General features: G+C 32.9%; 2 protein-coding genes across 4 annotated transcripts; one reads left to right on the forward strand and one right to left on the reverse strand.

Annotated features, from left to right (window-relative positions):
- Positions 1-1,485: 1,485 nt before the first annotated feature.
- On the reverse strand, positions 1,486-14,454 carry LOC143054339 (solute carrier family 22 member 18-like). The gene is made up of 9 exons (XM_076227324.1): positions 14,186-14,454; positions 10,955-11,198; positions 10,464-10,596; positions 8,927-9,033; positions 8,427-8,519; positions 7,254-7,366; positions 6,537-6,638; positions 5,349-5,469; positions 1,486-4,106 (listed from the first exon to the last, which is right to left on the reverse strand). The coding sequence occupies exons 1-9, from the start codon at positions 14,378-14,380 to the stop codon at positions 3,940-3,942; spliced, it is 1,275 nt and encodes a 424-aa protein (XP_076083439.1). The 5' UTR covers positions 14,381-14,454; the 3' UTR covers positions 1,486-3,939.
- Positions 14,455-14,754: 300 nt separating this feature from the next.
- On the forward strand, positions 14,755-43,252 carry LOC143054340 (serrate RNA effector molecule homolog). 3 transcript variants are annotated; one of them, XM_076227325.1, is made up of 20 exons: positions 14,756-14,795; positions 15,566-15,703; positions 18,765-18,908; positions 20,001-20,111; positions 24,152-24,319; positions 26,599-26,768; positions 27,490-27,607; positions 27,872-27,923; positions 32,509-32,604; positions 33,486-33,696; positions 34,624-34,781; positions 35,636-35,776; positions 36,129-36,420; positions 37,787-37,863; positions 38,250-38,403; positions 39,159-39,418; positions 40,075-40,276; positions 40,914-41,025; positions 41,648-41,671; positions 42,865-43,252. In XM_076227325.1, exons 2-20 carry the CDS (start codon positions 15,582-15,584, stop codon positions 42,929-42,931), a joined length of 2,679 nt encoding a protein of 892 aa, XP_076083440.1. In that variant the 5' UTR covers positions 14,756-14,795; positions 15,566-15,581; the 3' UTR covers positions 42,932-43,252. The 3 variants fall into 3 exon arrangements, with proteins under 3 accessions (XP_076083442.1, XP_076083440.1, XP_076083441.1); XM_076227326.1 differs by having other exon boundaries at positions 14,763-14,806; XM_076227327.1 differs by lacking the exon at positions 41,648-41,671 and having other exon boundaries at positions 14,755-14,795.
- Positions 43,253-57,993: the final 14,741 nt, after the last annotated feature.

Consider the following 57,993-nt stretch of genomic DNA (forward strand, 5'->3'; position numbering starts at 1 on the left):
TGTTAGGACCTAGTCCGTAATTGAGATCCTTGTCAGATATTCCTGGCCATATGTTTTCCTTTTTGTCATATTAAGAATTGTTTTAATTTAATATGTTCGTACGGAAAACAAGGAACATTATTCTCATACAAAAAATTAAGATAATTCTAAATACACATTCATAAAAAGAATGGAATTTATTACAAAGGATAATCATAAGATATACTTGAATTGTCCTGGACCTCACTTCTGTGATGGGTATATGTTAATGGAATCCTTCTCTGAATACGGGACAAACATATTAGTAGTGGTAGACCCCAATGGCCAATGATCTTCAATTTATACCGAATATTGACTGTCAAAAAAAATGCTAACATTCCAATTTTCAATAACAGTTAACAGCAAATACATTATCACAATAACAGATAACAAAAAAACTAAAAGCCCAATAACAGCTAACAAAGAATAAGACAATAACAGCTAACAGCAAATATATTTTCAAAATAACAGTTAACAAAGAATTAAATTGCCCCATAACAGCATAACAGTTAAACCCCTTGCCCCCCCTCATTGTCACTGAGCAAACAAAATCTCACAAAATTTGTAAGTTCAAAGACTTATAACTGCACAAATCAAGTTATAAAAATTTCTTGTGGATATGCAAATCAACATATCATCATGATCATGTCCTCATTAACTTTTTCAAAGATACATGAAATTCAGTTGACCTGTTTCAAAAGAGTTTATAATAGGATGGCAAACTGTAACAATAGTATAATTTTAGACCAAAATTCTAAGTTGTAACCTGGTTCAGTGGTGTTTTAACAGAAAGATCTTAGAACTCGCAGTAAGAAGGAGTTTAATATTTATTGATTTTTGCAGTATAATTATTTTTACAAGAAACATATATTGTATTGTCTGTACAGGCGACAGACAATCAGTAAAAATCAGTTTAATATACTAGTATATCAAGTCTTGCAGTATAATTATTTTACAAGAAACATACATTGAATTGTCTGAATAGACATGTATAAACAAATGCTGAACTGAGCTTTTTTACTTCCTGGTTTGCTTACTTTTCATTTTAGTTGTCATATCAACATATTGTGTGTATAGCTTTGTGTTTCTTTATTCTATATTGACCAAAAATATAGGGTATGATTTGTGATCTCACAAAACATGTTTAACACTGCGGCATTTGTGCGCCTGTTCTGGCCTTTATTAGTCTTGTATGTATTTTTATTTTAGTTCATTTATATGTTTTGGAGTTAAGTATGACATCCATTTTTACTGAAGTAGTGCACATTTTTTATTAGGGTTCCAGCTAAGGCCTACCTAAGGGATTATCTCGTTGTCGTTGGTGGCCTTTGGCTGCTATCTGCAGTTAGATCAGATTGTTGTCTCTCTGATATATTCCCCATTTCCAGTCCAAATTTTATAATCATGACGATACAGAATGCAAATAAAAAGTGTCTCAAAATAAGCTACAGAAAGAGAACAAAAGAAAATGTTGCAGCTATTATTTTTCATATGAAATCAATTAATAACATACAAGTAATTTGCCAATACAATTAATTGATTATTAGATTGTCTATCACTATTAACAAATTACTAATATTTGCCATGATCAGAAATATATACAATAGCAATAAATCTGCCTAACAGTTCAAAGTTCAACAAGTCCATATGTTTGTATAATTCACAGTGAACAGAATATACAAAATAAATAAAAGTCTACAGTGGAATAGATTTCTTCAGCACCAATATATAGATAGGTATAAAATCAACATCTTCTACACAAAGAATTGAAACAGATTGTGTCAATTATCTCTGTGTTTGGTGTAAATACATGTATCTGTGTCTAGATGGAGTTTAAAAAATAGAAAATAATGGGCAAAAAAATAAATAATACAGAAAAATGCTAATAATGCAAAAGAAAAAAATACTAAATAAGCCCGAAAAGTAAGAAAAGAGAAAAATAAAAAGCATAAAGAATCAAGAATAGCACTTGGAAAAAAAATAGGAATAGAGAAAAATGACCAAAAAAAATAAAATAATGAGTACAAAAATGAAGATCCCCACCACACTAAATTAAGCCCAAAAAGTAAGAAAAGAAAGAAATAATAGTAAGGCAAAAATTATAAAGAATCCAGAATAATGGACAAAAAAATATGGAAAAGAGAAAAATTGTAAAATAATGAATACAAAAATGAATATCCCCACCCGGACCCTCAATTATATTTCATGAGTTTCAGAAATTTTCATTCCTTGTCCTTTTTGTATATCTATTCTACAAAAATAACGAGGATTAATACATTAACCACATGGCTTAAAATCTAAAATTCATGCATTCAACTTTACATATTACTAACATAAGACAATAGTGTTAAAATTACACCATTCCATGCACTTCTGTTTTCCACGTTTTTTAGTTACGAAGTAAATTCTAATAGTACATGTCAAATGTAGTATTCATTGAAGTGAAAACAGGAAGAGTTCAAAAAGAACAATTTTAAAAACAGAGTAAACTGTGAACCTTATAATCAGCATGACTTTATCAGATGAAAATGCCAATTCTATAAATCCAGGTTAAACAAAGATACAATAATTCAGTGATGGACCAGAGATGTTGCGTGTTTGTTCTAATCATATCCGTCTTAATATTCTTCAAATTTTATTTATTTTTTAAATCCTCATGATCATATAGTCATTCGCTGATAAAATATAGAATAACATATCAGGGAGCAACCATTTAATTTCAGGGGGGGTGGGTATTTCCCTCTCCCCCCCCCCAAGCATAGCACAAGCATTTTAATTTTAGTTTTATCAAAACTATCAATGGAATCATTTTTTCCAAAATTAAACACTATAAGGTATGGAGAAAATCTGGATTCAGAATAGATTTTTTTTGTAAACTGCTTGAGCAGAATATATTTTTTTTTTATCAAATTGAGGATCAGAATATTTTTTTAGGAAACATGACCCCTCCCCCACATTGAAGTTAAATGGTTGTCCCCTAAATAAAGATTACAATGTGCAATGCACTAAGCTTATCTACATACAAGTATAAAGAAAGTGAAAATATATAACAAAGATTCCTCATACCAGTACTTTAATGATTAGTTTTTGACAACAATAAAATAAACTAATACTTTCGGGTATAACACCGATTCTTCCTATTTTAATGATAAGTTTGGGACCACAACATGATATAATACTTCTAGGTAGGAGGGAATGTCCCATTTAATAGAATATAAATAAATAAATATATCTGAGAAGATGAAAAGTACATAAAAAAACATCTGAATTTGAACTGCATCAGATAGAAATCCACCTTTTGTAGTGCACATATACATGTACATGAAATTGACTTTGGAACATTTAGATATGAAATAAAAGATGAATTTCAATCTGTTTTGTAGAGGTTCTAGTATCAACAATGTTTTCAAACAATTTCAGGCTTTGCACAGACATTTTTCAACAAATAGGTGAATAGATGCAGCAATATTTATTTGCCAAAAGTCAGTTTCAATCAGATGCAGCTCATTTAAGAAATCACACAAATTATCAAGCATCTCCTAAAAGTTAATAGCATTGGAACAGAGTAGAATATCTCCTTCACATTAACCAATCAAAATCTGGCATTTTAACATGAAGAATAATGAACATAATTAACTAATGACAATTCCATTATATTGGATGTGTAAGGATACAAATGGAAATTTATTTTTTGAAATAGACTATTGGTCTTTTATTATTGTTTATCCATTTGATGTATGTAGAATTATTAAAAAAAAGTATGATGGTAATGAAGTAAAATTGAAGTCCCTTCCTACCCACCCACATTCATTTTAATGGAATAGTCCTATCACATCCATTTTAATGGAATAGTCATAAACAATAATCTGAAACAAATATATAAAAATAAATACCTACATGTATGTATAAAACTTAACATAATTATTCTCTAAACTTTATAAATAATAAAATTGTAACAAAAGATAACATAGTAAAACCTAAATATCCAAATACAGGAAAACCAAAATATTGTAGCAAATATCCTCCGACTGTCGGTGATAAACTTCTGATAAATGAATTAACTGCCATGTTCAGTCCCAACATTACACCTAAAAAAGAATAGAAATCACAAATTAAGATATATGTCATTCTGTTTTTTTGTCTCGCCTCAACAAAGTCCCAAATTGTAGACTTCAGCATGTTGTTACTGTGTTACAAAAAGATTTGTATCAATCTGATGAGTTAAGCCTTTTTTCAACTGACCTTTTTTTATAACTGTTACACCACTGTCCAAGGTTAGGGGGCGGTTGGAGTGTTTAGCCCGTCACATTATGTATGTGTTTGTCTGCCCCAAATCAAAAGCCTGTAATTCAGTGGTTGTTGTTTGTTGCTGTGATATATAATTGTTTTTCCATCAATTTTTAGAACTTGAACCACTCACTTCATCAAGCATTTAAAAAATTTCATTAGATATGTAACAGACTGAAATACACTAATTCTGATCATTGAGAAGCTTGATATTTCCTTTACAATAAAACCTAATTAAAACATTCAGCTGGTTTTTAAAGAGTTGTCTCCCTGTATAGCTGTGTACCATTTTTAGGTGCCAAAAAATGAATCTGTTCATATCTCTTCATTTGGGGTAGTAATGGTTCCTTTGCATTTAATTCCATGTTGTGTACTATATAATCACTTTATGATAAAATAATTTGAAGACCGTCATTAATTTTGTGGCCTTCTATAGCAACTATATGTCCCCATTCAAAGGCATTGATCGTAAAAAAAAAGGTGGGTTTCCATCCCCCGAAACCCTCCCCCTGGATCCGGCACTGCATACTCAAGAAGACAAGTCTTTCAATCTCTTAAGAACAAAAGGGATGCTTGACCAAAACCGAAATCAATCTTTGTACTGAATGTAATGCAGAAATCTACCAAAGTTTGTTGACTTTAACAATCAATGTTCTTATCAATTTTAGCATGGCAGTCAGATATTTGTGAAGGAAGCAGGAATGTCTGGAGTTACCACTGATCTTTGCAGGAAGACTGGCAAATCCTAGTCAATAAAGATTAAAGTTGAAGGATTTAAACTTATAACATCTGTGTTGAAAGAATAGTCATACATTTGATAAGCTACTTGGATCTCTCAGGCACCAATGCTTCTGTCAGTCTTTGGAGTTCAGCACCAAGTTTGAGAGTTGAGTGTAGAAATAATACAACAAACTACATATTCCTATTTGGTGTTTATGAATGCAAAGAATACTCCATAACATAATTGTAAAAATTCTTGCCAGTTTTGTGAGAAAAAAATATTTATGTACTTTACTTTAAGGAATTGCTATGGATTAAATTACCTGTATCTAATGCTGAGACTGTTCTAGTTAGCGCACTAGATATGACGATGTTTGATGAAGCTAAACCAACCACTAATGGTGTCATTACTAAACACATCTGAAAAATGTCTTTTACAAAGGCCTGAAAAACAAAACATGTACAATAAAATCTTTATAACACCTGTTACAAAACAAAACATTTAAATACTTAAATCAAACCACAATAACTTTTGAACTGTTCCATACAAATTGCACATTTTGGCAATAATATATATTCATAAAATTGTATACATAGCTTTGTCAGTTGCTGTCTTAGTTTTAGTGTTTCAATTTTCTTGCATGAAGATATTTATCTTTAGAAGCAGATCCTCAATGTCGTCTCACAAGTAAATAAAAGATCTATTAAACCCATGTGAGATCAAATTACTGTGAATGCATTTATTTAAGGTGGTACCCAACACTTTCACTAAAATTAATTTGGCTCGTTTAATTTTCATAAAATTTTGTCAAAGTATTTACTTTGAGTCTTAAATAAAAATATAAAAATTTTAAATTTTTTGAACCAACCGTTTTGTCAGAAAAATTACACTGGTTATATAGCAATTTGACAAACACCAATTCCGATCATTGAGAAGCTTAATATTCCTTTTACAACACAGTGTAATTAAAACGTTTAGCTGACTTTACAGAGTTATCTCCCTGTAGTGTTAGGTACCACCTTAAGTGGATACAGGTTTTCATGGATTGAGGAACAATTATATTTTCATTAATATTCGATTTCATAGTTTTATCAAAGTCTACAGACAAATCTATTAAAAATTCATACTTAGTTTCAATTGGAATTCATGGTTAAGCTTTCAATATTGGTATCCATAAAAATAATATTCAATCCACAGTAAATGATATTTGTTTATTACAATTGTATTTAGGATTGAATATCATAATGACTTAAAAATGTTTTTTTGGGATTGATTTTGTTGCTAGACTGCTGTCCCATTGAAATATATATACTCTACATCCGTGTTAACTTATATGTATTAAAGTTACAAAAATGATTTTCCTATTATGATTTCAATAATTGTTTCCCATCTCTGACCACACTCACATATGCTTCACTTTACTACACATTCTTACTTTTTTTTTACCCCTTTAAACATCTGATTATAACATGTATAAGGAATTTTGTTAAAAAAAATCTGTTCTACTTACTAAGGCTAGATAAGACCACACCAATAGAAAACTGGACCACTTTAAAATGTCATTTTCTGAGAATTTCTTTGTTAAAACTTTTACTCCTAAACCCTGTACAATCTGTATAAAATAAAAATTATTCATAATATTAATAATTACACAATTCAAAATTGTCATACATTAGTAATGAAAAACAATTTCTTTTGTCATTTTGTCATTTTTGAATATTGATTTGCTATGGATTCATTTATTTTTGTGTGGATCAAATTCCTTGGATTCAAGTAACATTGTATTTTCCTCGAAACTCACTGTCCTTGTTTTTTTTTTTTTTTATCAATATGACTCCACTCTTATAACAAATTTATATTTCAAATTTTAGGTTATCCAGGAAATTTAGTATTACATTAGTATCGATTAATCCAAAGTACATATTTGTATCCATCCATAACACAAAATCAGTACATGAACAACAACAGGGCAAAAAGGACGCAAAAAGCAAAGACACGGCGCTTTGTTGTTTTATACCTTAAAAAAAATTTTCTTCATCCCAAGAAAAAATATATTGGGTTTTGCGGTTTTAAAACCAGAAAACGGTATATTTCATGTAACTCTATGTCACTTGGGAGTATATTGTTTTACTTTTTTATTTAAACAGAAGCAATGTATTAAAACACTAAGTTGCAATTCAATATTTCAGATGCAGGGGGTCAAACTGGTCTCTCAAAAGCAACTTACCATTGTTAAAATTCCAACATATGACATCATGTAGCCATTTTGTTCAGGTAATAATTTAAATGTTTCCATAGCAACAACTGAAAACATACTTTGGAAAACACCAATTGGAATGCCTGCAAAAAAATAACTCTTTAAAAAAGTGTCATTGAACAATTAAAACTTATTACCAGTAAAATGTAAATACCACATAGATGTTCATTTTGCTTCATAAGAAGAGGTTTGAACAGAAGTTATTAGCAAAAAAACAATTTTACTAATCCTGCTACATATTCATGTGCCAATCCAATGTCAGGAACCTTGTCAATGTTATTCTTTTATGATAACTTTTCCTGTTTTTATTGGTGTTGGAAAGCAATTAATGGCAGGTTCTCTATATATTGTCTTTAAAATTACAGGTTGTCTATAAATAATCTTTAATAAATTTTTCACATTCTCTCTTCAATATGAACAATTTAGAGCTTGAAATATAGTGAAACAACTGTCTTTTGTTGAAGAGTCTCAGACCCTATGTTGACCTCTGGATGTCTTTATATTTCATGAATTTTTCTGTGTCATTGAAGAATATTTTTTATATATCGTAAGGTACACAGACAAACCACATATAATTTCCTGTTGTGATGTTTTACACATTTATATGATCACCTGTTTTGAAGAAAAAAATAGTAAAGCAGCAGTTACATAGTTAGCATCAGCTTCACTTCTATCTTATCTCTTTAAGGATGTACTTAGGTGAGGATAGGTAAAAATTAAGAAATTAAGAAATTAAAATTGATACTTTAAGCTGGTAGAGCATCAATTAAGAATAAAGATAAGCTAAACATATTGATAGGTCATGGACCTCTTTTTCAAGATATTTGAGATTTAAAATATGGCAGGAAAAGGCTGACTCGGACTTTTACCTTATATTTGCATTGGTTTTATTTGGGTCTCAAAACAAAAGAAAAAAATCAAAAATCTTCTAAAATTTTGGTAAATGACCTTTCATGAGCTTTTAAGTCTTATATGAAAAAATAAATGGGTGTTATGGGGCAAAATATTTTACATTGTATTGTATGGAAAAACACCAAGGAGTCCGAACATTTGAAACAAATTCCTAAACCTCACCTAAGTACATCCTTAATAACAATATTTTTCATTCTATTGATTCTGTTATCCATAAAAAAAAAACATTACCTGCAAGAGCTCTTACTGTAAGAAGAAACAGAGCACCAGGTGCTGTGGCTAACTGTAAGATCTTTTTTATACTCAATAAAGATTGTTCTTTCACTGCAAGTAAAAATGCATATAACAATGTTTATATCATCACTTCATGCTATACAAATTTCAGTTATGCATTTTACTATAAAATATTTAATTTAATTGTTGAATTTTTTATTTGAATTTAAAGTGAAATTTGGAATGTTGAAACTTCCTCATGGTTAGTTGACCATACTGGTGTTGACTGTTCTGTTTTGGTACTTATGGATTTAATGATCTCAAACTTTTATTCTTGCAAGTAATTCAAGAAACATGTTTCTCCAGTGTAGGTTTTTCTCACTATGCTGAACACCCATTTGTAGCCTTTGGCAGTTTTCTGCTCTTTGGTTAGGTTGTTGTCCCTTTGACAAATTCTCAATTTTCATTTATAATTTAATTTGTGTATAAAAATAATCATATGTCTTTCCTGTTCATACCTTCTGATGTGACGACTATTCTCTTGGTCTTTTGTGGAATGAACTGCCATGTTAAATACACACTTAACAGAGAGCCAAGAAATGATGTATATGCAGCAGACTGTTCACTGTAAATACAGATATATAATATTTTAACATATAATAAGAGTCTGTGAAATGTTTTATTATATATTAAAACCTGCTTAAGAGACCACCTGAATTAAGCAAAAACCTTTGTTCAAAGACCACCAATTTTAGATCCATCCCACTGAAGTAGATTTCATATAAATTGAACCTGTATAAAAAGACCATAAGTGGTCTCTTAAAACGGGTTTGACTCTATATTAAATGAAAATGGGTGTTGTCCACAGTACAAGGATGCCCCACTCGCACTATCATTTTCTATGTTTAGTGGACCGTGAAATTGGAATAAATTCTCTAATTTGGCATTAAAATTAGAATGATCTAATCAAAGGGAACATGTATACTAAGTTTCAAGTTGATTGGACTTCTACTTTATCAAAAACTACCTTGACCAAAAACTTTAACCTGAAATTTGCACTATCATTTTCTATGTTCAGTGAACCATAAAATTGGGGTCAAAACTATAATTTGGCATTTAAATTAGAAAGATCATATCATAGGGCACATGTATACTAAGTTTCAAGTTGATTGGACTTCAACTTTATCAAAAACTACCTTGACCAAAAACTTTAACCTGAAATTTGCACTATCATTTTCTATGTTCAGTGAACCATAAAATTGGGGTCAAAACTATAATTTGGCATTTAAATTAGAAAGATCATATCATAGGGCACATGTATACTAAGTTTTAAGTTGATTGGACTTCAACTTCATCAAAAACTACCTTGACCAAAAACTTTAACCTGAAATTTGCACTATCATTTTCTTTGTTCAGTGAACCGTAAAATTGGGGTCAAAACTATAATTTGGCATTTAAATTAGAAAGATCATATCATAGGGCACATGTATACTAAGTTTCAAGTTGATTGGACTTCAACTTCATCAAAAACTACCTTGACCAAAAACTTTAACCTGAAGCGGGACAGACGGACGAACAAACGAACGAACAGACAGACAGACAGACAGACGGAAGTACGAACGGACGCACAGACCAGAAAACATAATGCCCCTCTACTATCGTAGGTGGGGCTTAAAAACATTTGTAACTGGACAAATTTTTTTTTTTTTTTTTATGGTCGGGTTGTTGTCTCTTTGACACATTCCCCATTTCCATTCTCAATTTTAAATGAATGTTTTAAAGGCTATAAAAATGACAACAGTTACTGTCTTCATTCTAATGGACATATCCGTGATGTTAGGCAGTCTAAATTTCACAGCAATATACAATATGTAAAAGCAGCAAGTGTACCAGAAGAGAGACAGTCTGCTGGCCTGTACAAAGTTTGGATAGTGGTACTATTTGATGGGTCAATACATTCATATACCTGAAAAACTTTATGAAAAAACCTCCAATAAATGTTCCTATAACCATGCCAACACAGAGTTGGTTTCCTTTCTTTCTAATTACATGTACCTGAAAAACTTTATGACAAGACCTCCAATAAATGGTCCTAAAACCATGCCAACTCCGTAAGATAATCCCAGCATTCCAAGTGCACCAGCTCTCTCTTTTTCACTGCTTGTGTCTGTCACAATCATTTGTCCAGCTATAATCAAATATCAAATCTTATTGTTATTGTGAAACTTATTTTCTTTAACAATTTACAAAGCTATACATGAGACTACTTTTTATTATATACAAAATGAAATAATTGTTTGTGGTTTTTTTCTTTTAAGGATTATTTTTTTTACCTGCTATGGCATTCAAGACAACATATACAATGTTTCCTTTTCTCTGATTCTTGATAATGGTTTTATGTTACTCTTTTTCATGCAGTTTAAGTGAGGTGAGTTGTCAATGTTCAGAAACAAATTGACTGTTTATAAGTTGCAATGAATGAGGATATTTGAAATGTATATGCTACAGATTAGACATGTTCATTATACAAATTTTATTACTAGTACCTTGCATAGCATGCATAAAAACAGATGGTAATCTGGATATAAATAGCATCAGGAAAGTCCCTGACATCCCAAGCAAAAGATATGACAAACTTGCTGAAAAGAATGCCAACATCATGGCTGCTTGTCCGCCCATCTTGTCACCAAATTGTCCAAATAATGGTCCACCAGCAAGCTGTACAACTGCAAAAGTGGTCTGCAGGTAACCAAACATTACAGGGTCTACTCCAAGCTTCTTTGTTAAATACTGAATAAATAAAAGAATCTAAAATCAGTCTAATTAATTGCAAACGAGAGTCAACTAGTTGATGTCGCGGCACACATATTACATGTTACAAAACAAATGTCTGAGTCCTTAGTAAAACTTATATCATCTTGATTCAATATTTCAATGCATGTATACTTGGTACTGAATATAGATTTATTTTCTAACTGATTGTTAACTGCTTAAGCAAATTGTTCTAAACATTGTTTCCATGGTTAAATATTAAACTTATTACATCTAACATTTATATATCAAGTATTCTTAAATGAACACTTGAAAATTTCACGGAAAAAAAATTTGAAAACATGAAATTAAAGGGACATTGAGTGTAACCTAGTGCTGTAAATCATTAAGGGTCCCTTGAAATTAACACGAAATACATGTAGTTGCCTATAACCATAATTCAATAATTGCTTAATAACACACACTTCATTTGAACAGTTGTCTCATTAGCAGTCATACCGACATCTCCTTATTTTCTTATTAGTAAAGAATTATTTTTGTTCAGTCCTTGTAATTTTCAAAAGATGTGGGTCTTTTATAGGTTATGCTTTGTTTTTTTAATGATAATGATTTTTTCATTTTTCCTTGTCAAAATCAATATTTCATGTATTTATAAAAATGTAAAATAAATGACGGCTTTTAATAAGTACAATTCACTATTTCCCTTTTGCTAAAAACTTTATTTTGATAAATATTCATATCGACTTTGTCCTCTTTCAGAGGTACAATGTAACACCTGACTTTTATGTTAACACTGGTGTTCTATTGGTTAAGCTTCTAGCTATTAAAATGAAAAACATTGTCAACAAGTTTTTAGAAAACAAAGTAAAAACATACATGACATACCCAAATAACAAAAAAAATGTAACAAATGTCCACTGACCAGAAATACATTGAAATATAGCTAAATATCATCAAGATAATACCAGATCTGATTCTGATATTCAGTAAGATTGTTTAAGGTTTTCCCGTATTTTTTTAAAAAGATGACTTTTAATGCATGTTGTTTGTTATTTCAACTTTACAAAAATTTACACAATTTATATCAATCAAAATTTTCTAAAATTATGGAAATGAGAAATATCATGCATGTGTAGCGGGGTTGCTTCCCCTCCTTAGTACAGGTAGAACATACATTGTATAAAGCCAGTCTTAATCAACTGAGCTAGGGAATCAATTCTTTGGCTCAGTGGGTTAACACACTGACTGTCACGCAGGCAACTGGGGTTTCAATCCCGGTGGTGACTATATAAATCTGTAGAGTAGATTCATGCTCTCCGGTTACACATTTAAAGTAGAATCATAATCTTCAAATCTATGTCCTATATTTTGACATGCAGTATGTTCTTTTTAATACAACAGAAACATTTGCTGTACAATAGGGCTCTTCACGGTTAGTTCGGCCATATTGGATAGGGGGCAGATTTTCATATTTGAGGTAAAAATGGTGTGAAAAATACGGGAAAACATCATTAAAACAGAGCTGTTGCTTGGAAACACACATAGGATTTCCCACACTTTCATACCATTTCCACCTCCTTCCAAAAAATCTGCCCCCTATCCAATATGGCCGAACTAACCGTGAAGAGGGATCTCCTGTAGTTGGTGATCGCAATACTGGTATACCAGTATTGTCCACAATACTGGTATAAAAATTTTGTACCAGTATTGTATACCAGTATTGTACCAGTATTGTGCTTTTTTTTAAATAAACAATATAGGTAATTAATCTTTTATTAAAGCTGTCACATATATGCATAATGAAATTAACATATGACATGACCATTTTATTAGGAATGATTGAGTTTAACTGATGATGCCATAGATGTTTTACTGTGATTGTCATCAAATAAAGTTTTAAATCTTCAGATGTTTTTTTCTTAACCATTCTGTCTCAGCATTTTAACAAACTCTGTACTTTCTTCTATGTTTTCTTTCAGCTCTCTCTTTCCAAGATTCATGTAGTATATTTAAGTGAATTTTATATTGACATTAATGCTGTTATAGCTTCTGTATCATCAGCATTGGTATTGTCTATTTCTTCTTCAGATGTGATTTCTGCAACCCCTCCCCCTTCCTATATTGGTATTTAGGTATTCAGTCTCTGTGGACTTTCTCTAATGCTTACTAGATTACAAGCTATTTCAGATAGCATTTGTACAGCTATCTTACTGTCAGAATGCTGGTCAAGTATTAGTATTTGTACCAGTAGATATACATGTATCTGCTACTAATTGTATTGTTCATGGTTCTGAATCAACTGCTTCAACCCGTAACATTCATGTAGACAAACTAGTTAATTTGATTATAACAAGGTTCCCCTAGCAACTTTTTATAATTAATGAATAATATTGATATCTTTTGTTGTCAAAGATTAATAAGAAAATAAAGACAAACAAATGCATATGATCTTAGGACACCAAAAATGTATACATGTATTAAAATATCTGTCAAAATATGTGATGGCATACATGTAAATGCTGAATTTACAGTGTTAAAGTGTTAATAATTTGCTTGAATTTATTTAATTATTACTCAGATAATAACAAGCTTTTATTTTATTTTATCTTTATTGAATTAAATAAAATATAGAAATATGATAAAATTATTAGCAATTGTTTAAATAATAATGATGTTATGAGTTAATTTCAATAATCCTTTATTTGTGCAAGTATAGTAATGACTTTTAACTGGTTGTTAATTGATTTCACAATTATCCTCTATAATCATTTTGAGTTCATTTAATTTCCCTTTGATCTTCAATATAGTCTAGTCAACAATACAACTACAATACTGGTATATCAGTAATGTACCAGTATTGCTGTTTTTTTAATAAAAAGTTACAATACTGGTACAAAATTTTTATACCAGTATTGTGGACAATACTGGTATACCAGTATTGCGATCACCAACTACAGGAGATCCTATTCTTGGCCATTCAACCTGTAAGAATATAAAAAAAATACCGGCAATGTGCCTGTCTGAATCCAGAAACATGTTGAATACAAAAAGATATTGATGTGAGTGACAAACACAGCTTTGTTGAACCTCCAACCAAACACTTTGACTTCGTCAGTCTTTTCTGGTGGCATCTCTTGTTTCATCTCAGGCGACTTATCGTCGTCTGATGCTTTGGGTTTCTCTGTCATTCGATTTTTCATGTGTTTTCAGTATGTTTACCGAGAAAAGTAGTTTATGTTTTGCACCAAAAAACACGTCAATCTTTTTGTCAATGTAAGTTTTTTTCTTTATTTTTCCTTTCTAATTTATCGTATTTTAAAACATCTAAATGAGACAGAATTATAAAAATATAATTCTTTTAGATTAAGACGAGGACGGAGTTCTATGTGATTCCGGTACAGATTGTCAGTCAGAATAAATAAATTATAAATTGGTATTGTAATGCAATATGTAACAATTCAGAATTATTTATTCAGAAATTAAGTCTTTTGGATTTCTTTGATAAACAAACAAGGTTTAAGAAGTTTTTTTTTTTTTTTTTCAAAAGTTCCGTCCGGATTTCGTTGCCACTCCATACCTTTTCCACAATTATTACATTCATAACAAAGCGGCGAGGTAAGCGTGAGGTGACACCTAAAGTTATGATTTTCTTTGTGATCAAAAGATAGTGTGCTGTCGGACACTATACATTTCAGATTAAAATCCATTATTTTATCAATTGCAATGAAAGACAGTCCCATGTAATGTGATGAATTTGATAATTATTTCTATTCGCATGGTTCGGCAAATGACCTTGCCCTTTTTCAGATTTTGTTCCTTTTCCAGATTACTGAATCCTTTTGTATGAACTGAGAATCGACAGTTTAAGCCAATCCTGATGATTGATATGATAATCAATAAATTCATCAAAACCAGTTTACCAGCTATGAGTTAGAAAATTATTTCTTTGTCATTTCGAGTTTTCTTTAGAATTTTAATTTTTATCGAATCATGCATAATTTTGGCCATTTTAGGTTCCAATTTACTGCAAGATCAGTTCTCCAAAGAACTACTCGAGTAGCTTGTATTGTGCAAGGAATTTATACACCAACTGCAAGTTAGCATTTACTTCCCTGTGCAATGCATACATAGTTATATCATTCACCAATTTTGTTGCATGAACTGCTTTATTGTGCCATGAAACTGAAAGATTTTTCTTTATTCTAATTTCAAGGTACATTTTACAACCAATAAGTAAAGAAATGTCAATAGTATATTAGGCGACACTACTACATATTGTAAGACAAGCTTAATCTTACTTGCAGCCAATTTGTTGATTAATACCACTTTAATATAGAAGTTACCATAAAAAACATTAATACAATTAACTATATATTTACTTTCAGATAAATCCTTTATAAGATGGGTGATAGTGATGATGAGTACGATAGACGTAAGGGAAGAGATAAGTTTAGGCGTGAAAGAAACGACTATGAAAGGAGAGACGACAGGAGGAGGGATCCAAGGGCCTGGGAACATGATAGGTAAAATTGATGATTCGATAAAAAAAAGAGAGAGTTGCTTCCCCTGCATAGATGCCAACCATTACGATTTTTCCGTAATTTTTTCGATTGTGCGATCAAAGCTACGCTATTATGGTCAATGTTGAATAGTTACGGATTCAAATCCGGAATAGGAAAAATATTTTATTTTATCAGCCAAAATACAGTTTAAACAAGCAGTTACACTAAACCAAGTTTCTTGTGAAGAACACTGGACATGCTGAAAACCAACATCAAATGAACAGGCATTTTCAGATAAAAAACTTTTTAACCAAAACTGAAACTTTAACATAGTGTCATTATCCAATTTATGACATAAAATATGGTATAATTATTAAATACTGGAACACTTATAAACAAGGAATGTCATTATGACTAGAACTGTTTTAAAGAAAATATATTCAGACATGACTGTATGCTTCTTGACTAGAATGTTTTCATGAGTAGAGTATTTTCATCAGAAAAATGTAGATATTAAAGATTTATTATAAGACAATGTATTAAAGAGTGTATTTTTAATAAAAAAAGAATAACCATTGAATCTTCCTCAATTGAAAAAAAGGCAACTTGAAAAAAAAGTATTAAGACATTCGACTGTTTTCATATTTCTAACAATATTTAATTATATGTGATAGGTTATAGTTTTGCCAGGCTTTAATGAAAACCAAAGAAATCTAAAGTTTGGAGTGAAATCCATAGCACCCCATTAAAAGTAAATGGTCTGTACTGAAATGTTTTTAATGCATAAAAAAAATTGGCAGCATAGCTCCAAAGGACATGTTTTAATTGAATTCACACAGGCCACACAGTTTGGGTACATTTAATATTGTAAGAAAGAGAATAATTGCAATGAGTGGGGCAGCCCCCCTTATCCTAAAGGAGCATACTCATTGCAATTGAAGATAGATTTAATATAGAGAGAGTATATTTATTTTTCAAGCTAACCATTCATTTTCTCTACATCTTTGTGTAGTTAGGGTTGCTTCTTATTGATTTGGCATGATCTATATCCATTAACATTTCAAATGAGCCCTTCCTCCGTACAGGCGTGTTTACAGATATCCATGAAGATTTAAGTCACGGAGGAGTGGTTTCATCTTTGTCGTCTTCACAACGATTTGTAGAAAATATGCCATACTTCAAGCTGCTGTCGAATTGTTTAACCACTGAAATTGGTTCCATAAAGTCAGGCTCCACAGATTCTGTACCCGATTTGTTTGAGACAGAATGGTTATCGTGTCAGTTATGAATATCCGCTGCATCATCGTCAATGATATCATCACACATCATTACATGTGCCTGAATCTGTATAAACAGTTTACTAATAAACTTTTTTGTTTGTTATTTGTCTTAAAATTGACACGAGACGACAGCGTAAAGTACTCCTCCATGACTTCATGGATACCCGTAAAGGGAAAACGGTACTATTTCATTTTCCCAGCATTAGGTTGGCCTTTTGTGAACCCAAGACAGGTGAAGGAAGTCAACTTGGGAGGGCTGTGATTAGATGTAAGGGAGCTACCATTTGATTTTTATGGGGGGCTAGGATGAAAAATTTTGTCCTGCATTTTTTTTTAGCTGTAATCTCTGTCCTGCCTTTTTATTTTTCACTCTAATCGGTCCTGCCTTTTTGTTTTTTAGTTTATCCTGACTTTTTTTTTACCTAAATTGTCGTCCTGACTTTTTTTTTACTCAAAACTCCTGTCCTGCCTATTTTTTTCAAATTTCATCTTAGCCCCCCCCCCCCCCCCCCCCCCCCATAAAAATCAAATGTAGCTCCCTAAGGGTACAATATATTTTTTTAGTTATCTATGAATAACTGCAGTGTGTAAATTTGCAATATAAATTTTAAAACCTATTGAAATATTTTCTAGAGAATTATTCGAAGAGGCTTCCAAAATTTCAAAAATTTGGTGTAAAATGACGGTGGGCATGGCGGATAACATAAACAAGCTCCGTTGGAAATTGGTCATGATACTATTTGGCTTCAATTTTTAAAATAGAGTAATAAAGTACTAACACCACACATAACTGTTTTATCCAGGTTTTTATTATAAAAACTGGTAAATTTAGAAAATGTTAGTATTGTCGCCTGTGGCAGAATAAATAGTACCGTTTTCCTTATACAATTTCCATGTGCTTTATCATTAAATGGTCACATGAACGCTTGACAGGAAGCTAAGAAAAACCCTTGAAATGCGTAATTGACACAGACTTTAAATCATTTCCGGAAAGGACCCAAAGTTCCGGATCCCATCAATAGAAGTATTAAAAAAAAAATCTTCAAATTTAAAGCAATAAAATTTTTACAGTGGGGAGGATTTTCAAGGGTCGGTCGGTAAACTGCAAACAAACAATATTTTAATTTAAGCCTTACTTATCCAACCTGGTCCTTTATTTAGAAACCACCAATGTAATGTTTCCAGTTTCTTGGGAGTTATCTACCTATCACTTTGTAACTAAATGACTTCCAAAGATGCAAATTTGCGTTTTATGAAGTAGCTTTCCCCCTTTCTCTACCTCTCCTTGACAAGACGAAAATGTACGAGTCGAGAACATCTGAACAAATAATGAACCGAATACATACTACATGTACATATAACATGTTTAACGAAACTGTTAGTGCACATCACTTTGCAACCATTCATCAGTAATTTTTTTTGTTAAATGCACGTTTTGAATGATTACTGAAAACTTATCAAAATTATGGAAAATTTGATAGATTGTTACTGATTGTGTCAAACGGGGGTTGGCATCTATGCCCCTGTAAATTAATGGTTCTAGGCTTCATTTTGAAAGGGGAAAAATTGAAAGTAAAAAAAAATCTGGTAACATCTTTTTAGAGGCAAATTTTGGTTCTTGTGATTGTCACATTAGCAAATGTTGCTTTCAATATGAAAAACAAAGTTTAGTTATTCCATTTGTATCAAGCATTTACCTGAAGAAAAAATGTGTTAAAGAACACGAAAAACCTCTCAAACTCGAGGATTGTGTTCAAAAATTTAATAATTTAAGCACATTCATTATTTATTTTTTATTAAAGATCAAATCGATCCAGCTGGGGTGGCAGTAGAGATAGAAGAGATCCGTACAGAGAATATGACACACATAGACGAGACAGGGCGTACAGTCCACCCCGAAGAGACATGAGTCCTCCACATGCTAAGAGAATGAGGAGAGATACATGGTTTGTACATTATGGGGATACTTTGATTAGTAGAACAATATACTATTTTTTATGATGACAGCGTTAGAAGCATCCTTTCTAGAGTTTATTTATAGTTTGCGAGTGAGTTAGTAAATTGAGTGTACACATTAATAAACTTTAGAAAATATGTCTCTATCATTACAATACTCTTAATGGTTAGCCATGGGGTAAAATGTAGATTTTGGCTTATAACTCTGAAACCAAAGCATTTAGAGCAATTCAGACTTGGGGGGAGGGGGGTAAATTAGTAAAATAGTCAAGATCTATCTGCCCTGAAATTTTCAGATGAATCCAACAACCGGTTGTTGGGTTGCTGCCCCTGAATTGGTAATTTTTAGGAAATTTTGCTGTTTTTGGTTATTATCTTGAATATTATTATAGATAGAGATAAACTGTAAACAGCAATAATGTTCAGCAAAGTAAGATCCACAAATAAGTCAACATGACCAATAAGGTCAGCTGACCCCTTAAGGAGTTATTGCCCTTTATAGTCAATTTTTAATAATTTTTGTAAATTTTAACAAAATATTTTCCTCTGTTACTAATGGGCCAAGTTCATTATAAATTGAGATAATTGTAAGAAGCAAGAATGTTCAGTAAAGTAAGATCTACAAACACATCACCATCACCAAAACACAATTTTGTCATGAATCCATCTGCGTCCTTTGTTTAATATGCACATAGACCAAGGCGAGTGACACAGGCTCTTAAGAGCCTCTAGTAATATTACTTTCCGCAACAAATCCAAAGAGATTTGTTTGGCGAGGCATCATAATCTGTATCACACATATTATTAAATATGCTAATTTTAATGTACAACTTAACAATAATTTTAAACGCATAACTGATAAATGGATTCATAGCTGTCATTAAAAAAAAACTGGGGAAAGAAAAAAAATCAGAAATAAAAAAACCACATAGAGACTAAATGCTGATTTCTTCAACCCCTCCCCCAAATGTAGGTTTTGTACACTTTGGAAAATTGATTGACAATTATCATGATTATGGATGACCTTTAGGTAATATTAATGATATAATATGCTTACACTACATATTGATTTATCACTGCAGGGATGAAGGAAGTGCTTACCCTGGATACAGCTATAATGGTCCACCTAGTGGGGGAGCCAGTGGTAATGGACCACCTTTACCAGACCCAGATGGACATCCGGGTCAAAATAGGTAAGAACGATACCATTTATCAGTATTTAATTATAAGAAGATGTGGTACGAGTGCCAATGAGACAACTTTTCATCCAAGTCACTATTTGAAAAAGTAAACCATTTTAAGTATGGTCTTCAACACAGGGCTTTGGCTCACAATGAACAGGAAGCTAGTTTGGAAGAAGTGACATATATCAGACCAAAATGGTTTTCAGGGACCAAAAAAAGGTTAATTTTATAATTTTGGTGCATTACTTGGTAAAAGGAGAAACACTGGGTTTGTGCGAAGAAAAATTAAAAATCCTTGCAGGGATTGACATATGCAACTTTAAGCTTGTTTGATGAATTAATTCACCTAAAAAACTTTTGTGTTGTGACACCAGGTGAAATTTGGATATACCCGTATAGAGAGAAAAAAGATTTTTACTTAGTTTTTATAGAACTTGTATTTTTATGCCCCACCTACGATAGTAGAGGGGCATTATGTTTCTGGTCTGTGCATCCGTTCGTCCGTCTGTCCCGCTTCAGGTTAAAGTTTTTGGTCAAGGTAGTTTTTGATGAAGTTGAAGTCCAATCGACTTCAAACTTAGTACACATGTTCCCTATGATATGATCTTTCTAATTTTAATGCCAAATTAGAGTTTTTACCCCAATTTCACGGTCCACTGAACATGGAAAATGATAGTGCGAGTGGGGCATTCGTGTACTGAGGACACATTCTTGTTTATCCTATACAATATAAATGTTTCATTTTGAAGGACCAAATATTTTTAGCTCACCTGGCCCGAAGGGCCAAGTGAGCTTTTCCCATCACTTTGCGTCCGGCGTCCTGCGTCTGTCGTCGTCCTGCGTCCGTCGTCGTTAACTTTTACAAAAATCTTCTCCTCTGAAACTACTAGGCCAAATTAAACCAAACTTGGCCACAATCATCATTGGGGTATCTAGTTTAAAAAATGTGTCCGGTGACCCGGCCAACCAACCAAGATGGCCGCCATGGCTAAAAATAGAACATAGGGGTAAAATGCAGTTTTTGGGTTATAACTCAAAAACCAAAGCATTTAGAGCAAATCTGACATGGGGTAAAACTGTTTATCAGGTCAAGATCTATCTGCCCTGAAATTTTCAGATGAATTGGACAACCCGTTGTTGGGTTGCTGCCCCTGAATTGATAATTTTAAGGAAATTTTGCTGTTTTTGGTTATTATCTTGAATATTATTATAGATAGAGATAAACTGTAAACAGCAATAATGTTCATCGAAGTAAAATTTACAAATAAGTCAACTTGACCGAAATGGTCAGTTGACCCCTTTAGGAGTTATTGCCCTTTTTAGTCCATTTTTAACCATTTTTCGTAAATCTTAGTTATCTTTTACAAAAATCTTCTCCTCTGAAACTACTGGGCCAAATTAAACCAAACTTGGCCACAATCATCATTGGGGTATCTAGTTTAAAAAATGTGTGGCGTGACCCGGCCAACCAACCAAGATGGCCGCCATGGCTAAAAATAGAACATAGGGGTAAAATGCAGTTTTTGGCTTATAACTCAAAAACCAAAGCATTTAGAGCAAATCTGACATGGGGTAAAATTGTTTATCAGGTCGAGATCTATCTGCCCTGAAATTTTCAGATGAATCGGACAACCCGTTGTTGGGTTGCTGCCCCTGAATTGATAATTTTAAGGAAATTTTGCTCGTTTTGGTTATTATTTTGAATATTATTATAGTTAGAGATAAACTGTAAACAGCAATAATGTTCATCGAAGTAAAATTTACAAATAAGTCAACTTGACTGAAATGGTCAGTTGACCCCTTTAGGAGTTATTGCCCTTTTTAGTCCATTTTAACCATTTTTCGTAAATCTTAGTTATCTTTTACAAAAATCTTCTCCTCTGAAACTACTGGGCCAAATTAAACCAAACTTGGCCACAATCATCATTGGGGTATCTAGTTTAAAAAATGTGTGGCGTGACCCGGCAAACCAACCAAGATGGCCGCCATGGCTAAAAATAGAACATAGGGGTAAAATGCAGTTTTTGGGTTATAACTCAAAAACCAAAGCATTTAGAGCAAATCTGACATCGAGTAAAATTGTTTATCAGGTCAAGATCTATCTGCCCTGAAATTTTCAGATGAATCGGACAACCCGTTGTTGGGTTGCTGCCCCTGAATTGATAATTTTAAGGAAATTTTGCTGTTTTTGGTTATTATCTTGAATATTATTATAGATAGAGATAAACTGTAAACAGCAATAATGTTCATCAAAGTAAAATTTACAAATAAGTCAACTTGACCGAAATGGTCAGTTGACCCCTTTAGGAGTTATTGCCCTTTTTAGTCCATTTTTAACCATTTTTCGTAAATCTTCGTTATCTTTTACAAAAATCTTCTCCTCTGAAACTACTGGGCCAAATTAAACCAAACTTGGCCACAATCATCATTGGGGTATCTAGTTTAAAAAATGTGTCCGGTGACCCGGCCAACCAACCAAGATGGCCGCCATGGCTAAAAATAGAACATAGGGGTAAAATGCAGTTTTTGGGTTATAACTCAAAAACCAAAGCATTTAGAGCAAATCTGACAGGGGTAAAATTGTTTATCAGGTCAAGATCTATCTGCCCTGAAATTTTCAGATGAATTGGACAACCCGTTGTTGGGTTGCTGCCCCTGAATTGATAATTTTAAGGAAATTTTGCTGTTTTTGGTTATTATCTTGAATATTATTATAGATAGAGATAAACTGTAAACAGCAATAATGTTCATCAAAGTAAGATTTACAAATAAGTCAACGTGACCGAAATGGTCAGTTGACCCCTTTAGGAGTTATTACCCTTTATAGTCAATTTTTAACCATTTTTCGTAAATCTTAGTAATCTTTTAGAAAAATCTTCTTCTCTGAAACTACTGGGCCAAATTTAACTAAACTTGGCCATAAACATCATTGGGGTATCTAGTTTGAAAAATGTGTCCGGTGACCCGGCCAACCAACCAAGATGGCCGCCATGGCTAAAAATAGAACATAGGGGTAAAATGCAGTTTTTGGGTTATAACTCAAAAACCAAAGCATTAAGAGCAAATCTGACAGGAAGTAAAATTGTTGATCAGGTCACGATCTATCTGCCCTGGAATTTTCAGATGAATCGGATAATCGGTTGTTAGGTTGCTGCCCCTGAATTGATAATTTTAAGGAAATTTTGCTGTTTTTGGTTATTATCTTGAATATTATTATAGATAGAGATAAACTGTAAACAGCAATAATGTTCATCAAAGTAAGATTTACAAATAAGTCAACGTGACCGAAATGGTCAGTTGACCCCTTTAGGAGTTATTGCCCTTTTTAGTCCATTTTTAACCATTTTTCGTAAATCTTAGTTATCTTTTACAAAAATCTTCTCCTCTGAAACTACTGGGCCAAATTTAACCAAACTTGGCCACAATCATCATGAATCGGATAATCGGTTGTTAGGTTGCTGCCCCTGAATTGGTAATTTTGAGGAAATTTTGCTGTTTTTTTTGTTATCTTGAATATTATTATAGATAGAGATAAACTGTAAACAGCAATAATGTACAGCAAAGTAAGAACTAAAAATAAGTCACCATGACCAAAATAGTCAATTGACCCCCCTAAGGAGTTATTGCCCTTCATAGTCAATTTTTAACAATTTTTCTTAAAATTTGAAGATTTTCAATAACATTTTCCACAGAAAGTACTGTTAGAGATAATTGTAAGCAGCAAGAATGTTTAGTAAAGTAAGATCTACAAACACATCACCATCACCAAAACACAATTTTGTCATGAATCCATCTGTGTCCATTGTTTAATATTTACATAGACCAAGGTGAGCGACACAGGCTCTTTAGAGCCTCTAGTTATTATTGCCAATGATATTTATTGGTACTTTTTGGAAAAGAAATGGTTTCATTCAATAACCAATCATATTTAACAATGCAATATGGGAAAGGAATGCCTAACATTCTGTAACCAATCAAATTAACCAATACATTTTTGAAAAAAAATGCCTTCATCCAGTAACCAATCAGATTTATTGATACATTTTCAGAGAAGAAATGCTGACACAACCAGCTATGATGACATTTAAAGCTTTTCTCCAGTCATTGCCAGACAATATCAGTGACCAAGATGCCATTAAAAAGTTTAATGAGTATAAAGCAGACTTCAAGAAACAACAGATAAATGAGTTTTTCCTTGCCCATAAAGAAGAAGAATGGTAAGATGATTATTATGCAAATTGTATTTAATAAATTTCAGTAAATTTTCATCCAGAAAATAAAACTTATGTTGAATCAATTTTAGTGAGTGTATACTTTGTATGTTTGATTAGGGCTAACTCATTAAAATGAATGTCAGAAGGTAGGAAAAAATATTTTTGGACATGGATTGTTTTTATCGTAAATTGATATGAACAATACTAATGTTTAAACTTTTTATCAATTTCAATGCTTTAAAAAATACCCTTAAAAAATTGCATAAATAGAAATAATTAGATTCTATACAATTAATGATATATACTGTAGATTCATTTATTTTCATGGGTACCAATTTTCATGGAGCAAAAATGAAGGGGGAAAAATGTATTTTTGAGATTTCATGATTTTAAAAACGTCTGCTAACAAGCTATATAAAATATGTAGAAATGCGTTCTTCTTCTGTACTAATGAATTCCACGAAAAATTGGTATCCCACAAATAATGAATCCACAGTAGTTGTTGTAATATATTAAGCATGCAGTAGAGTGTAAGAGATAACCAGAAATATCTAGATCAAAGTCACCTCTAAAGTGAACAACTAGGGGAGATAACTGAAGTGAAATTTTTCTAAATTCGTCAAAAGTCCCATTTAACATGTTTATTTAAATGCAAGTCCTTTTTTTTTATTACAACTGATTTGCATGATTTGTGTACAAAAATGTTCTAATTTTGAATAATCAAATATTTATATTATTTATTTGAATCCAGGCCTTCATGATTTAGGAAAATATAAGATATGTTAGAAAATCTGTTTGAAGTTTATTTAACTTGTATATTGAAACCAATATTTTTACAACATTTCATTCAAATAACTTAAGTCATTTTGCAATTAAGATTGAGTATTTATAAGCATCAATGATAAGTCCCAACTGGAGAAAAACGAGCCCCTGGGCTTTGGTCTGATTTGTTTCAAAGTGAATGTAATCACATGATATATGTACACGAAAATTTATTTTAGTGATTTTTTTCTTCCTTATATCATTAGCTTCTTGCAATTTAAAAGAATGTGTAAAAATTGAACATTTTAATTATAAGAACTACTTGATTTACAAAATTTGTACATCTTAAACCTACAGGAAAAATAGAATTTTATAAGAAAGTGATTCTGGTTTTCTCTACATTTTATTACTCTATGTAATTTTTTTCCCTAAAGGAAACAATGGAGACAGCACGGCAGAAACCTCACAAGGACGCGTCATATATATTTTGTTAGGGGTCACTGCGCACAATGCAGTGTTTCTATAGAAACAAGTTGTTAGGTTTTTAAGTTAGGAATGTTTATAATGTTCGCGTTTAATTATGGAGGAATATATATATTGTCAACGGTACATGTTACTAAGCAACTGAATTTGTAACCAAGCAACAAATTGGTTACACCTTGGATTACACATTTGGAGTAATAATTTGTTGCCTGTCATTTGCCGGGCAAGGTGTGAGGTAAAAATCAGGTAAATGAAAAGCGTAAGTTTAATCATTACATTTCCTCATCATGGGAAAGGGACATAACTCATCATGAATCATGTGGATTCCCTGAAAACTTAGATAACATGGAAAGCCTTGAACCCATTGTGAACCCAATCATTCATCACATAACTTGTTTATTGCAATTTTTTAAATGAAAAAAAATATGTGAGGTATACTAAAAAAACATATATTAATACTAAGTTTAAGACTTCTTAAAGATTTTGTTATAGAAACCATTTACAAAATGACAAAGCAGTTCATTTAAAAAAAAGATTGTAAATTGGGATCACATTTTATTACTGAGGTATCTGCTTGTAAAATTGGAAAAAAAGCATGAAAGGAAGGTTCAAAGAATTATGTATTAGTTGTTGTAAAGGAGCTCTAAGCTTGCCTGTAGGAGGTAGCCATAATATGACAAAAGTTTTCTCCTATATTTTCTTATCATGATCTTCAAATTTCTTAGGTCAAATCTTTTGGGTAATTTGTTTTGATAAGAATTCTTAATTTCAAGACGTGAACCTGTTTATAACTGATTATCAGCTTAATATTTAATAAACTTGCTTTCCTTAAAAAAAATGTGTAGATACCGTTATTACGAAAAAAAATGTAAATAATTCTTGTGTCTTTTTTTTTTAAAACAAACTGAAACTGGACATGTGATCAGTATTCTTAATAAAGTGGTGTCCTTTACAGCAAGCTAGGCCATCTTGATAGTTCATAGTAGGCTTATTTCCCAAAAAGATCAGAGATAAAACATATTAGTTGTTTTTCACAGGTTCAAGACAAAGTACCACCCTGAGGAGTGTGCTAAGAGGAAGGAGGAAGTTAGGAAAGCATTACGTAAAAGGTGTGAGGTATTTATGGAATTCTTGGAATCTGGACGTGTGGCCACTGTGGCATGTGACATTGAAAGAAATGAAGAGCTTGTGAAGCTTTTAGATGCAGGTAAGTTTTTAACTGTTCAATTTCTATTTCTAGGTTTCCTCATAAAACATGTAATTTTTGAGCAGGAATAATTAACCTAGCACAATTACAAATCTCTTGTCATTTGCTTAAACTTGATAATTAGAGATAACTGTATTGTATTTTAAGCTCTAACGGCATCAATTGGGGATTTTATGGTCGCAAATTAAGTTTACTGGCGACGCGTTAGAATGCAGTAGAATTCAAGTTCTATCATTTTAAATAACAACCCATTACTTCCAATGTAATTGATTTAATTACAATAACTTTGTCAATTGAACAATTGAATTAAATTAATGATTACATCATTTCTCAAATAGCTATCAGCATCATTGATGGCTTTTTGTGAAAACATAAATAACGTTTTCAGTAAAATGTTGCAACATCTTTCTGAATTGCTCAGTTTTTGGCATGATCAATTTTATAGTTTTTTCTTTCAAAACACAAACTAAGACTTTTGTATTTTCCTTATTTTCTGGAAAGCATGCAATATTCAGGAGCAACAGCAAATAATTGACCAATCAATGTTCATTTTGGTTTGTTTGCCACAATAAAAATATTCTTTAGTGAAAGTTTTACCCCCTTCAGCATCCATCAGTATTAATCAGACTATTCAGTTTAAAATAATAGGTTTGGGATAGGAAACTCATTTTAAATAGTTTACACAAACTTGTTTTAAAACAATATTTTTTCTCTTTTCAAGTTGTAATCAAATTAGAAGGAGGTTCAGATTTCGACCTATCTGTATTAGACCAGCCAGAGCCAGAAGAACAGGGAAGCAGGAGCAGAAATAACTCTGAATCTGTATCCCTAGATCAAAGGTTAGTAAGGTAACATGGAAATATATAACATGAGATCAGTGTTTTATAATGGGAAATTTAAAGACAGTAAAGTAAGAACTTTTTTAATGGTTATTTTTCAGTTGTATAAATTTATTAGGATATCCTTAGGACAGTAGGCAATTTTAAGTGTGACTGAGTGAACAGTCTAAAATATAATTGTTGTATTTGTTTATTTTAAGACGTTTTGTAGTGATGATGAAAATATTAATGAATCTTAAATGTAAAGAATGTTCTTAATTTCAGTCCTGATGAGAAAAAGAAAAGAAAGAGAGAAGAAGCAGAGAAAAAACCTGATGTAAGATATATAATTACATTGGTGCATTTATAGCTGAACTTGATTACCTATGAATAAGTGTGCACTTATGACAGAAATTTTCAATGATTTCCCACTGATGATATGGACACAAAACCTAAAGCAAAATGTCAATTGTATGGCTTCTCAAGGCCACAGAGAGGACTAACACATAAAGCAAAATCTCTTATCTCACGACATGTACAGATCCTAGTTACAGTTTGTGTGCAATTGTGATCTTTGCTAGATGTTGTTTGACTGTTAAAGGGAGAAATAATTGGTTGCTGGGATATAATTTTAAAAGTAAAAAAATGTATTGGAGTTCATCTTTTATATAATAAATACAATTGCTAATCTTTATCTTTTAGTATCGATGTCTGTTTGATACCTTTATTATAATCACTGATACTTATAAGGAATTTCAAATTGAGTTTAAAAAAAATTGATTATATAAACCTATAATAGAGATTTTGTATGCCCCTCTGTAACACAGGGGTCATTAAAGGGAAATTCCGCGATTTTTTACTTATTATCTAATTATGTTCATCTTAACATAAAAAACACATTTGCAAAGTTTTAAATTTATATTCCTTCTAATAACGGAGAAAATCAAGTATTTGTAACTTTTTTGGTTGAATTCTCGAGTGGGTCGTGACGTATTAGCCCGATTTATTGAATTCTGGGAAAAAATAAAATCTGTTTAACTCTTATAGCTTATCGACAATATACGTAATTAAAAGCGCACAGCTGACGAATGGTCGTAGTTATTAACCACAATATAATAATGAACGAAAATGAATATGCATATACCGTTTTGTATTCATTGAATTAAACTCCTATAAAATTATATGTCTCTGTCTCTAGTAAATGTTTTTGAATAAATTTAATTAATTATTGTTGAGATTTTATTCATAAAATATTTATTGAACATTTTTACTATTTACTTGTCTATTTACCGTTATTGTTATGATAATCATTTCAATGCAACTAATGTGTGAGCAGAGTGTGTATATTATTTTGTAAAGGTCACTGTATATTTCTCGGCTTGAGGTCAATTCGTTTACCTTGTAGCTATTTAGCCGCAGGTGTGAGTTCAAGCGTACACAGGTATAAATGTTGTTATTTGGAAAGGATATACAGAAAGGATTAGAAAGAGTATAATGTCACGATGTTAATACACTAAGATTTAATACACGATGAGAATAAAGATTCAATAATTAAATTGTGTAAATTAATTGAAAATAAAATTCAGATTCGTAAATCCGAAAATGTATAAAAATAAAAGGAAACAATTTTTGATTACTTTCTTAGCGGCAATTGGCGTAAAGATTCAAATATGAAGTAAAAAATAGTAGTTTTAATCTTTAATAAAAACTAAATGCAATATTACCCAATTTGATATACCATTGTACATCTGTTTGATATCATTGACTTTACCGGAATTTCTTAACTTGTATTCAAATCTGGCTGTGTTTAAATGCTAATGAAACTATTGCAATTTTAAAGTTTTTAATTGACAAAAAAATACAACATACATGGGTTTTTTTTTAGTTTCTTTTTAACATTTTATTCTTACATAATTAAATTCATTTGACAATCATTTACACGAACTTTTTGTGAAAAAATACCAATTATCTAAGCTAAGGCATTATTTTTTTTTAAGGATTTTTGAGGATTTTTTTTTTAATTCTATGATAATAGTTGTGCAATGTTGAACATGATAGCCGTCATTAATCCAAATAAGTAATACAGTAGTTGTAATAAAAGTTATATTTTAGTCATGCATAACTGATATTGACGAATTTAGAATAGTTCATCCATACATCGTTGTTCTTAAAACAATCATTATTAGTATACATGTAAGTTTCCTGACGTATAAGAGCCATTGAGGATGAGCTCCAGAGAAAGCAGACTAGTAGCGTTTCGTTCGTTTGTTTGTTGGGAAAGGAGAGGAAATGCAACCGCTTGTACAGATAAACCACAGAATTACCATACAAGCATTTATAGTCAACACAATCAGAAACAGTTCCCATCGTTAGACGTGGAATATGAAGGCTTTCAAGAATGAACAAGTGACATGTCTAACTCGAACAGTTAGAAAACGGACTATCGACATCGACCGCTTGTTCTTGATAGTTGAAATTGTATGCATATATACGTATACGTTTATGATAGTGATGAGTTCTTGTGTCTGACAAAAACTAAATTCCTTCATGGTTATATCTTGCCATACGTTTATATTGGTTTGTAAGGTGATTACTCAAAATCATTATTTGAAAATCCTGTTTGTGAGATGTATATTCATTTCAATACAGAAATTTCGTCTATATATTTCACAAGTGTATAACACGGAGAAGCTCTGAAGGTCCATTACTCCCATTTTGTTTGGGTGTGAACCATCGATGTTGACAGCAATATCAAAGAATAAGATGATGATGGTAGAAGAAACTATGGGCGTCATGTGGCAAATATTACATGCATATCGGACAATGAGTTGTCAATCTGTATGAAAAGATTTCCAATACAACCATATTATTGAGAAGGAATGTTTACATGCTTTACTCTCGTACTAGTATTACAGGTTTCTTGTGGCGTTCACCTTAGACACACATCTTTTTAACGATGTTTAAAAAAAAGACAGAACCAATTTAATGTCATATTTCCCTATTTTTTTTAAATATAACTAAAAGTCTTTCATCTGACAAGAATACCCCTATTTAGCGGACAAGTAATTTTTTCTTTTTTCTGTTATTGAATACCAAGAAAAAAAATAAATCCCGAAATTAATTTGAAACTTTGATACTCAAAAGTTTCCCAGCAAAATATTCACATCCCTTCGGGATAATTAGTGTTCGTCCAGTGGCATATATAACAATTGTGATGACGAATTCCTTCCTTTGTTCGAGAACAATCTTATTGAAATATAAATCTGTGATTTTACTATGTCCACAACTTCAATGTACCAAAGCAAAAGTTATACATCGACCTGTATTTAAATCAAATTGGTTCTCTTCTTGTTCTTCTGGTATACAATAGTCTATCGACATTCGATGATTACATACTGTTGGCATACGTGGACTAGTCTATTTACAACACTTTTACCCCTATTTATTCAAAATATATGTTTTTTTCTTATGTTCAATGTATACATGTATATATTTTGAATTGCGCTATAGTTCCGTAACTTTCTATCCAGTCGTATAAACGAATCGTCGGCAAGTGCGTACATATTTTTAAATCAATATTTCTGGTATGTTCCAATCTGTCCTTCACTTTTGACAATGAGTATATATTACATTTTCCCAAATTCACCCTGGGAAAAAATATTTAAATAGATTTTAATTTCATCAAATCTTATTTTTTGGGTATTATTTATATTTTTATGAATAATATTCTTTACACCAGAAATGTTATTTATAAACAAGCGTATGAGTTTGGTAATGACAAGTAAGACAGAGTTGTATATTATACATCTGATAGTTCAAAATGGAAAGTTAAATGTTATCAGCCGTGTACACTGATCAATCAATACCTGCAGAAGTGAAACGATGCGTGAACTTGCAAGCCCGACAGGAAATCGCTTGAATACCTGGACATGTCACCTCACACCCCTCACAATACCTTTGGAAGTAATACCTTTAGCCATGTTGGTAATCAGAAGAGGGAAGATAAAAATTTATTTGAAAACGGTTTATTACTTTAAAGAATTATGAACAAATTAGATTTTCGAAAACAATTTTCACGGAACACTTATTTATGATTTCAACTTTGACTTTTCACCTAATTCCAATATCAAGTTTAAAAACAACAGACCATGGTTAGTTAGTCGGATAAAACAACCGTACGATTGACAAGATATCGACACGCAATTACGACTACATCGGTTACTGTAGTTTTGTTTCTTTGTGGTTTATAGACATATCGTTTCATTAATCGGGAAAGAAGGACAAAATGGCGGAACTCAGAGAATTAATACTCTAAATTTAAAATCGATGGTGATCGCTTATCTAGCGGAATAAAACTTTAATATCTATGAATTTGAGCATTTTTATATAGAATGAACATAATATCAATTTTTGATTTTTTTGCGAAGTTTCCCTTTAAGTTTTACCCTTGTCTGTCTGTATATCTCTATGTTCCAAAATTGGTTTCTGTTCTTAACTGTAGTTTGCTTCAACCAAATATTATAAAACTCATACACTATGTTTATAACCACAAAACACATCAAGTTTTGATTTTATAACGATATGAGCAAACGGGGGCATCATTTGTGTCCCATGTACACATTCCCCATTTATTTTAACTTGCAAGTATTTATGAAAGCTTGAGATAAAAACAACAGGCCGGTGTAAAATCAGAATTTTATTGCAATGTTTTTGTTATTGCGAAACATGTGACAGGGTTATCATGTGGTTATAATCGCAATAATTTCAACCTCACATTTTGAAATTTTTTATATGAAATAAACAGGAGTTTTCTCAATATTGCAAAAAATAAAATCGCAGACTAAAGTGACAAAACCGCAATAATAAATGCAGGTAATAATTTCTGAATAAATCGTAGTTATAAATTTGTTTGTCTTCTGTAGGAACCTCTGAAGTTACCTATAACAGCTGAGCAGAAAGAACTGATGAAGAAAGCTCAAGAATTCTCTAAGCAACAACAGGCGAAAAATGGCAGTCAGGCAAGTATACATAAATATTGAAGTGTTTGTGTGGGCTCGCTAATAACTTACAAACAATAACTGTCAGATTAGTGTGGCTTCTATATATTATCTAGACTTCTTGTAGGAGCTGTGTAACACACCTCTGACATAGACCATGGGTTAGAACAGGAAGCCCTGAATTGGAAGATCTCACTTCTGGCTAAGGAGATATATTTCTCCTGAGAGTAGGAGCACCTCCGAGATTCACTACAATCTTGACCAAAATCATGACTTTAGATCCATTAACATTGTATTACTGTGGATTCATTAAATTTCGTTGGATATCAATTTTCGTGGATTTTGTGGTTACAGGTGAGCCACGAAATAAAATGTTCAAGGAATGACATATTTGCTATAGGCTTGTATGTAGACTGCATCAAAACCGCGAAATTGAATATCCATGAGCAGGCAAGTTTTTCCTAATCCACGAAAATTGGTACCCACGGAAATAAATGAATCCACAGTAACATAACATTCACATCATTGATTTGTGATTAGCCTCTAGAATTGTGCTTCAATCAAACTTGCAAGAATGAATTATGTCTTTTCAAACATCATAGGTCTATTTCTCAAAAAGGGAGATTTTGATTTCTCTTGACGTATACAGTGCTACATTTCAAATTTGTAAAGGAAAAAGGTGAAGTCTCCATGCTAGAAATGACAACTGTCCATAATAGAAGAAAATGACACAGAAATTAACAACTATAGGTCACCGTACGGCCTTCAACAATGAGCAAAGCCATACCGTTTAGTCAGCTATAAAAGGCCCCGAAATGACAATGTAAAACAATTCAAAGCAGAAAACTAACGGCCTTCTGTTTGACATTTATATTGAGTTAATATGTTTTCTACTATAGCAGGATGGTAAAAAGGCAAAGAAAAAGAAACGTAATCGTGACAAAACAGAGTATAGCTATGAAAGTGGTTCTGATTCAGAAAGTGAGTCATGTTCCGATACCGATTCTGAGCCAGCTCCACCTGGAATGGAAGATGAACCACCACCCCCAGGGACAGAAATATCAGAAGATTCTAACAATATTCCTGGGGTATCTTCTACAGATGATGTCACAGGTACTAATTTTTTCAACACTTGGGCTATTCCATTAAAATAAATGTGGGAGGGTAGGAGGGGACTTTCAAAATATCCCTACAACCAAGAACCATCTTTTAGATAATATTGCATAATGATAATAGATGCATACTGAAAATATACCCATAAACCAAATTCAATAATTAAACTTCCCTTCCTACCCTCCCACATACACTTTAATGGAATAGCCCTTGCAGGATAAAAACATGAAAAAAGGAGAAGAGAAAACATTACAAGGGCTACATTTTAATGCATATAGAATTTTCTCTTCAAATATCATAGCTGTTTTGATAGATGAAATATTTTTTTTTGTAGAAAACTAAATAAACGTAAAGTCTGGAATTTATGTATATGTTTAATGGATTGTTGAACAATCAACATAATGAGATTTAGAGAAATGTTGAATATAAATAATTCTATCATAATTTGAATTGTGATTTCATTTTTGTAAACCATGATGATAAAAACATTTCAAAAATTATTAATTTACAGTATCAGTCCTTATTGATTATGAAAAATGACATGTAAATGACAATTTTCTATCAATAAAAACTTTATTTTTTGAAATAGAAATCATTTGGTTGAAAAAAAGAAACTTCACAGCAGAATGCATTGAGTGTGTAGGTAAAGGTAATATACTTGGTTAGCTTGCTTGCTAGCTGAACAGTGAAGTCATTATAAGGTTATGTAAACTACCCTTCTTTAAGAGTAGACTAGTCCTAAATATAACCACCATATCTGTCTGTAGGACTAGACTACTCTAAAGGAGGATAGTATACCTTACCTAATAATGACTTCACAGTTCAGTTAACAAGCAAGCTAACCAAAGATTCTACCTTTACCTACACACTCAATGCATTTTGCTGTAAAAGAAATTTGTGAAATACATCTATCTCTTATTTCCATAGCCAAGCCAAAAGAAGAGGGTAAATCATCGGATGAGAAAGAGGTTGATACCACACAGAAAGACGAGGATACAAATCCTAAACCTAAAGCTCTACATAAAACATGTTCAATATTTCTACGGAATCTAGCGCCATCTATTACTAAACAGGAAGTAGAGGCAGTGAGTATTTATATAGAACTTTTAATATTTTTTACGGAATCTAGCATGATCTTTTACTAAAAAGAAAAAAGAAGCTATGGGTAAGACACAAAGTTTGAATAAAAAAGTATTCTTGATACTTTTATTATGAAACAAGAAAATAAGGGAGCCATTTACTAAAAACAAAGGCAAAGAAATGATACATTTATTGCTCTGTTCGTCATCTTGATATTTTAAATGGAAAGAGATGCTGTCTTTCTAGAGGGAGTAAAGGAAGTGAAAAAGTATATCTCCTGATTTAATTATTTTCATAAATAAAGGCAAAAGTAGTATACCGCTGTTCAAAACTCATAAATCCATGGACAAAAAACAAAATCAGGGTAGCAAACTAAAACCGAGGGAAACGCATTAAATATAAGAGGAGAACATCGACACAACACTAAAATGTAACACACACAGAAACGGACCAAGCATCAGACAAAATCCCACAAGAATAACAAATATAACATCAAAACCAAATACATGAATTTGGGATAGACAAGTAAATTAGTCCTTTGCCCCACTGAAAATACAAATAAGTTTAAGGTATGATTTCCTATGAGACAAGTCCACTGGACACCAAAGAATGAGAATGTAAACAATTGTGAGGCAATTGAAGGCCTATAACAATAACAACTTGCAGGAGGATAGTATACCTCACCCAATAACTTGTTTATGATTCAGCTAACAAGCATGCTAGCAAGTACTAGAAATTATATCAGTTTTGATGTCTAGTTTTTGTCAAACTACAGACTGAAATATTGATCTTGTAAAGGAATATAAATTTACCACTTAATATAGATAGATGGATTAGTTTTGAATGATTTATTTTATAGATGTGTAAGAGATATCCAGGATTTGTTAGGGTGGCCTTACAAGACCCTCAGCCAGAGAGACGATTCTTCAGAAGAGGATGGGTGACATTTGAACGAGATGTTAATATTAAAGAGATCTGCTGGAATTTGAATAACATTAGGGTATGCTTATTGTAGACTGTGTATGTTGTAAACATTGATTTGATAACATTCATATTGAGGACGTTCATTTTACTACTCAGGGGAAAGATAAATTACTCAGGCTTAATTTTTTCAAACATAAAAGCCATTTTAAGCTTTTCTAAACATCTCAATCAAACAAAAAAATAGATCAAAGTTCTTGTTATCATTATTGAAAAATATTTAAGAAATTAGTGCCAACAGATTTTTTTCTGAACTTTGGCCTGTTATGTTACAAAATAGATTGATATGCAACTAAGCATAGTTATTCACCAAAGCACTAAATGCCACAGCAATTGAGGGATATATTATAATCATAGTTTTATACTTCCAGTTGAGAGATTGTGAATTAGGAGCCACATTGAACAGAGAACTGAAACAAAGAGTGCGTCCAGTGAACGGCATCACAGCTCACAAACAGATTGTCCAATCTGATATCAAGTTAGCAGCTAAAATCATGCAGAACCTGGACACTAAATGGAGGATGTGGGAGGAAGACCCAGAAGAGAAGAAAGACGATACCAAGGAGGTACCATGTGACATGGTTCAAATAAGGAACCCGATACTAAAGAATGTTACCGACTTTCTCATTGATGAAGGGGACTTTGAAGAAGAGGAACTTCTAGGTATTACCTTGACCTAGAATGGTATACTTTTATAAATTGTGTCTTGGATGGAGAGTTGTCTCATTGGCACTCATACCACATCTTCCTATATCTATTGTTATGATACTGGGGTAGAATTTCATGGTCTTTTATATTGTTGCCAACAGTAAATTTATCAATTACCAATTTAATTCTTCTTTTACACTCTTTTAAAAGAAGTTGTTTCCTTTCGGCAATTTAATAAGGCTTCTTAACCAGACAAACTGACTTGCTACCCATGTAAGGCAGAAAAAGTTAAAAGTGATAAATTGCATGAATTGGTATTCTCTACTTTTTGTGCTGTTTTCACATTTCTTTAGCGGTGTGAGAAAAATATTTCTCCTCTCTAGTGAAATATCTGTTCTCTGCAAACGATGAGTTGAAATTTGATTATGAAATCAACATTTCTTGATTTCTTCTAATTTTTTCTAATGTGCCTTCATTTTTAACCGGATTTTTGCGTCAAAAATGTCGGTTAGTGATTTGGGGATGTACGGCAGGCGGCCGGGCAGGCGGCAACCAAATGTCGTCCGTTCATATACTCATGAAGCGTTCAACCAAACCTTTTAAAATTTTAATATGTTGTAACTGACAACAAAATGGGGGTCAAGTTCAATAATGACGATTTTGACTTTTACCGTTCAGGAGTTACGGTTCTTGAAAGTTTAAAAAATGTTGTGTCCGTGCATTTGCTCATGAACCGTTCAACCAAACCTTTTAAAATTTTAATATGTTGTTACCGACAACATAACGGAGGTCAAGTTCAATAATGACGATTTTGATTTTTACCGTTCAGGAGTTACGGTTCTTGAAAGTTTAAAAAAAGTCATGTCCGTGCATTTGCTCATGAACCAGTCAACCAAACCTTTTAAAATTTTAATATGTTGTTACTGACAACAAAATAGAGGCCAAGTTCAATAATGACGATTTTTACTTTTACCGTTCAGGAGTTACGGTTCTTGAAAGTTTAAAATATGTTGTGTCCGTGCATTTACTCATGAACCGTTCTACCAAACCTTTTAAAATTTTAATATGTTGTTACTGACAACAAAATGGAGGTCAAGTTCAATAATGACAATGTCCGTGCATTTGCTCATTAAGTCAAGTTTGATATTGACAATCATAAATTTTACCTATTAGGAGTTTTGGTCCTTGTAATATTCATAAATGCCAGAACACAAATAAATGTTAGAGAATCCGGTTAACTGTCATTTTGACAGCTCTTGTTGCTTATGTTTCAATTGTTGTTTTGTATAAATAAAAAAAGAGGAATGCAATGTTAATACATGTTTTGTAATATATCAAATACTTAGTTTATTTTTATTTTTTACCATGTTTGTTTCATTAGGTCAGTCCAAGAATGAAGGAGAGGGTGACACTAAAACAGATGAAATTAAAATGGAAAGAGATGAAGCCATGTGCAAGGTAAAATATTATGATGGCATGTCTGCAGTTTTTCATCTATATCTCAGACATGTTTCTATAGCAAATTTATGATTTTTTATCTTTTATAACCTAACTTTTGACATTGAAAACAATCAGGCTATCTGCCTCAAGTTAGTTAAATGAGATTTTCCTATAAAAACATTGTAACTAGAAAAATTTCTAGTTACCAACATCTCTTTTGGATATGTGGCATGAAAACTTCTTGTTATCATTGCTCTATGATTTTCCAAGAATCAAAATCATAAATGTTTCTACACAGCTCATAAAAATGTGTAAGATGGACACAGGAAAAAAATGATTTACAGATTTTTAAACCTGGCCAACTCTTATAAAAATCTAAAAATGATTCATGTTTATACTTTCAGGCTTTGGACAGTATGGTTTTGTACCTGAGGATCGTTCACTCTATTGACTTTTACAGTTGTAATGAGTATCCCAACGAGGATGAAATGCCACACAGATGTGGCATAATGCATGCCCGATGTGTACCACCTACCACTAAAATCACACAGAATGACAGTGAGTATTCTGACAAGAAAATGTTTGATTTGTTTGCCAGATTTCTTTTCTATGTATTTCTTTATGGTTTTATTCTTCCCTTCACAGTTGTGGCGTGATCATCAGTTTACAAAGAGTTCCGCCCAATCTGGTGATCGTATAATTGTAGAATGCATTGTTTTAATGAAGTGGAAACAGACGTCTATAGAAATGAATGATGTTTGCACATAGATACCATGATGTTACATATAAACAGCGCTAACGCGTATAATTCAAGTAGAGTTACCGCAGTACTATGTAATTTGTATTTATCCTTAGCATACACTGGACCACGATTAAAGTCCTAATGAGCAATGTACTTTGAAATGAAGAAAAGCAATAATGTGATGCTCCTTGTATACTTTTTGTGTTTTTACTGTGCATATTCTTTACGTGTGTCATGGAAGTATCCTGTATCCTTTCTTTTCTTTAACAAGATGACACACAGTGGTAGCATAAAACATGTACCTTGTATGTTCCACTGGTCCCTGAATGTAACAATGATGTCAATAGAAGGAGATATTTTGTATACTGTGTATTTGTTAGATACCAATTGCATGGGTTTCTTGGGTACAGGTGAACCACTAATTGAAATGTTCTACAAATTACAAATTTTCTTTAGTCTTGTATGAAGATTTTGGTCAAACCACAAATTCAAATATCCTGAAAATGTAAGTTTCCCCTCCATCCAAAAAAGTTGACATCCTATAATTGAAATTGTAATTTTTTATTTTCAGTAAATGAATGGATTAAGAATTTTGAGACCAAAATAAAGGCTCTATCAGAACATGACAGCCTACCAGATGATGAGGTCGTTAAACTTGGCAAGAAGGACCCCGAGGCAGAAGTAGAGAAGTTTGTGACAGCAAATACACAGGAGTTAGCAAAGGACAAATGGTTGTGTCCAATGAGTGGTAAAAAGTTCAAAGGACCAGAATTTGTACGAAAACATATCCAAAATAAACATGGGGAAAAAGTTGAGGAGGTCAAAATGGAGGTAAGCTGTTGCTATGGTAACATTATTCAAAGAGTTGTTTCTTATTGTCTTTTGAAAGATATTTGATTTCTGTTCAGAATAAGAGCAAGTCTGCAAATTATAAATTGGTTAGTAGAATTTGAAATGTGACTGGGTCATTAGGTAGAGGCCCAAGGATAGATAATTTTAATAATCGCTGTTAACACTGAATGGGAGTATGTGTTAGAAAAGAAATTGAAAACTGAAAGGTTTTGTTATGAAATGGTATTGCAATCAGTGAGTTCAAGTTGTATTTGATAAATAAATCTAATAAAAAAGACAAATTTAATTTGCAAAGTTCTTAAAGCCCAAATAGAGCCATACATCCTTACTTAAAATTTTATATCTGTGTGTATGTAAATAATTTTATTGATGCCATCTTTTCAATACTGTGGATACATTTATTTTCATGGGTATCAATTTTCGAGGATTGTGAAAAAAAACTTGCATTGTCGTGGATATTTGATTTTGTGGTTTTGTCAATCTCTACATTCAAAGCAAATAGAAAATTTGAATTAGTGGTTCACCTGTACCCACTTAATCCAAGAAAATTGGTATCCAACATATACTAATGAATACAGAGTATTTAAAAAAAAAATATTTGTTTTATATTGTGAATATGCTGTCTTTTTTTGCAGGTGTCATTTTTCAACAAGTATCTGATGGATCCAAAGAGACCAGCCTTGCCTGAACATCCTGGTAACAAACAGAGTTCCAATAACAGAAACAGTACAGGTGGGGACCAGTTTACCAGTCCTAGCGGGTACCAGGGGGGAGGTATGCCACCAATGGGATACTCTGGTGGTGGAAACGATGGATGGAGATACAGAGGTGGAGGAGGTATTTAAAATCTCTTTATTAATTATCTATGCGTTTGTTATAACACAAAGTTTCTTTTTCTAAAGGAATCACACATCTTTTCATCACTATACAGTGATAGTATACTTATAGATAGAAAATATGGTATGAGTGCCAATGAGACAACTTCCCACCAAAGTCGCAATTTGGAAAAGTAAACCATTATAGGTCAAAGTAGTGTCTTCAACATGGAGCCTTGGCTCACACTAAACAGCAAGCCCCAAAAATTACCATAAAACCATTCAAATGAGATTAGCAACAGCCTTATCTATATAAAAAATAAGAAACAAGAAACACTTATGAACCACATCAGCAAACGACAACCACTGAACATAAGGTTCCTGACTTATGTACATATATATCCTGTAAACTGTTCACAAACTACAGTGAAACCTGTCCAAACTTACCACCCTTGGGACTTTTATGTATTGTTTGGTTTTTGACTGTTATTGAATGGTAGAGGTTAACAGAAGGGTACAGTTTCAAAATGTGTTGACAATGACAGACGACAGTGATTGACGACGGCTTCCAGGTGACACTTATATATTTGTTTTTCATGTGGATTTCAATAAAATTCCAAAACACAGAACTGATTTTACTCTTGCTTTCTATTAAACAGGAAGTGGTGGACCACCATCTTACCAGTCACCATCATATCGTAATCGTGAACCATATCGAGGTCCCTACAGGGGATCTGGAGGAGGAGGAGGAGGCTACAATAGGGGGTACAGGTAATACTCTATATAATATGTTAAATCATAAAACAAATGCTTGCTTATATACTGTATACCAACTAATAAGAGACTATTTCTTTTAAGATCTCTTACAAGCAGTAAATAAAGGGGCATTTAAATAGTTGTGAAGATGTGGAATCTGGATGTTCTCTTTTATTAACACATGAGGTAAATTAGAACAACACAAAAATAAATTGATTTGAAGACTGCCAGAGAAGGATGAAACATTGAGTTGTCCACATGGATCATCTTATAGAAAAAAATACAGCAAAAAGTTGTAATTCAAAGATGACTTTAGATTGATTGTCCTATTCTTTTTCAGTCCTTTTATGTCATGTAGCTGCTCAAATTTTTTAGTAGACATTCATGGCTTTAAAATAGTTATTTATCTGAAAAAAGACGAGCCTTAATAATATAAAAACTTTCATCATAGTAACCATTCATCTTCAGAAACTGTGATTAGTGTCTAGAGTGAAACATTTTGCTTGAAAAAAAAATGGCAATATTTTTTTAGATAAAATGTGTCAATTTAGACTCTTTAAACAGGTAAATGAAAATGTTTGTTCAATATGATGAAAGAATAAATTTCTAGGAATTAATTGATGTTAATTCTTTGTAGATCTAACAGACATCGACATAATCAGTTGAGTAATCATAACAATAGAAGTATTTACACTTGGGGTATTTAGCGGAATTTGCTACAAATACTGTGGATTCATTATTATTCTTGGGTACCAATTTATCGTGGATGCAGTTGAACCATGAAATTGAAAGTTCAACGAATGTCAAATTTTCTTAAAATTTGTATTCAGACTGAAGCAAAAAATTATATATCCACGAATATACAAGTTTTCCTTAATCCAAGAAAAATTGGTACCCACGAAAATGAATGAATCCACAATATGCGAGATCTAGCTCAGAAAAATGTTTTGATGTCATGCAACAAGCACTTTTTGATTATGATGTCAATAGTTTATATTCCTGATGCAATATTATGAGAGAATTTGTGTGACTTTAGCTAATGGCAGGCAAATTTCATACAAGTGTAAATATGTCTATTTGTGTGGATAGTGCTAGAATGTTTTGTCTCTAAAATCCATCCACAGGCACATTATTGCACCTGAATATTTTTTTCAAATGATCATAGGTTTTGAACATCAGCAAACCACTGCTGCCTTGATTTATTGCACTAAACACCAAGGTGAAATTTTCAGAGAATTGGATGAATGTCTGAATTAATGGAATTCAATGAAGTTTTTATTGACTGTTTTGTCTTCAGGGATCAGATACTTATTTTAGGAATTAAAGTACCGGTACATGATGATTGATTGATGGCTACTTAAAACTATTATATGCACAATCCACATTAAGAAAGACAATATGTTAATGTTGTAGGAATATACAGTGCTAGATATTTGTCTTTAAACTTGCTTATTGGTAAGATGACATTCTGCAGGAAGATGTGTCACTCTACCAAGACACAAGACACATTGGGACGCAATACTGACTGTCTTTGATCTTAATCATCAATGTGCCAACAAGCATGAAATGCTCTCTGAAAAAGAATGGGAACATAGTCATCACTTTTCCCTTCAGTCCTTCCTCATATCTGTCTGTTTTTCTGTCCCACTGTCAATTCATTACTGCAGCCACCCACATTTTTTTTCTCAGAAATTCTATATAACTTTGAAACAGTTGGGGGGAAAACACAATCACCAAACCACTTCTTCCTATCTGACACACCTTTCCCCCTCCCTGATCAATTATAAAACAGCCTCAATCATTTTCCTCAAACAATATTTTTTTTACTGACACATAAATTCATTTTATTTTCAGATCTGATCCCAGAAGAGTTATTGAATACAGAGACTTAGATGCTCCAGATGATTCAGATATTTTCTAGCCAGTAAAGGGGAGATAACTAGCCATTTGAAGGGAGATAACTAGCCATTGGAAGGGAGATAACTAAACAGTTGAAGGGAGATAACTCACATAATAATGGCAGATAAATACCAGAGCAGTGACTTGATTACCAGCATTGAAGAAGTGCAGAACAAACTGTTGTTTAAAATGAAGTTCTTTTAGAAGGAACATTGGATCAAATGGATTTTGTTGTTAAATTTTTATCAAATTTTTAAGGATCTTTTTACTACATGTAGATAGATCATGTGTTTTCATGTCCTTACTCCTTAGCTTTAGTGAAGCAATAAAATCGTTAAAACACTTCTCATTGCAGTTATTTTTAGTGCAATTAAAAGTAATTAAAAAATTAAACTCTGTGTGGTGAACCAACGCCTTTGAAATCGTTTTGGTAGAGTCCCTGAAGTGGATACCTTGGTATGCCGGGTGGTCAAATCATGCAAAAGAATGCAATACACTATGTGTTGTTGTCAATTTTGAATATTATTATAAAGTAATTAAAATAAAATTGAGAATGGAAATGGGGAATGTGCCAAAGAGACAACAACCCGACCATAGAAAAAAACAACAGCAGAAGGTCACCAACAGGTCTTCAATGTAGCGAAAAATTCCCGCACCCGGAGGCATATACATGTATTAAAACAAATTGAAATGTTCATAGCAAAATTTTCTAATAAAAGCAATGAAATAACAAGGGTCCTAGATATGGATGAAATATTTGCCCCTGGACTGAAGGCAAGCCTAAATCAATCTACCAGTATCATTAATTTTCTTTATAAAATTAAGTTAAAAACAAATTAACCTGCAAAATTTGCTAATTTTTTGGTATCTGTAATGTACAGTACAAGTCTCACATTATATGTAACATTTAAGAAAATCCAGCTGTGTAGGTAATTCATCTAGACAGAAACATCTATACTAGTTAAGGCAAGTCAAGAGATATTCCAAAAAACTATAATTGTTACCTTTTACAAATGGCCTAATCACTCATTCCCACTACTAAAAAGTTAAAATAATGCATCCAAAAAATTATTTCAACTCTTTTTTATTTCCACCCTAGGCCACGGTTTTTTAATTTGATGGTTTACGGATTTTCCCCATGAAAAAGTCGGGTCGGTCGGTCGGGAAAAAAAAAAAGAAAAAAAATCCTCTTTGAAGACAGAAAAATATCCAAAATCAATATATATTTCACCATTCTAACAATATGTTTGTTGTGCTATTTTATCATCAATTCTTCAATTTTAGTTCGATGAAATAATATTGCTCAACTGTTATAAACATCGCATGACATTGTCTAATAATTTACAGTAAAAAAAGGGGGGTGCACGGACAAAGACGAAATTAAATCGTCATTTCAGAAACAAGAAAAATAAATTCGCGTAGCTCTTTATCAATTCCAGAAAACTTGGTGAATAATGATCTTCAAGCACGAAAACTGATAAAAAAAAATGTAAAAACGTCGTACGAAAATAAGTTTCAACACACGTGTCAAAAACCTAATAGACTCGTCCACTGGAAAACGAGATTATCGGGTTAATCTGTTGTCTCGCATTCCCGTTTTTTATCCAAATGGACGATAATTTTTTTATTATCTATGAAACAAGAAAATTCCAAATGATTTGTTAATATTCAGTACTTCAACTTGATGCCTTTACCTTGTCCACATTTGGACAAGTCTATTTCTATGAGATGATGCATCTTACGGACTGATGACAAATAAGTTAAACGAACTTATTGTGTAATTGGTTTTAAACACAAGTTTCGTTCCGCAATATTATTTGCGCAAACGACATTTCAAGGTCAGTTATAATTGATTTGTCTATTTTTAGAAACGTAAACTGGAAGTTTTATTTTTTCACAACAGAAAGTGTTATCAATTTTAATAGTGATTAATGCATTTCATTTCATAAAAAAAAATTATTTAATTATTTTTCAGGGATAATGCATTTGTTAGGGTCGGCGGGAATAAAAAAGCATGAAAAGTCAATTTTATTTTTATTCTGGAAATCGGAAAAATCGGGTCGGCGGATCCGTAAACCAACAAATTAAAAAATCCTGGCCCTATAAATACAATCAAATGAATCAGGAAGGCACACAACAAAAATCAAGAAAAAAGATACTATGATAACAAGAATGGGGACAGCAAACGAAAAAAAAGGGTGTTTTCTCAGACCTGTTCTTATAACAGTCTGATGCTAAAATAAAAAAAACATAACAATGAACACACTTTTGCAGTAGTTTGATAACATGGAGGTCATCATTGGTGATGAATTGATAGTTGTTTGATGTACGTCCAGTGGCAAATAGTCCATGCATGTGCAAAACAAAAAATATTAAGAAATTAAAACACACAAGTACATTATTTGATAGCTACATTTAAACAACAAATTGTATACATGTATGTTACAGGTATATTCAGGATAAAATAACTTACTTAGAATGACATGTGGGGTATACATGTCATCAATGACCAGCAACCCCACAGTATAGATAAACAAGACATCCATAGGGCAACATTTTTTCTTCAACAATAGGCTGGTGGAAGTTAATATAAAAGATTTGATATCATATGTAGGCAATTCAACCTATCTAGTTTTGACTATTTGTCTAATAATGGGTACATACAAAAAGAATATTCTTGTGACTTTATGCTTTGATGTGAAGGACAGTGTCTGGCAGACTAAGGCCGTATGGTGACCTAAAGTTGTTAATCTCTGTGTCATTTTGGTCTTTTGTGGATAGTTGTCTCATTGGCAATCATACCACATCTTCTTTTTTATAAGTAGGATTTTCAAACCTGCTAGCACATAAGGTATGTGTGAAGAATGACCATGACTAGATTTAAACAGCCCTTACTTCTGAATGCTGAAGACATTGGTTTAGAAGGCTACAGATACCATATAAACAATGACCAGTCGCCTCTTTTACTGAAGTGAAGATGTAACCAACAAATAACAGACTATTATTTGAACTTGGAATTATTTTTATACGACCGCAAAATTTGAAAAATTTTTCGTCGTATATTGCTATCACGTTGGCGTCGTCTGCGTCGTCGTTGTCGTCGTCGTCCGAATACTTTTAGTTTTCGCACTCTAACTTTAGTAAGAGTGAATGGAAATCTATGAAATTTTAACACAAGGTTTATGACCACAAAAGGAAGGTTGGTATTGATTTTGGGAGTTTTGGTCCCAACATTTTAGGAATTAGGGGCCAAAAAGGGCCCAAATAAGCATTTTCTTGGTTTTCGCACTATAACTTTAGTTTAAGTTAATAGAAATCTATGAAATTTTGACACAAGGTTTATGACCACAAAAGAACGGTTGGGATTGATTTTGGGAGTTTTGGTTTCAACAGTTTAGGAATTAGGGGCCAAAAAAGGGCCCAAATAAGCATTATTCTTGGTTTTCGCACAATAACTTTAGTTTAAGTAAATAGAAATCTATGAAATTTAAACACAAGGTTTATGACCATAAAAGGAAGGTTGGTATTGATTTTGGGAGTTTTGGTCCCAACAGAATAAGGGCCCCAAAGGGTCCAAAATTAAACTTTGTTTGATTTCATCAAAATTGAATAATTGGGGTTCTTTGATATGCCGAATCTAACTGTCATGACTGTGTATGTAGATTCTTAACTTTTGGTCCCGTTTTCAAATTGGTCTACATTAAGGTCCAAAGGGTCCAAAATTAAACTTAGTTTGATTTTGACAAAAAATGAATCAGTTAGGTTCTTTGATATGCTGAATCTAAAAATGTACTTAGATTCTTGATTATTGGCCCAGTTGTCAAGTTGGTCCAAATCGGGGTCCAAAATTAAACTTTGTTTGATTTCATCAAAAATTGAATAAATGGGGTTCTTTGATATACCAAATCTAACTGTGTATGTAGATTCTTCATTTTTGGTCCTGTTTTCAAATTGGTCTACACTAAAGTCCACTGGGTCCAAAATTAAACTTAGTCTGATTTTAACAAAAATTGAAATCTTGGGGTTCTTTGATATGCTGAATCCAAAAATGTACTTAGATTTTTTATTATGGGCCCAGTTTTCAAGTTGGTCCAAATCAGGATCTAAAATTATTATATTAAGTATTGTGCAATAGCAAGTCTTTTCAATTGCACAGTATTGCGCAATGGCAAGAAATATCTAATTGCACAATATTGTGAAATAGCAAATTTTTTTAAAATTAGAGTTATCTTTCTTTGTCCAGAATAGTAAGCAAGAAATATCTAATTGCAAAATATTGTGCAATAGCAAGATTTTTTTTTAATTGGAGTTATCTTTCTTTGTCCAGAATCAACTTAAATCTTTGTTATATACAATATACAATGTATATTCACTTTTTACTACCAACTGATAAATTAAAATAATCTTTACCATTCAGTGATAACAAGCAGTTTTTTTACATCTTAATATTTTATGATGTATTTAAATGAGTAGTTATTGTTGCAAACTCCATTAGAAATTTTAATTGAGATTAGTTTTGGAATAAGGGAAAGGGGTATGTGATTAAAAAAAATGGGTTCAATTTTTCTCATTTGAAATTTCATAAATAAAAAAGAAAATTTCTTCAAACATTTTTTTGAGAGGATTAATATTCAACAGCATAGTGAATTGCTCTAAGAGAAAACAAAAATTTTAAGTTCATTTGAACACATTCATTCTGTGTCAGAAACCTATGCTGTGTCAACTATTTAATCACAATCCAAATTTAGAGCTGAATCCAGCTTGAATGTTGTGTCCATACTTGCCCCAACCGTTCAGGGTTCAACCTCTGCGGTCGTATAAAGCTACGCCCTGCGGAGCATCTGGTTAATTATGGAATTTGCATAATTTCTTGTGTTTAAAATTTTTTGATGAATTCCATGGTTTTTTTGTATTATAATGTTTTGATCAGTGCATAACACTTTCCACATAATGTCTTTTGTATAGATAGTGTTGTGCGCAGCCCAGAACATTATAATACAGAATAAACATGGAATTCATTAAAAATTTCGAGCACAAGAAATTATGAAAATTCCATAATTAAAAATAATTCCAAGTTCAAATAATAGCCTGTTTAATATAACTTTTATTTATGTAAATGTGTTACAAGAGCCCATAAATGACACAGAAAATGGCATAGGTCACTGTACTACCTTCAACAATGTACAAAGGCCAACCTCATAGTCCACTATAAAAGGCCCCAAAATGAAAAATGTGAAACAAATGAAACAAAATGTAATGTCCTAATTTTATTCACAAAAAAACTAACTTAAAACAAATATGTAACACATCAACATACAACAATCAATGAACTACAGGCACATATGGAATATGGTGGGGTTCAACCCGTTTACTGGTGCAAAACCATCCCCTACCCTGCACAGTGGTGTTACAGTACAACATAATAACAAACCATCTCCTACCCTGCACAGTGGTGTTACAGTACAACATAATAACAAACCATCTCCTACCCTGCACAGTGGTGTTACAGTACAACATAATAACAAACCATCTCCTACCCTGCACAGTGGTGTTACAGTACAACATAATAACAAACCATCTCCTACCCTGCACAGTGGTGTTACAGTACAACATAATAACAAACCATCCCCTACCCTGCACAGTGGTGTTACAGTACAACATAATAACAAACCATCTCCTACCCTGCACAGTGGTGTTACAGTACAACATAATAACAAACCATCTCCTACCCTGCACAGTGGTGTTACAGTACAACATAATAACAAACCATCCCCTACCCTGCACAGTGGTGTTACAGTACAACATAATAACAAACTATCCCCTACCCTGCACAGTGGTGTTACAGTACAACATAATAACAAACTATCCCCTACCCTGCACAGTGGTGTTACAGTACAACATAATAACAAACCATCCCCTACCCTGCACAGTGGTGTTACAGTACAACATAATAACAAACTATCCCCTACCCTGCACAGTGGTGTTACAGTACAACATAATAACAAACCATCCCCTACCCTGCACAGTGGTGTTACAGTACAACATAATAACAAACTACCCTGCACAGTGGTGTTACAGTACAACATAATAACAAACCATCCCCTACCCTGCACAGTGGTGTTACAGTACAACATAATAACAAACTACCCTGCACAGTGGTGTTACAGTACAACATAATAACAAACCATCCCCTACCCTGCACAGTGGTGTTACAGTACAACATAATAACAAACTACCCTGCACAGTGGTGTTACAGTACAACATAATAACAAACCATCCCCTACCCTGCACAGTGGTGTTACAGTACAACATAATAACAAACCATCCCCTACCCTGCACAGTGGTGTTACAGTACAACATAATAACAAACCATCCCCTACCCTGCACAGTGGTGTTACAGTACAACATAATAACAAACCATCCCCTACCCTGCACAGTGGTGTTACAGTACAACATAATAACAAACCATCCCCTACCCTGCACAGTGGTGTTACAGTACAACATAATAACAAACCATCCCCTACCCTGCACAGTGGTGTTACAGTACAACATAATAACAAACCATCCCCTACCCTGCACAGTGGTGTTACAGTACAACATAATAACAAACCATCCCCTACCCTGCACAGTGGTGTTACAGTACAACATAATAACAAACCATCCCCTACCCTGCACAGTGGTGTTACAGTACAACATAATAACAAACCATCCCCTACCCTGCACAGTGGTGTTACAGTACAACATAATAACAAACCATCCCCTACCCTGCACAGTGGTGTTACAGTACAACATAATAACAAACCCTCCCCTACCCTGCACAGTGGTGTTACAGTACAACATAATAACAAACCCTCCCCTACCCTGCACAGTGGTGTTACAGTACAACATAATAACAAACCATCCCCTAACCTGCACAGTGGTGTTACAGTACAACATAATAACAAACTACCCTGCACAGTGGTGTTACAGTACAACATAATAACACATCCCCTACCCTGCACAGTGGTGTTACAGTACAACATAATAACAAACCATCCCCTACCCTGCACAGTGGTGTTACAGTACAACATAATAACAAACTACCCTGCACAGTGGTGTTACAGTACAACATAATAACACATCCCCTACCCTGCACAGTGGTGTTACAGTACAACATAATAACAAACCCTCCCCTACCCTGCACAGTGGTGTTACAGTACAACATAATAACAAACCATCCCCTAACCTGCACAGTGGTGTTACAGTACAACATAATAACAAACTACCCTGCACAGTGGTGTTACAGTACAACATAATAACACATCCCCTACCCTGCACAGTGGTGTTACAGTACAACATAATAGCAAACCATCCCCTACCCTGCACAGTGGTGTTACAGTACAACATAATAACAAACCATCCCCTACCCTGCACAGTGGTGTTACAGTACAACATAATAACAAACCATCCCCTAACCTGCACAGTGGTGTTACAGTACAACATAATAACAAACTACCCTGCACAGTGGTGTTACAGTACAACATAATAACACATCCCCTACCCTGCACAGTGGTGTTACAGTACAACATAATAACAAACTACCCTGCACAGTGGTGTTACAGTACAACATAATAACAAACCATCCCCTACCCTGCACAGTGGTGTTACAGTACAACATAATAACAAACCCTCCCCTACCCTGCACAGTGGTGTTACAGTACAACATAATAACAAACCATCCCCTAACCTGCACAGTGGTGTTACAGTACAACATAATAACAAACTACCCTGCACAGTGGTGTTACAGTACAACATAATAACACATCCCCTACCCTGCACAGTGGTGTTACAGTACAACATAATAACAAACTACCCTGCACAGTGGTGTTACAGTACAACATAATAACAAACCATCCCCTACCCTGCACAGTGGTGTTACAGTACAACATAATAACAAACCCTCCCCTACCCTGCACAGTGGTGTTACAGTACAACATAATAACAAACCATCCCCTAACCTGCACAGTGGTGTTACAGTACAACATAATAACAAACTACCCTGCACAGTGGTGTTACAGTACAACATAATAACACATCCCCTACCCTGCACAGTGGTGTTACAGTACAACATAATAACAAACTACCCTGCACAGTGGTGTTACAGTACAACATAATAACAAACTACCCTGCACAGTGGTGTTACAGTACAACATAATAACAAACTACCCTGCACAGTGGTGTTACAGTACAACATAATAACAAACTACCCTGCACAGTGGTGTTACAGTACAACATAACAACAAACTAACCTGCACAGTGGTGTTACAGTACAACATAATAACAAACTACCCTGCACAGTGGTGTTACAGTACAACATAATAACAAACTATAATAATCAGTTGAAAAGGGCTTAACTCATCAGATGGATTCAAATAGAAATACATCTATCAAAAACACAGAGTGCATGTTGACAGACACTTATACATCCAAACAACAGAAAGACACTAGAATGCAACCTCGTGGCTTCCAACAGGCACATAACGATGTTGATGGAGTGTTCAGCCCTAGCCAGCCAGGGACAGTGTGTAACAACATGAAAACAAACTTGTCAAAATCTTTTGAAAGCTCAACTCACCTAATTGATATTAAGCACAAAAACAAATAACAAAAGACACAAAGTACAGAGACAGGTATGATTTTCTACTGACTGCTACCTTGTGAGCTAACATGATAAAAATCCAACTGTAGACTGTTTGGTGACAGGTCTGGTACAAAACACATTATATTTCAATTCATTAAAAGAAAATATACATGTAATATTTGCCACTGGAAGTGAATCGGCCATGAGTCAATCAAACTGATGATAGTTTGGCCCTATTGAACCATGATACTATGTCTGTTCAAAGTCTAATACATTGTCAGTGTTTGTATCTGATAAAAGAGTTCAGTAGTGATGACATTGCCTTTTAGCTACAACATATAAAACTGGTTTATAGAGATGCAGAAAATGGAAACTTGAAAAAAGGATCAGCAGTACAAGGCCTACTGAACTTTCAATACGACCAAATCCATCGGATGACTCCTAATGGATGGGAATTATTGTCCTTAGATAACGAATTTTTTTCAGTTATTATCCAGTTTTTGTCTTTTATATGTAAAAGTATTATAGAAAGGACCTTTAGGTAGAAATTGTAAAAATCATAAAAATGATCAACAAAACAAGATATTGTTTTGATAGGTGAACTATTCAGGCTTTGAGTCAATTCCTTTCTGTTATATTCACAAATGGTTTTAAGAACTTGACTTTGAAGTTGAAGTTTGAATGCTGCCATCTATAAATGCCTTTTTCATAAATTGTGTTACTGGGCTACCTTCCTTCGTTGTTCACTAGTAGACTGCTTGTTGAAATTGGTTTTCATAAAAAGTTTTAAAAATAAAATTATTTGAAAAACGTTTCACCAGGTCACGCAAAATCCACCTCGAGGAAAATACCTTCCCCTACAGATAAAAAATCTTATTACTATGGAATAAATGATGATGGGGAAAACCACGCATGCTGATATGAAATCGGAGAATAAGTCTTTCATGGTATTATAATACACTCCGTGCAAGAACATCATAAATATATCATCAGATGCGGATTCAGGACTTTGAAAACGCTATTTTCAACTATCTGGGACTTGCAAAAGTATATGAATTCAATGCCGTAACTAGCCTCTTATAATATTGAGGCAAAATATATTCGCCGAGCGTAGCGAGGTGAAAAAAAATTTGTGTGGGGTCTCGGGGCCGCTTAAGGCCCCCAGAAGCTCTGAGAAAAATAACGCAAGATCGTGCATTCTGAGCGTTTCCCGGACTCTTTCTTACATTGAAACGCAATTAATTTTAAGCTATTCTTTTCTCAAAGCAAAAACTCATTGTAATTTAAGACTTTTAGGTTTTACGGGGACAACATTAAAAGTAGACCGATATGTAGAATGCAAAAACCGAAATTCTCATAATCATTGTGTCTGTCTGTTCTTGTCTTGTATTGTGCTTAATTCAGACTTTGGTGATTTTTTTATGGCTAGATTGAAATAGAGTGACAGTGCAGTATTATATTTTAAGTACTAGTACTGCTTAAGTCGACACTAAGGACCATCTTGACCTTGTTTTATGGTATTAATGATTCTTTTATTGTTGAAGACCCTCCATCAACTATCAAGATGAAGAATAGGGAAAAAAACAACTTTGGCCATTGATCATTTGTTTTTTTTTTCTATGCATTGACTTCGTGTGAGATAAGGTCCTGTGCACGTTTACTCCATGTTCTTTTTTTTCTGTTTATAAGAGTCTAAACACGACTTCATGCAAGTTTAATCCTTCAATGTAAAAGGTCATATGGCAATACATTGACTTTTTTAAAGATGATTTGATACCGGGAAATTGGTGGTCTTACTTTAATTTAAACCATGTCAGCTATCTAGTTTCATCTAAAAAAAAGAGCCAGTTTTGTATTCTTTGATATCAAGTTCAATTCTCCATGCAGAAACGACAATTTTTTTTATGTCCAGTAGCATCGTATATTCTTAAAATAGTTTCTCGTACAATGTCTGGACATCGATGGACATGCAACATGGCAAAACCACAGATTACGAATGAAAATCAACACTCTGCAGACTATAGTTATAAAGTAGGACAATAAATGAACAAAAGACAAACCCGGAACACAGAAGTACAAACAATAGACCATCAACTCTGAAAACTAAAAGTAAAATAGAAACATGGATCTCGAAAAACATGCACGGGAGACATCAGAGAGACTTGCAAGACACTTTCCGTGAAAACAATTCAGGTTGATATGAAGACAATCCTGTTTCAGTTTTTTTTTTGTTTTTTTTTTGTTTTGGAAATTTCCAACATGAGGCATTTACCTCATTTGCCTCAATGTAGTTACGGCCCTGGCATTAGATATATAGGTAGCTCCATACGGTGACCTCCTTGTCCCTGTTCCCCTCTCCCTAAATCCACATCTTATAATACTGGTAGATACATTTATGGTGGAGATGTTTTGAATTAAATTATTGGACAACAACTGCCTTATGGAGTTGTCTGATATTTATTGATTTTAAATTCCCAAAACTTTCTGTGGCTTTATATGTATCCAAACATGGGCCTCGCAATTAAAAACATTACAAATAGTCTGCACGTATATCTGTGAATTCCTTCGACTATTTTGCGGTACACGAACTTGCCTATAAGGGACGACATCAAAAGTTCAATGAAGGATAAAAAACTTAATTCACATAGTTTTTTTCACTGACCCCCCCTCCCCCCCCCCTCTTAACTTAATTTGGGAAAAATTGATCGACCCATATAGATATATGTAAAAATCAATGTCGGATAAGCACATCTTGCAGCAGTTCAACCCCCCACCCCAAACTATTTGAATTAAGTTTTTTTTTTATCTTACATTGATCTTTTGATGTCGTCCCTAACCTGTTCAAAATTAAAATGCGTGACTGAAAGGTTCCGTTTATATTTTCCATCCCTATTTTTTATAGCAATATAATGCGATTTCTTTCATACTAGCACATGCGTCGTACCCTGAGAATATTTCTACGTGATTCATATTACTATTTTTTATCTGATGTTGGATTTTTTTATTAGGGTTGTCACCTAGATATGTTAATAATAGAGTTAGTCCTTTCCAAGAATTGAACTTTGTGGGCCGTGATAACAATTTCTTTAATACAAACTTTATAAATTGTTAAGAGGGTCCGGTTGAGATGCACCGAATAGAGAATACCTAAGGTCTTACAGAATCAATGGAAAACAAAATAAAGAACAGAGACCAAAGAGACAAAAAAAAATAAACGGCGGGAACTGAAATATCAAGAAATCAGAAACTATTGTCGTAATACAGATAAAGAATTAAAAAATAAAATTAGGGGCCCCATATCATGACCCCCATATATATATATCAGAAGTATGCCAGATCCTGTTACAGGGCCAATTTGTGTATTTTCAAGGTGTGGGTAACGTTTAGTAGTTTCTTATTACGACAGAACGGATTCCACAACTACATCGTTTATGTTATGCTAAGTCACGGCTAGGACTACCGATATTAAATAATATCAGATAATATGGGGACTAAATTCTCAGTATGGTAATAAATAGTAAATAGACATAAATAGTCCAAGGTTACACAAATTGATGTCTGTATTATACATTTTTTTTAATGCGATTTAAAATAAATAAGAAATGCACTATTATTATGATTATAGTTGAATCTAAAATGAAAAATCGATGGTTTAGGATTTGGGATGTTAAATTCGTCCAAATTATATAAATTTACTGGAATACAAAATGCAGATTTTTTCTTTCGCCTCTTAGAACTGTTGAGCAGTATATGCTACAAAAATGGAATATATGTGTAACTTGAAATGACGCTAAAAGTCAAAAGAGGTTATATAAGTATACATCTAAATTTAAATCTTCATTCATGATGCGTTTTGCATTTGTTACAAAACCTATCTGAATGAAATTTTCTTTAAAATTTGAATCAGCTGTCAAATTTGTGTTCACCGATTCAACTTTCGAAGACTTCCGACTGTCATATAATCCGATATGAACCTAAATGTATAATATAGATAGATAGCGAACTCGTGCAATTGGACTTTCCTAGGTCTGTTTGGCTGCATATTATATGCTAAAATTATATGTTTTAATATCATCGTTTGTAGATGCACAAGAATAAGTTTTCGTTGCTCGAATCAGTCAATCAAATGGTTTATCCTTGTATCACTTCCAATGTTGATATTCGTTTCCTATTAGTACTATAAACACGCCTTATTCGAGCATAACCCATCTCTAGCTACATTGTGGTACTAAAATGAACCAAACTGCTGCTAAAAGTGAATTATTATTTTACTATTTCACTCTCTAAGACTTAATGATTGAACAAACAAAAAAGAATCCCTTTTTATATCTATCTCGTATTTTATGTCCTTTCAAGAACGTATATTAGATGTTTGTTATACGTCCTTGGTCCTGAGGTCATCTCGATCCGCTTCTTAGATTATGTAAGTTATAGGAGTGAATCAGTAGAACAAGGAGGTTATATATATAACCTCCTTGGTCAGAACGATAATGTTTTCCATGCAGGAAACATGGACACGTGCAACCATTCTCCTTATTTTTGTTTTACAAAATTTTGAAATATGTATTTAGAGTGGACTTTAAATTTTTATTACAGGGGCGACTCAGAGGGGGCGTAAATGTACTATACACAATCAATAGACGTAGAAATGTTTTATACTGTAAATAATGTTAATGTCAATATATTTTAATAGATGCATTCTTTATATATTTTTTAATGTCTCTTGTAATTCTGTACAGAATGGCTCTCCTTTTATTAGCTCACCTGGCCCGAAGGGCCAAGTGAGCTTTTCTCATCACTTGGCGTCCGTCGTCCGTCGTCGTCCGTCGTCCGTCGTCGTCGTCGTCCGTCGTCGTTAACTTTTACAAAAATCTTCTCCTCTGAAACTACTGGGCCAAATCAAACCAAACTTGGCCACAATCATCATTGGGGTATCTAGTTTAAAAAATGTGTGGCGTGACCCGGTCAACCAACCGAGATGGCCGCCACGGCTAAAAATAGAACATAGGGGTAAAATGCAGTTTTTGGCTTATAACTCAAAAACCAAAGCATTTAGAGCAAATCTGACGTGGGGTAAAAATGTTTATCAGGTCAAGATCTATCTGCCCTGAAATTTTCAGATGAATCGGTCAATCAGTTGTTGGGTTGCTGCCCCTGAATTGGTAATTTTGAGGAAATTTTGCTGTTTTTGGTTATTATCTTGAATATTATTATAGATAGAGATAAACTGTAAACAGCAATAATGTTCAGCAAAGTAAGATCTACAAATAAGTCAACATGACCAAAATGGTCAGTTGACCCGTTTAGGAGTTATTGCCCTTTATAGTCAATTTTTAACCATTTTTCGTTAATTAAAGTAATCTTTTACAAAAATCTTCTCCTCTGAAACTACTGGGCCAAATTAATCCAAACTTGGCCACAATCATCTTTGGGGTATCTAGTTTAAAAAATGTGTGGCGTGACCTGGTCAACCAACCAAGATGGCCGCCACGGCTAAAAATAGAACAAAGGGGTAAAATGCAGTTTTTGGCTTATAACTCAAAAACCAAAGCATTTTGAGGAAATCTGACGGGATGAAAATGTTTATCAGGTCAAGATCTATCTGCCCTGAAATTTTCAGATGAATCAGTCAATCGGTTGTTGGGTTGCTGCCCCTGAATTGGTAATTTTGAGGAAATTTTGCTGTTTTTGGTTATTATCTTGAATATTATTATAGATAGAGATAAACTGTAAACAGCAATAATGTTCAGCAAAGTAAGATCTACAAATAAGTCAACATGACCAAAATGGTCAGTTGACCCGTTTAGGAGTTATTGCCCTTTATAGTCAATTTTAACCATTTTTCATAAATTAAATTAATCTTTTACAAAAATCTTCTCCTCTGAAACTACTGGGCCAAATTAATCCAAACTTGGCCACAATCATCTTTGGGGTATCTAGTTTAAAAAATGTGTGGCGTGACCTGGTCAACCAACCAAGATGGCCGCCACCGCTAAAAATAGAACATAGGGGTAAAATGCAGTTTTTGGCTTATAACTCAAAAACCAAAGCATTTTGAGGAAATCTGACAGGGATAAAAATGTTTATCAGGTCAAGATCTATCTGCCCTGAAATTTTCAGATGAATCGGTCAATCGGTTGTTGGGTTGCTGCCCCTGAATTGGTAATTTTGAGGAAATTTTGCTGTTTTTGGTTATTATCTTGAATATTATTATAGATAGAGATAAATTGTAAACAGCAATAATGTTCAGCAAAGTAAGATCTACAAATAAGTCAACATGACCAAAATGGTCAGTTGACCCCTTTAGGAGTTATTGCCCTTTATAGTCAATCTTTAACCATTTTTCATAAATCTAAGTAATCTTTTACAAAATCTCCACTGAAACTACTAGGCCACAATCATCTTTGGGGTATCTAGTTTGAAAAATGTGTCCGATGACCTGGCCATTCAACCAAGATGGCCGC

The sequence above is a fragment of the Mytilus galloprovincialis genome, chromosome 12 (assembly GCF_965363235.1).
Source record: "Mytilus galloprovincialis chromosome 12, xbMytGall1.hap1.1, whole genome shotgun sequence".
In the NCBI taxonomy this organism is placed as follows: domain Eukaryota; kingdom Metazoa; phylum Mollusca; class Bivalvia; order Mytilida; family Mytilidae; genus Mytilus; species Mytilus galloprovincialis.

Bases quoted from the DNA above. Each gene is read 5' to 3' on its own strand.
- LOC143054340 (XM_076227325.1), top strand. From the start codon at position 15,582: ATGGGTGATAGTGATGATGAGTACGATAGACGTAAGGGAAGAGATAAG. The intron at 32,605-33,485 runs GCAAGTATACAT...CTACTATAGCAG, and splicing joins AGGCGAAAAATGGCAGTCAG to GATGGTAAAAAGGCAAAGAA. The intron at 39,419-40,074 runs GTAAGCTGTTGC...CTTTTTTTGCAG, and splicing joins TTGAGGAGGTCAAAATGGAG to GTGTCATTTTTCAACAAGTA.
- LOC143054339 (XM_076227324.1), bottom strand. From the start codon at position 14,380: ATGAAAAATCGAATGACAGAGAAACCCAAAGCATCAGACGACGATAAG. The intron at 6,639-7,253 runs GTAAGTTGCTTT...TATTTTATACAG, and splicing joins ATGTTGGAATTTTAACAATG to ATTGTACAGGGTTTAGGAGT. The intron at 5,470-6,536 runs GTAAGTAGAACA...TTTGTTTTTCAG, and splicing joins TGTGGTCTTATCTAGCCTTA to GCCTTTGTAAAAGACATTTT.